The following is a 72,089-nucleotide window of genomic DNA, read 5'->3' as shown; positions in this document are numbered from 1 at the left end:
TGGTGGCTAGAGGTGGTCAACGTCTGAAATTCTATGGTCAACACCGGAAAATGATACTAGGTTTGTTTTCGCAAAAAAAATTTGGTTTTCGTTTGTTTTCGCAAAAAATGCTTTATAAAATTTTTTCCGCAAAAATGAACTCGTAAAAGGTTTTTTTGGCAAATTTTCCATAAATATAACGTGAAAATATATGGCATTAATAGCATTAATTGAAGTGCAATTCTGTCCTACGTTCCTAATATGATACCATTTTAAGAGACATATCAAATGTTTATTGTTAGCCCCTCGCTCGAAACTATTTCAAAATAACAAAATGTTAAGCATATTCCCTAACGTGTTAGTTGTAGTAGTGCTCCAAAGTAGTGGATCGTTTAGTCAGTCAAGGTTCATATAATTAGTTAATATTTTATTGTTAGTGAATAGGTGATCATGTATGGGATGATTTCCTTGATTATTAGCATTAGGTGGTTATTTCTTTTGTTATTTATATGCTTAATTTACTTAATGAAATTATAGTGAGAAAACCAACAAGTCCAATTTATTATTTTTCAGCTTCTTTCACTGTCAAGTTTAACTCTTATAACTATCATTAAAATTCCAACATGGTATCAGAGTATTGAGTTAGATCCTGGAGATACAGAATAGGAAGGAAGCCATTGCCGTTTTATTTGAAAAACAAATTTTTTTTTTTTAAAAAAAAGAAAAGTTTGAGTGAGAGAGAAACAAGCACTATAGCTTTTGTTTCCGTTGTGAGAGATTTTTTTCTAGTGACTTATCATCTGGTAAATGGCATTCAAATGAATGGCATGATGAAGGAAGTTGTTGTCACAGTGGAAGCAATTTCGTGGTCGAGGTCATGGTTATGAAAGTGCAAGAGGACGTGGTTATCGAGGTGTCGATCAACGTCAGTCTATGAAGTATGGTCACAAAGAAGCAAGGTGTTAGCATAAGCAGAGAGTTGACCAAGGATAACCAAGCAACTTGACTCAACAAGTCAAAGAGAAGGAAGCGAGTTCTTCTAGTCGTGTATTTTTGTTTGTTAAGGTCTTGGTCGTGGTGATTGTTTCGAGGTCATATACATGAAGGTATATGCTGTTGTCGAGATGGTTGTGGTTATGCAATGTTTGTGGCAAAGTTTATGCGTGAGTTTGTCAAGGTTCGTTTTGGTCAAGTGCATGTCGTGAGTTTTTAGTAGCGTTAATTAAGTCCAACTCCATTGCAAACAAAGTGTCAAAGTTAATCAAGTTGTATATTTCTTTGAAGCAAGGGGGTGTGTTGGTTGTAGTAGTGCTTGAAAGTAGTGGATAGTTTAGTGGGTCAAGGTTCATATAATTAGTTAAGATTTTATTGTTAGTGAATGGGTGATCATAGGATGATTTCCCTGATTATTAGTATTAGGTGGTTATTTCTTTTGTTACTTATATGCTTAGTTTACTTAATGAAATTGTAGTGAGAAAACCAACAAGTTCAATTTATTGTTTTTCAATTTCTTTCACTGTCAAGTTTAACTCTTATAACTATCATTAAAATTCCAACATAACGTTCTAGATAAGAACAAATAAAATAAAATTCTATATTAGAAGTTTCATATACTCTTATCTAACATATGCTTATGTTATCATAAATTTTCAACTAAAGATATTATTTTTACTTTTAACCCTAAGATTGGAAATGTTATTCCCTCTCTTTAACAATTAATCTTATGTATACTATTGGATAAACCACATATTAAAGTTATAAAATCTTTATTGAATTTTTTCTTCATATGATCATCTAATGCGGCTTCTTCGCAAATAATATTTTTCCCTCTAATTTACTACCACATAGGAGTAGTGTATGTGGACTGCGAAAAGTCCAAAGTCCAATCAAGTCCAGTCCAAACTTATTGAACTAGACTGGACTGAAGTTTTTTGGACTGGACTCGGACTCAAAATCTCGAGTCCAAATATTTTCGGACTGGATATGAACTCACCCATTTGGAGTCCAATCAGTCCAGTCCAGTCCAAAAGTATTTATAAATATATTTAATATTTATATATATCATGTATATATATTTAATATTTATATATATAATATATATATATTTAATATTTATATATATAATATAAAAGAATGTATGTGATTTATTTTATGGAATGAATATTATGAGATTATTTTTTCAAATTCAATTATGAGAAAATGTTGTGAATCATTGAATCTAAATCGAGTAAAAAAATAATATAATAATTGGACTCAAGAAAAAATTATTGTAGTGGACTAGACTCAAAAAATATTTGGATAGAACTTGGATTCAAATTTTTTATTTGGATTTGACAAAGTCCAATACAATCCAATCCACTTACATCCCTACTATCACATGTGATGTGAGCCTCTCACTAACTCATATTTTGATTATATCAACAAAAACTTAAATGCCCGTCAAAAAAAAAAAAAAAAAAACAAAAACTTAAATGATATGAAACAGATCAAAAATGATATGAAATATTCATTATACCGTAAGTTATGGTGGAGCAGTTACACCACAAATTTTCTATAAAATATTTGATTTACCTGAGCAGCCAGGAGGAAAGTAAGGATTGCCTTGGTAACCGGGCCGACAACTACAACGATATCCTCCAATACCACTATCCACAGCATCGACACAAGTTGTATTCTGTTGGCAAGCGTAGGATTGTGGATGCTTTTGAGCTTCAACACATGTAATATTATGATCTATTACCCATTCTAGCACCGTCGGCACCTCCGCAGTTATCCTGTTAACGAAATCCGGGTCATTAAGATCTGGGATCCCCCGAAATTCGAACCGATCGGGATCCCCTAGAAACGCATAACCACAAGGGTTGAAAGACAATATTGTGCTGTGGTTACTGTGTAAGGGGCTTAGGCTTACCACATAAGAGATCAGCCCGCTAGGAATAATAGCCATGCAACACCCGACACCATCGCACTCACCTGCGACAACATTGCTGGCCTCCCAGCTGCAATTGGCTGTGCAACTACGCCTGACTTCATTTAAACCAAAGCTTGTGGTTTCACGGTATGCACTTAAGTCAGCGGAGTCCATGCATCCCACTGCAATTACCTTGTTTGACGTGCCTGATATGGCATACGGACAACCGATTTCCTGCCGAATGTCGAAATATTTTAGACCAGATATCGAAGGCGATAGTATGGAATCAGAACACGTGTACGCTACTTGGGTTCTAATACGGATTTGTGTTTCAGATATGTCTAATATCTCCGTCATAGTTGCATTTGGGCCAGTGTTCGCCAATGGAAGAAAGGCCTTTGGAGGATCGAAAGAATCCAAGCAGATGATATCATACAAATGGTTTCGAGAACAACCCCCAAGTAAGCTTATTCCAAAGGGGTAGGGGATTGTTAAGTTGCCGCATTTGCGTGGGCAACCGGGTTTGGTAGTGTTTGGGGCAGTAAACATGGTCAATTTTGGTGGTGAACAATGCGCTGGTATGGCTAGGAATAGTACTAGCCATGTCCTAATTACACTACTTATTGACCAAATTGTGAAACACATGTTTTCCGGTTTGATTTGGTGTTGAGTTTCACACTACTTTCACTACGTACATGAAAGGATAAACAACTCTTTTAGGAATTCAACGTTTTGCTGATGCTCAGGATTTATCTCAAAACCCCGCTCCCCCGAATATCAGTTGACCTTGTCAAATTAGTTGACAATCGTATTACTTATATAGAAAATTTTCTGAATGACATTTACATTACATATGTGACTTTGTGAGAATATTCCTTTCAGTAGAATAGGATAGAGTGGCTGTAGTGTCATACGCATAAAATTCTTTTTCTTGAACAAAAAACTACTATATTACTATCCTATGCAATATTTTACCCATCTTCTTCATTTTCCAACATGAAAGTTCATTACTTTTGACCATTCTTTTTGACTACCATATATATATATATATATATATATATATATATAGGAATGAGATCTCGTGAAAACTATCTTTAGGTGAAAACTGAAAACAAGGGTAACTTTTAACCCCTTTAGGGTAACTTTTAACACTTTTAGGATAACTTTTGCCAGTTTTGAGATAACTTTATTATATTAAGGGTGGTTGTATATATTTGAAGGATAACTTTATTTATTATAAGACTAAATATTACCACTTTTAGGATAATTTTTACCGTTTTTAGGCTAACTTTTAGCAATTTTAGGGTAATTTCATATATATTTCAAGGGTAACTTTATGCACTTTTAGGGTAACTTTATATTGCGTGTTTATGAAATCTTATGGTTACATTACTTGGATGTTGTTGCTTTCTCTGATGTAAAACTGATAATCTTTCTTGCAATTTTAATTTTCCTAATCTTTCGTTTCATGTGGTATTGTCTACTTTTTACTTTTGGTGTTCTCTCTGTTATTTTTATCTTGTTCATTATGGTGTAGCATACTCTGTTTTTATTAGTTTCCAAAAATTGTTATTAGTTGCTGTATTAAAGCTCTTTGTTACCCCTCTCACTAACATATATTTGGCGAAATTCATACAACCTATTAGCTCAATTGGCAAAACATTGTGTAAGACACAACGATGTAGGTTCGAATCCTTCATAGGTTTAACTATAATCAAAGTTAAAATAAGTTACCCTTAAAATCTAAAAAGTTGTCCTAAAAATGGTAAAAGTTACCCTAAAAGTTGTAATAGTTACTCTTATAATAAATAAAGTTACCCTTGAAATATATAGAACTACAAATATAATAAAGTTACCCTAAAACTGACAAAAGTTACCCTAAAAGTGTTAAAAGTTACCCCAAAGGGCTTAAAAGTTACCTTGTTTTCAGTTTTCAGATTAAGAGCTGTTTTCAGCGGATCCTACCCCTATATATATATATATATATATATATATATAGGAATGAGATCTCGTGAAAACTATCTTTAGGCTGAAAACTGAAAATAAGGGTAACTTTTAACCCCTTTAGGGTAACTTTTAACACTTTTAGGATAACTTTTGCCAGTTTTGGGGTAACTTTATTATATTAAGGGTAGTTGTATATATTTGAAGGATAACTTTATTTATTATAAGACTAAATATTACCACTTTTAGGATAATTTTTACCGTTTTTAGGCTAACTTTTAGCAATTTTAGGATAATTTCATATATATTTCAAGAGTAACTTTATGCACTTTTAGGGTAACTTTATATTGCGTGTTTATGAAATCTTATGGTTACATTACTTGGATGTTGTTGCTTTCTCTGATGTAAAACTGATAATTTTAATTTTCCTAATCTTTCGTTTCATGTGGTATTGTCTACTTTTTACTTTTGGTTTCTCTCTGTTATTTTTATCTTGTTCATTATGGTGTAGCATACTCTGTTTTTATTAGTTTCCAAAAATTGTTATTAGTTGCTGTATTAAAGCTCTTTGTTACCCCTCTCACTAACATATATTTGGCGAAATTCATACAACCTATTAGCTCAATTGGCAAAACATTGTGTAAGACACAACGATGTAGGTTCGAATCCTTCATAGGTTTAACTATAATCAAAGTTAAAATAAGTTACCCTTAAAATCTAAAAAGTTGTCCTAAAAATGGTAAAAGTTACCCTAAAAGTGGTAATAGTTACTCTTATAATAAATAAAGTTACCCTTGAAATATATAGAACTACAAATATAATAAAGTTACCCTAAAACTGACAAAAGTTACCCTAAAAGTGTTGAAAGTTACCCCAAAGGGCTTAAAAGTTACCTGGTTTTCAGTTTTCAGATTAAGAGCTGTTTTCAGCGGATCCTACCCCTATATATATATATATATATATATATATATTCTAGAGATATGAGATATAATCAGTAACGGAATATATATGTATTATCTCATATCTCTAGCAATATATATATAAGCAAGAGAGAATAGAAGGTATAATACAAGCAGCTTTCTGAGATGCTAAGAGCCAAATATGGGTGTAATACATAGCGAAAGGGGATAAATTAAACAAGCTTATCTTTCAATTATTGCTAGATGTATTACGTTAGCAACCTGGCGCCTATTTTGGTGCAACACTTAAACATAAATATATTGCTCTCAAGTCTCAAATTCCTACCTAAAAGAACACCCTGAACGTGGCTCCAACCTAAACTAAGCATGGTGTTGCTAGCTTCCCATGGCGTACGACTCATTTTTTGTCACCTCTTTGTCTACTTCGTTATCCTCTCCTTCTTGGTTCTCCCAACAAGACAAGCATCCTCATCTTTTATAGAGTCATTTTGTGTATACTCTAAGGGAAACTATACTCAAAATAGTACCTACAATTCAAACCTATTAAGAGCATTTTCCAATCTCTCATCCCTCTCCTCTTCGAACACTTATTCCAATTCAATAGTAGGATCCCATGCAAATAGAGTATATGCCCTCTACGACTGCCAGGATAATCTTCTTCTCCAAACATGCCACGATTGCGTTGATGTTGCTGCCAAAACTCTTCTTCAAAATTGCTCAACGAAAGAAGGAATAATCTATTACCAGGTAGTAATGTACATATTAGCATACACACTCCCTTTATATTGGTTTTATATTATGAAAATTTTATGAGAAACCACTTTTTATGAACTTATATTGCTCAACATTGACTTTATAGATTTGTAGAAAGAAATAAAGGAAGTAAAAGAGAGAAGATTTAGAGAGAAGAATAAGCTATATTCATATCTCAGTTTATGAGGTTACAAGTTCTATTGTAGCTGAAATCACAGCTTATATAGATGATATTACAATCAGTTATAACCAATTTTAACTAACTTGTAACAAACTTTATAAATAAAATATCTATACTCCTATACTCCCCCTTCAAGCTGGACCTTAGAAATGAGTCCAAGCTTGGCACACAACAACTGATGTTGAGTAGAAGCAAGAGGCTTTGTTAACAAATCTGCTAACTGATGAGCACTAGAGATATGAGCAGTTTGTATGAAACCTTCTTCTACTTGCTCTCTGATGTGGTGCATATCCCTCTTGATGTGTTTAGTTTTTCTGAAACATGGGTTATAGAGCATGGTTATGGTAGTATGGTGTTGTGCAGAAGTATTATCACAATAAAGTGTGATAGGTAAGGAAACTGAAACATGAAGATCTTCTAAGAGACCTTGAAGCCAAACAAGTTCACTGGCAGTGGCAGATAAGCTCCTATATTCAGCTTCAGCTGAAGATTTGCTGACACTTGATTGTTTCTTGGTTTTCCATGAAATGAGATTAGTGCCAATAAAAACTGCATAAGAACTCAAAGATCTGCTGCTGAATTGACATGAGCTCCAGTCAGAATCACTGTAAGCTGTGATTGTAAAATCAGTATCTGAATTGTACCATAATCCATTATCAAGAGTACCCTTTAAGTATCTGACCAGATGTAATGCTGCTTTGAGATGTGGAACTCGAGGAGCATTCATAAATTGACTCAGATGCTACACAGAATAGGATAGATCTGGCCTAGTAATACCTAAGTAAAGCAATCTGCCTACTAGCCTCCTATAAACATCAGGTTCAGTCAATAAGTCACCCACATCAGTAGATAACTTCAAACCACAAGACAAAGGAGCATGAGCAGGGATACACTCTTGCATTTCAACATCTTCAAGGATACCTTTAATATATTTCCTTTGAGAAAGGAAAATACCTTTGTTAGTTCTACAAATTTCAATCCCAAGGAAGTAAGTAAGAGCACCAATGTCTTTGATAGTAAAAGCTTGATCCAAAGCTTGCTTGACTACTGTTATTTGAGAAGAAGAAGTACCAGTGATCAAGATATCATCCACATATACTAATAGAACCAAGAATTCACCATGTTGACTCCTAGTATAAAGAGAATAATCTTGCTTTGATTGAACAAAAGCCAAACTTTTCAGAAACTTGCTAAGTTCTTTGTTCCATTGCCTTGAAGCTTGTTTCAATCCATAGATTGACCTCTTGAGTCTACAAACTTCACATGATTTAGCATTATTATAACCAGCAGGAGGGTACATATACACTTCTTCATCAAGAAAGCCATGCAAAAATGCATTATTCACATCCAATTGACAAATAGGCCACTGCCTAACAGCAGTAAGAGAAATCACAGTTCTACCTGTTGCTAATTTGGCAACAGGAGAGAAGGTTTGATGAAGTCTTGTCCCTCTATTTGTTGATAGCCAATAGCAACTAGTCTTGCCTTGTATCTGTCAATAGTACCATCTGGATGCAATTTAGTTTTAAACACCCATTTGGAACCTATTGCCTTTTTCCCAGCAGGTAAAAGAGTAAGTTCCCAAGTGTTATTACTCTCAAGGGCAAGAATTTCTTTATCCATAGCTATGATCCAATTAGGATCATTTTTAGCTTGATTATAAGTTTTAGGTTCCACAATCTAAGCTGAATTAACAGCAAATGAGAGAGAATTGTTTTCAGTAGAAGAGAGATTTGTGTGTGGTATATAACCAACAACAAAATCATTGAGAGCAGTGGTAGGTTTGATTATTCTGGAAGATTTTCTTAGTGGAGTAGGAAAAGCAGTGTTAATGGGAGAATGAGAAACAAGAACTGAATCAATAGATTCAGTACTTACAGGAACTTGTATTATAGGAATAGAATTATCAGAATGAGAAGAAATATGAGTGTTTGAAATGTGAGTAAGAGAATTAGGAGTAGAAGAAGTAGATGAAGGACAAATAGGTGTATGTTGAGAGTTATTTGTGTTTTGTATGAGAGATGTAGGAAATTCAGAATCATCACCAAACTAAATCATAGGTTTGGTGTTAACAGAAGAACCAGGATTGCAAATATTAGCAATTTTGTAAGGGAATATGGAGTCAAAGAATATTACATCTCTAGAAACAAAAGTAGTATGGGAATCAAGATCATATAATTTAAAAGCCTTTTGTCCACAAGGATAACCAAGAAAGATGCATCTTCTTGCTCTAGAGTCAAATTTGTCTCTCTTGAGTTGCATATTGTAAGCAAAACAAAGAGAGCCAAATACTCTTAATTCAGAATATGAAGGAAGTTTTTGAAACAATACCTCATATGGGGACTGCCACTTTAGAACTTTAGTAGGAAGCTTATTTATCAAGTGAGTTGCTGTCAATATGCAATCACCCCAGAACTTCTTAGGTAATGAAGCATGAAACCTCAATGCCCGAGCAATTTCAAGCAAAGACCTATGTCTCCTTTCCACCCTTCCATTCTGTTGTGGAACATAGGGAACACTTTTCTGATGTAATATACCTTTGCTAGCAAACAAGTCAGTACAAGCTTCTTTAATCAATTCAGTCCCATTATCTGATCTTATACATTTGATCAGTTTATTGAATTGAGTATATACCATCTCCAAGAAATGAGCTACAGTTTTCTCAACTTGCATCTTGTTATGCAATAAAAAGTCCAGTAACCTACTATGATCATCAAGCAAGTTAAGAAATAAGAAGCACCATTTAAAGCTCTTATTCTATATGGACCCATAGATCTATGTGGATCAAATCAAACAACTAGCAGCCCTATTAACACTAATAGGAAAGGAATTTATGTTGTTTTGAATTGAAACAAGCTCCACAGTTGTATTCATGTAAACCATTACATTCACAATCAGGAATATGTTGCATCTTTGAAAGAGAAGCATGCCCAAGCCTAGCATGCATTAAATCCAATGTATGTCTACTTCCTTTCTTATTCTGAGCTATACTAGTAGCAGTTTTATCAGGTAACAAACAAGCTACATCAGTAGATCTACCATCACTATCTACATCTTTTACCACAGTATTGCAAACAACAATATCATCTTTCACCTGTCTTTGAGTAATCTTCAGACTTTTGCAGCTATCAAAATAGTACAAACCATGTTTTCTTGTGCCAGCACCAAGAACAACTGATCTATGAAGGTCCTGGAAATAACAGCCAGTACTTGTGAATGGCACTGAAATGTTATTTTGTTCAATCAATCTTCCAATAGACAGTAGATTGTATACTTAACATCTTTCAAAACCTATGTATCACTCAATTTTATATCACCAATAATCTCCACATTCTTCCATCTTCCATCAGGTAATCCCACTTTCACAGGTATATTTAGCTTTTCTTGTATTCATTAGCCAATTCTCATTATATGTCATATATCGTCACATGCGCCTGAATCTACTATCCATAAGCAATCTTCATTGGATTTATTCATATGACAATTAAAAGAGTATGACATGATACCTGCAAAATTGGCTAGAGAATAGCTGTTCTTGAGATCAACACCAGACTAAGGTTGTTTCCCTTTCATAGCTCTCATAACTTTGACATATGGCATTTACATTCTGTATTCAGACTATATCTCCAGTAGAATCACAAGAGGATCAACATAATGCTGACTTTCAGTGTGAACATTAGCCACAATTTTACTCTTACTCCCAGCACCAGTAGAATTGCCTTCCTTTGCAGCCTTAATTGCATTGTACCATTCAGGATAACCAATGATCTTGAAACATTGATCAATGGTATGTCCTTTCCCTTTACAATGAGTACATTGTTTATTCATGTTGTCCTTTTTCTCATCTCTCCAATCTCTTCTTCCTTGAACATTTCTTGAATTGTTTCTGTACACTTGTGCTGCTAGAGCTTTGCTTTCAATAACAACACCACTGACTTCCTTCTGTTTTTCAATTTGCTGAGCAATTGAAAACACTCTATTGATACTTGGTAGTGGATCCATAGATAATACATTTGTTACTGTATTATCAAATCCACTGTTTAATCCAAGCAAGAATTTCATCATTTTATCTTCATCTTCAAATTCAGTTATCTTTTTAAGAAAATTACAACTACAATTCTTCATAGCACCACAAGAACAAGAAGGAAAAAGTCTTAGACATTGCATCTCATCCCACAGCTTCTTCAATTTTCCATAATATGACACTATAGTCATATTTTCTTGTCTCAAATTGTCTATCTCTTCTTTAATTGGTAAACTAATGGTCCATTAGTTTGACCAAATCGTTCGTTTAATTCTCTCCATAGATCTATAGCAGATTCAATATATCCAAAATCATCAGCTAATTCTGAGCTCATTGAACTCAATATCGAACTTACCACCATAAAATCTGCACGCTTCCATTTCTGATAATCTTTGCTAATACATCAGGTTTTACAATATCTCCATTGATAAAACCTTCTTTATTTTTAGCAATTAAACCTCGCCTCACATTTCTACTCCATCTCACAAAATTTGTTCCAGAAAATACAGTAGAAACAAGTGATGCAGTTGGATTATCAGACGTAGCAATGAAATAAGGATCAGATATACCTCCATTATCTGATTGCTGATTTTTACTCAAAACATCTCCATTAGTTGCAGATTCTTCAGACATTTTCAAGAAAATCTTAATATGCTTCAATGTTTATTGCAAGAAATTTCGCAAATAATGCAAGAAATTTCACAATTACTTCACTGTTTGCAAGATTACAGAAGAATTCTTACAAACAGAATCAAGAAATTCAATCTCAGAAAGAGATTCCAGGCTCTGATACCATATAGATTTGTAGAAAGAAATAAAGGAAGTAAAAGAGAGAAGGTTTAGAGAGAAGAATAAGCTATATTCATATCTCAGTTTATGAGGTTACAAGTTCTATTGTAGCTGAAATGACAGCTTATATAGATGATATTACAATCAGTTATAACCAACTTTAACTAACTTGTAACAAACTTTATAAATAAAATATCTATACTCCTATAGACTTTAAATCTCCAGTGTGAACTTGTTGGTGTCTAGCACGTGATCTGACAAAATGCCCCCTAAATATGATAGAGACCACCTTTAAAATAACACTTTTCGTCATAAACCACCTTTTAAAATAAAACATGGCAAGTAACCACCTTTTACAATTTTTTTGTTGTAGTCAAAAAAGATATCTTTTACCTGATTCTTATCCTTGACTTCGAAATTTTTGGCTTTGACTTGCTCTTGCCTGGCATGTGACCTGACGAAACCCTCGAGTTCCATTACTTTTTTCCCCTTGTTTCCACTCACTCTCCAATCTTTCTTCCTAATTCGATTAATGTCTTCCGTGAGCCACTTCTTGTACTCATTTATTCATCATATCAACAATAGTCGAAACATACACGGGTAATTCTGTTGAATTTTTAGAGGAGGAAAGAGAAAAACTTGGAGAGGATTAAAAAGATTACATTTTTATATATTTTTCATGTTCACATAATGAATAAATAAAACAACCTTTAAATAGGCATACAAAGCACTACTAATAACATGTCCACTATGTAGCCCACTACTTGCTATCCCACTAACTAGACCATTATCTAGACCACTATTTGTTAACCCACTAACTAATTATTAGCAACTAATCCTATCTATTAGGAAAACTATTTGACTAATTTTGGAGCATAATCCAACAAATTCAACATCAAATTTCATAAGTTTTTCACAGTGAAGGAACTAAAATCACATTGCAGCAAAATAAGAGGTCTGTTAACAATCTCAGTATTGGATTATACAATCCATGTTTAGAGAGAAGAAAGAGAAAGAGATAGATTTCATTTCACTGAGAATAAATGTGAATGAATACAATGAGAATAATCTAGAATATTTAACTAGTAGCTGATAGGAATTACAGCTTGTATACGAAGCTAACTAAAAGTGACTTAACAAACTTTACTAACTCTAACAAATAACTTTAGCTGAGCTGGACAATAACAGAATCTTATGTATTGATGAATCGGCAACCACTAAAAAAAAACTCATATAGCGACGGATTTTTGGCCACGAATATATATCCGTTTTGACTTTTAAATCGATCTCTAAATTTACGGACGGATCTTTAAAATCCATCTCTAAATTTAAATATGAATATTTTATTGCACTTCTTTAATTTAGGGACGGATTTTAAAAATCCGTCTCTGATTTAGGGACGGATTTCAAAAATCCGTCTCGAAATTTAAATATGAACATTTTATTGCACTTCTTTAATTTAGGGACGGATTTTTAAAATCCGACTCTAAATTTAGATATGATTATTTTATTGCACATCTTTAATTTGAGGACGGATTTTTAAATCCGTCTGTAAATTTAGATATGAATATTTTATTGCACTTCTTTAATTTAGGGACGGATTTTTAAAAATCTGTCTCTACATTAGGGGCAGATTTAAAAATCCGTCTCTAAATTAGGGACAGATTTTTGATTCCGTCTCTAATATTTATTCTACATATTACAATATTACATAGAGAAGTATACAAGTTGTATTTGGTGTAGTTGGTTGGATCTTCTCCTCGTGTCTTTGAGGTCACAAGTTCGATTCCTACGAACAGCGGTTCTTGCGACTGGATTCCCCTTATCTTTTTCCTTGTAGAGCTGAACCGGGTTTACTTGAGTGATATTCCGAACTGATAATGAAATCGACTTGAACTTGGCAGGTAATAATAGGTGATAAAATATAATCACGATAATATTAGGAACTACCTTGTTATGATTTCGTTTATTTTTTAAAATTGCAGTGAATTTAGAGACGGATTTTGAAAAGATTTTCAAAATCCGCCTCTAACTCGAATTAGCAATGATGGTTTTGGAGTTAGAGAGGGACAATATTCGTCTCTAAATCCGTCTCTAATCCCATATAGCGACGGATTTGACCTATTTAGGGACGAATTTTGTCCGTCTCTAAATGGACCTCTTTTTGTAGTGAGCATTGCTTTAATTAGGAACTTCAGCTAGGCTGGAATAGGTAGTCTTAACATGCCTCCTCAAGCTACACATGGGAGAAAACATGCCAAGCTTAGATAATAGTTTATGGAACTGAGCTGAAGGTGAAACGTTAGTAAATACATCTGCCAATTGAGCAGAAGTAGGCAAATAAGTTAAAGAGACTAGACCTTCCATAAGCTTTTCTCTTGTGATATGACAGTCAATATCTATGTGTTTTGTACGCTCATGAAACACAGGATTTCGTGCAATATGAAGTGTTGGTTGATTATCACAGTTTATAGTAATAGGTTGTAAGTGAGTAACTCCCAATTCATCCAACAATCTTACCAACCAAGTTACTTCAGCAGTAGTATGAGCCATGGCCCTATGCTTATATTCTGAGGAAGATATTGAAATTGTGGCTTGCTTCTTTGACTTCCAACTTATGGGAGAAGCACCAAACAACACAATATATCCTGAGATGGATTTTCTTGTGTCAGGACAAGCACCCTACACTGAATCCGCAAAGGCTTAGAGAGTGAGCTTATCATCACCTTTCATTAAGATCCCTTGACCAACAGTACAATTAATGTACCTTAAAACATGTGTGAGAGCTGTCATATGAGCAGAAGTGGGAGAGTGCATAAATTGGGAAAGAGTTTGTACACAATAAGCCAAATCAAGCCTAATATGTGTGAGAAAGTTTAATTTGACAACTAAACCTCTGAATTTTATAGGATCATCTAAGGGACGATACCATCATCATCAGCAAGTTTGAGATTAATGAGGAGAGGAGTGATAGCAGGTTTAGTGATGTCAAGATCACAATGAGCTAACAATTCCTTAGTGAATTTGGCTTGAGTGAGAGCAATACCTTGGGGAGGGTAAGATACTTCTATACCTAGGAAGAAATTAAGCTCCCTAGGTCCTGGATGCTGAATAATTTGTCGAAGTGCTGCTTGATGTGAAGAATGGTGGACAAATCACTACCAGTCAAGATGATAGCATCTACATAAACAGCTAGTATGGTGATTAGAGAACCATTAGGCTTTAACAACAAAGAATAGTCATTCTTAGACTGATGAAAACCTTGTTTAGTGATTTCAAACACTAACTTAGCAAACCATTGCCTTGAGGCTTGTTTCAAGCCATATAGAGACTTCTTAAGTCTACATATATACTTGATGATGAGGGTAAAGAAAACCCTTCGAAAGCTTCATATACACTTCCTCATGAAGATCTCCATGGAAGAGGGCACTTTTAACATCAAGCTGGCATATATATAGTTTCCAGCCTGTGTAAGCTGCCAAAGCAACAACATATCTGCAGTAGAGCGCTTCACAACAGGTGAGAAAGTGTCTTGAAAGTCAACACCATGTTGCTGAGTGTAACCTTTTGCAACCAATCTTGCTTTATACCTTTCAACTTCACCTGTGGATTTCAATTTGATTTTGAAAACCCACTTGCAGCCAATAGGAGATTTTCCAACAAAGAGATTAACAACATCCCAGGTATTATTTGAAGCCAAGCTTCCAATTCTTTGTCCATGGCTGCTACCCATTTACAATCCTTTGAAGCTTGGTGATACGTAGCAGGTTCTACTAAATCAGAGGAGTGTGAAAGAAAAGTTTTGTGTGTATGGGGAATAGAATCATAGTTCACTAGGTTACACCAATAAGTAGCAGCATCACAAATCTATTCTTGTAAGTAGGCTGGAGGGATATGGGTTCTAGATGAGTGTCTGAGAGAAAGAGAAATAGAATATGTGAGAGTAGTAGGTGAAGAAAAAATAGAGGCAAGAGATGAATTAAAATTAGAGATATGTGAGGGAAAATAAGAAATAGAAGTAGGATTAGAAGTAGTGGGAAGAGAAGTTGTGTGTAATGGTGATGTATGAATAGTAGATGAAGATGGAATTTCAGAAGTAATATGGCTTGTAGAAACAAAAGTAAAAGGTCGGGTAAGCAAAAATATGATCATTATTAATAATAGTGTATGTGCGTTTGTATTTCACCTATGCGGTGTGAGCGCGTATTTGATTTGACTACCCCATTGTTAAGGTTTTATTGAAAATTGTTTTGAAAGAAGTCGCCAACAATTCTTTTTAGGAAGACTCATAAATCTAATTGAATATAGAAAAATCATAGGGACAAATTATCTAATGTAGATTTCCGCATCATGACTCCATGGATGGTCAAAGTGAACCAAAGATTGAGTTCAGGGGTGAGGGTACAATACAGTCAGGAACCATATTGCCCATGGCCTCTACTAAATATCGATTCATTACAGATTTTATGCAAAAAAATAATCATATAATATTTTATACACCCTTAAAATATTTAGTCTAGATTGGTCCAGGAAACACATAAGAAAACTTTTTTTTAGTGATATGTTATTTAGGCAATCAATATTACAGGGTACCTAACGGGTTGTCCAAATTAATCTGATTAATGTTCGAACAATTCTTTAGGTCTTTAATTAGAAAAAATAACATGTGGGTGATAAAAGTCTTAAAACAGGATAATCATATAATATGCATAGAATGATCTATACAAAAATAAATAAAAAGAAAGAAAAAAAGGTTTAGAATATACAGTAGAACGATTCTATATTAAAGATCTACATCATGAAAGAAAACAATTAGTAACTTTAATATAATAATAAAGAATTTATTTAAGGAGTCTCAGGATTATACCGTGGCTTGGGTCTACGAGATTCATAACCTTCGGGACGAGCAATCGTGAAGCCTGAAAATCTGAATGTATGAATGTATGTAGATTGAATGTATTTGCGTTTGAAAGGTATGAACTTTTGTAGGGAAGTTCTATAATGCATAGAGAGGTTCGTAAAATATTCGTCGAGTTTGAAGTGTGTTGTGAAAAGTTCGTCTTGAAATCTATACGAAAATCAAGCCTATTTCTAGGAAAAACAACATTGAACCTCACGCGTCAGCTGCGCCTGGCGCAACTAACGTGTCAAGCGCATTATGCGGCATGCCTAGTAAAAAAAGCGTACATGTGGCACGCGTTTTGAAAAAGATAAGAAAGAAAATCCGCGTCTCACGTGGAGATCGGCACTTGACACAAGACTCTTAATGAGTCAGAAATCCACGTGTCAGGTGCAGATTAGTGCACCTCGCACTAGGGTTGTGCAAAAATATCCGATCCGAAATATCCGATCCGAAAATCCGTCGATCCGATCCGATTTTAAGATTTCGGATATTTCAAATCGGGTATCCGGAAAAAATTTCGGGTTTTCGGATCGGATACGGATTGGGATTTTTCAAAAATGTCAACGAACCCGATCCGAAAATCCGGTGATCCGATCCGAAAACCTTGTATCCGATCCGAAAACCCGGTGATCCGATCCGAAAACCCGGTGATTCGATCCGAAAAGTTCGGACATCCGAAAATTTCGGATCGCAATTCCTCCGATCTGAAATTTTCGGATATCCGAATTTTCGTATCGGATCCGATCCGATATCCGACATTGAACACCCCTACCTCGCATAGGTGGACAGAGTTCTGCCTCACGCATAGACTTGTGCCAGGCGTAGGTTGGAGCTTGGCTCTTGACTTGCCTTTGCCAACTTTATTTAAAACATATTTAAAAGATTTCTTTTATCCTTTAATTATGGATATCTGATTTTACGAGATAAAACCTGATTTTAACTTATAAAATATCTTTTGAAAATATTTATTTATTAACATAAATTAATTAATTATTGTTAAATAATTAATTGGGCTTTTTAAAGAATTAGGCTCAAAATACAAGTAATTATCATAATAATTAATTAGGCTTTAAAATAGGACATTAACACTTTTTGAAATGGTGTTGAATGGCTTTTCAAACTACTATGTCCTTGGGTCGGACCAATTAAGACCATTGTATGTTTCATCATAGGATCCTTAAATGGGGAGACACGATTATGTGTCTACAAGTAGAAAAGAAAAATTGAAATGGAGAAGAATTAAAGATATGAAAGGGGAAATGTTGTTCATGGAAAACAACATTCCTAGATATTATAATCTTCTTTGTAGCCAAGTGATAGAGTTTATATGCCTTCTGATAAGTGGGGTAGCCAAGGAAAACACAAGCTTCTGCCCTGGAATCAAACTTAGATCAGTCCGGTTTCAAAGTGGAGATAAAGCACAAACAACCAAAACTTCTAAAATGAGATGTATTTGATTCAGTGTCATACATTTGCTGATAAGGAGAGATCTTGTTGAGAGAAGAGAGGGGCATCCTGTTGATGAGGCATGCAACACATAATACACTCTCCCCCCAAAGATGAAAAGGAAACTGAGCTTAAAGTAATAGTCCATGAGTTGTTTCAAGCAAGTGCATGTGCTTTCTCTCAACAGTAGTACCATTCTGTTGAGGAGAATCAACACAATTCTTTTGATGCACAATACCATTTACAAGGTAAAACTGCAACATAGGACATTCACAAAGTTCCTTAGCATTATCCGTACTAATGTATTGAATAAAAGTTTGAAATTGGATATGAAGATAATAAGCAAAGTTCACAATAATAGCAACAGCATGATACTTAAATTTGAGCAAATGAACCTAAGTAGTCCTTGTGAAGTCATCCACAATTGCAAGGAAAAATCTACAACCTTTATTTGTAATATGAACATATGGTCCCCATGTATCAACATAGACCAACTAAAATGGCTTATAAGTAGTAACAACACTAGAATGAAAAGTCAGTCTAGTTTGTCTAGCCTTAGAACAAATCTGACACAAACAATAAAAAAACATCTTTGAAATTGAACTGTGGAAGAAGGGATGCCATTTGAGAAAAAGGCATATGACCCAATCTTAAATGCCAGAGTTTTACATCAGTAACACTATAAGAAGTAGTCAAAGAAGTAGGAATCATGTTGCTTTTCTTCAGAAGGAGAAACATCAGCAGAGTGGACAAGAGCACGCAGCAGCATTAATAGAGCTAGAAACATCTTCAAAATAATAGAGGCTTGAATGCAGCTTACCAAGAGCTATTGGCCTTATCAAAAAAAAGCCATGTAGAGTGCAATTTTAAGAAGAAAATCAAATAATCTCAGAAAAATTATGACATAATTTAGGGACTAAAATCAAATTGAAGTGAAATCCAGGACCGTAGAGCACTTATTTCAGTGTGACAAGATCACTCAGAACAAGAGTACCAACATCAGTGATTTGAATCTTTCTCCCATCAGGAACTGTGATAGTATTATCAGGATCATCTATGACTTTGTAAGAGTGAAAAAGTGAAAGATCATGGTAAATATGATCTGTTAACCCATTATCAAGTACCCATCGTGTCTTGCTATGAGCACTTAAACAAAATTTACCTACAAAATATGCATTGTTAGTGCCATTATTTTCTTCTTCTTTGGATGTGTCTTGCTATTGAGCTCCTAACTGCCCTAACATATCAATAAGTTTTTGATATTGATCCATGGTGAGAGCAAGTTGAATTATTTCAGATGATGAAGAAGGTTCAAGAGACTCTTCTCCGTGCACAGCAGTAGCGAACCTTTTCTGAGAGTGGTTATAATCAGCTAGATATACATGGACCTTGAAACACCTTTTAAGGTTATGTCCTGCAATTTTGCAGTGTGTACAGTAGTAATGAGATCCTCTTTTATTGCCAGCAACAAATTTATTTCCAGAAGTTATGTCATAATACTGAAAAGGTTTATTGTAACTAGAAGAAGATGAAAGTTGCTTGTAGTTGTTCTAAGTCACATGGAACCTTTGCCTGTATGCAACAAATACCATTGTTTCAAATGAAGAAGCATGAAGAGAACTCAGCTCTTCGTGCCTTTGGTCTTGAAGTAGCAATCTATATGCTTGAAATAAATGTGGAAGTTCAGGTATCATAAGAATATTTGTCCTAACTTGTTGATATCCTTCTTTCAGTTTCATTAGAAGATGAACTAGTCTATGATCTTGCTGGATCTTGAGAAATTTATGAGTGGGATTACATTTGCAACCAATACATTCACAAGAAGGCAGAGGACTAGTACTATCTAGTTCATCCCATAACACTTTCATTCTAGTAAAGAATATAGCAATGTCATCATTTTCTTGAGATATATTAGCTAGATCTTGCTGAATAGAATACAACTGAGCAGTTGAAGATTGTCCAAACCTCTGTTCAAGATCTTGCCAAATCTACGTGTTGTTCTTAAGTGTAACACACTTTTAGCAGTCATAGCATCTAATGATCTTAAGATCCATCCTGTAACCATATTGTTACATCTGTCCCAAGCCTTATGTTCTTTAGATGTAGTAGGTTTTTCTAGACTTCCATCTACAAAACATACTTTATTTTTGGATGATAAACTGATGATGATCATCCTTTTCCAATTAGTATAGCCAGTGCCATAAAAAACAGGTGAAACTAATTGCACAGAAGTATTATCAAACGGATGAAGAAAATATACACTGGTAGGATCTTGAGTTAACTCAAGTTGATTGTTCACAACTTCATGCATTTTGTTAAGAATAAGATAGAGTAGAGACAAAGAGTATAATACAGAATTTCAGATGAATTGGAAAATGAAGAATAGAGTTCAAAATGTTAGATGAATTGAAGAATGAAGAATAGAATTTAGAATTTCATATGAATTTCAGCAGAAATTTTGAGAGATGAAGTTCAGCTTTGATCACTATGATCAGATGAAAAATTCAGATTATCACAACAAGAATTTCTGGTTTAAGGAAAAGTTCAGTTCAAAATGATTAGATCAAATCAAATTTGCTAAAAATTTTAGAAAGAATGTAGCAACAAGAATGAGGATATTTGAGATCATTATTTGCAGTTTAATTTGCAAATTAGAACTTCATCAATTCAATAAAATTTAGCAATAATCGCTACATCAAATTATACGAAAAATTCAGAGAGAAATTTCCAGAAAATTACAAATCAATTCAGAGAAATCAAAGAGGTAAGAATTTCAAACCAGATTTTGTATAATGGTCAAATGCGTCAGTGAAATGTCAGGATAAATAATAATCAATAAGCTCTGATACCATGTTAACAATCTCAGTATTGAATTATACAATCTAGGTTTAGAGATAATAGAGAGAAATATATATATATATATATATATATATATATATATATATATATAATATATATATATATATATATATATATATATATATATATATATATATAATATATATATTATATATATATATATATATTATTTCGGTGAGAATACATGTGAAAGAATACAGTGAGAATCATCTAGAGTATTTAACTAGTAGCTGCTTGGAATTATATCTTATAGAGAAAGCTAACTAAAACTGATTAACAAACTTTACTAACTCTAACAAATAACTTAAGCTGAGCTGGACAATAACAAAATCTTTCTATATTGATGAATGAGCAGAATTGCTTTCATTAGGAACTTCAGCTGATCAGCTAGAATAGGTAGTATTTTAAGTTCAATATGCAAAAGGAGAAATTCACAAGAGGAGGGCCCAACTATTACCCATTTTCTTTGATAGGTCCTAACTATGGATTATTCCCTGCATGTCTCAAGTTCACCATCTTGTGATTTTATAAGTCCTGAATTACCTACAAACGGTTTAAAAGTTAAGATTTTTAAATGTTGGCCCCATTTTATAGGTCTTTGTCATTTGTTGAAAGTGTTCGAAGATGGTAAACATTTAAGAATCTTACCTTCTAAACCCGTAATAAGTAACTTAGGACCAATGAAAATTACAATATAGTAAACTTGGAACATGTAGGGAACAATTCATAGTTGGGACTTATAAAGGAAAATGGTTAATAGTTGAGCTCTCTCTTGTGACTTTTTCCTATGCAAAAAAAAAAAGCAAAAAGGAGAAGTTTATCACCATCATAGAGTCATAGCGCTCAGACTCAGTTCATTATCTCTCAAACACACATACACTCTATTCACCTTTTCTTCTAGTGTTTTTGGGGAGATTATTTGGAAGAACTTAGATGGATAATTTGTAAATATAATAGCGAATTGGACTTTTTATTGGGAACGGTTGGGTATGAGGGGTTGGATTAAATATACAACTTTACCAACAAAAATACTGAGATAATTTTCCGCAAAACAATGATAAGTTTAGTCAAATTTACTATTATAAGTGTTGTTAGTAATTATTTATCATAACCAATTTTAAAAAAAATAATAATTGTAAAAGGTGGTTTCATACAATCTATCTATACAAATATATTTTAATGCGTGCCTAAAGAAGCCTATGTGCCACGTGGCATTCTCCTCAAATTTCTAATGCAAATGTTTTATGTCCATGTGTACTCATCAATTAAAAAAATATAAATATTGTGCAACTGCAAGGTCTCAAACATGTGACCTTTAAAATAAAATGTAAGAGCGTAACCATCAATACACTATGGTTGTATTGTCTAATGTTCCAAATAAAATATGATAAAGTTTTTTTAGTAATTATACTTAACTAAAAAGACTTAAACAAGAATTTATATCTCTAGCACTCTTATTGCGTAACTAACAAGAGTCTATTGATGTCGTATTCTCTTACCACAATTCTTTTTAAACTATTATTTCAAAATCAAACCTTTCAGTTTTTTTTACTTATCACGTCATGACGTAAAATTTTCAATTTCTTAATGGACAAAAAATACGAAAAATATTTGTTTATCACATAATTGTAACTGACCCGAGGCATTGCCCGAGCCAAAATACTAATTTCTTTTGATAAGGTGATTTCGGAAAAATCTAGAGCTGCTTGTCGAGTCATGTACCAACCACGAGCAAGTTAGCATCTGATATCTGAAGTCAATCATGAGATTCTGCCAAAAGGTTGTTTTTGACAGCAAAAATTTTGTAGAAGGTGCTTTTTTTTCAAGTTTTTCTAATAAGTGGTTTTAGATAAAAAGTAATATTTGACAAAATTTATAATCAATAAATAAGCTTTTTCATATTTGTTATATCATTAATTATACTGTCACACTATTTGCCACCCATATTTACTAAACACTGCATGTATTCATACTATATCACTTTTCTTCTTTCTCCCTCCTCTAGTACTTTTTCTTCCTTTTTTTTAATTACCTACCATTATACTGTCATACTATTTGCCGCCCATATTTTCAAATTACTGCATGTATTTATACTATATCACTTTTCTTCTTTCTCCCTCTAGTACTTTTTCTTCCTCTTTTTTCTAGTTACCTACCATTACCACAACAGGCACCAGTATTACCACCCCCGTATCCCCGCCTTTCTTCTTCTTCCTCCTCCTCGCTCCCTTCTTTTGCTTTCTCCTTCCTTGCCCTTCATGGGATCCCAACCCCTTCTTTCTTCTCCTTAGCTTCCTCCTTCCTCTTCTCTTTTTTCTTCTTCTTTCTCGTCCTCATGAAACCCTGATCGGACCTCATCCATTCTCTTCTTCTTCCTCCTACCTTTCTCCTTCCTCATAGTTTTCACCCCCAAAAAAATTCACTATCCACGAAACCGAAAAATGGGTCATAACATATTATATTTTTAAGGTAAAATAAGTTTACAATATATATTATATAAAAAATATACGAGTTATTTTAAGTAAATACAGACAATAAATAGCAAGAACCTAATGATAACAGGTTAAAAGTGTACGATAACTAAATTATATATGGAGGCGTATATTGGATGGAAAAAATGGCTATGATCTTATCGGTTTGGGGGTAAGCTACAGATCTACAATAGCAAGTTTTGGCTAGAAAACATTTTGATAAGTATATTTTTCTAAGATATATTTGTTGAGAAGCACCATTATTCCCAGAAATAAGTGAAGTTTCACAAAAGAATAAGTTAAGTTCAACAAAATAAATATGCTCACCAATATAAGTTTAGAAAAACTAAACTAAAGCTGAGGAAAAACTAATAAGTTAAGTTCCACAAGAAAAGTAAAGTTCAGCAAATATAAGTTCAATAAATATAAGTAAAGTTCGGTAAAAAAAAAAAGTTAAGTGATTGATTTCATCAAAATAAGGCAATTTTAAAAACAATAAGTTGAGAAGAAAAGAGTCTAAGTGGTGTAACAATTCTAATAACTACTGTTAAGTGAAAACAATCAAAGCTTCAAAACACGAAACAATGAGTCTAGACCCGACCAGTGTTAAGAATTAATACACTTAATACTAGTCTAGCAAAAGCGATAAGGATAGGAGAAATCACTTTGACCAAAATGTAACGAAAATAATATATATGAACATTGGTATCTTGTCCTTCGAGTTTTCTCCTTTTTCTTAATGTAAGGCTTTGTTTTTCGATAAACATAGTTTGTAAATAAACTGTTGAATATGGTTGTGGACCGCACCCTTTATAAGGAGAGAGAGAATCATCTTCACAAGATTAAGGAGGTTCACCTCAAAACCATATAATAATAAGGGGAGTAGCAGCCTCTTTAATTTGTCTTTAAAGTAAACTTAGCTCTCTTCTTTTATCAATGTGGGATAGTCACATGTGTTGTGTGCTATACATCATAGATTAAACACTCCCCCTCACATGTGAAGACCCCTTTTCAATTGGCCCAAAGTAAATCAACGGCGCCATATGTGGCCCAGCTCTGATACCATGTTAAATATGGGTCTAGTCGCATCCATCATAAGGAGGAAGAGTCAGCTTCACAAGATTAAGAAGCTTCCACCTTGAAACCATATGGTAATAAGGGGATCCGAAGTAACCCTTTTATTTAATCAAGTAAAATCAATGAGCGACAGTCACATGTGGCGTGCGTTATATATCATAAATTCAACATGAACATTAACCTAATTCTATCATTGACATATATAGTAGGAAAAATAATATTATGTGAAATCTTGTTAAAGTCAATTGTTCCAACGTCTATCTTATATTACTTCAAAGCAAATTAATTACACTAGTGCCGATTAAATAGGCTAGAAATTAAAGAAATAATGCTGAAGTAAAGCCACTAAATCCTAAATTCATGGTTGACTAAATTCCACTAACACCGTGAGATACTAACAACTTTTACCAAGTAACAAACATGACCCACTAACTAATACTTAACATAGAGCATACTTTGAAAGCATAACAATAGACCCACGGGATTACTAAACAGTAGCAACTAACAACTACAATAGATAATTTAGGAACCCATATTCACATTACTTTGAACCACTATATCCAACACACCTCCTTGCTTCAAACCTTCTTACTAGACACCGATTTCCATATTGCTACCATGCACTTAAACTTGACACACTTTTGATCTCAACACAAACATGTAATGCACTCCTCATTACAATCTTCAAATTTGTTGATGTATTTCTCATCAACCTTCAATGAATGGAGCATTTTTCTCCATAAACTCTATCTGACGTAGTCTTGTAAATTTGACCACATCCACTACCACAATTAAACTATCTCTACGTTGACTACGACTTCCACCATTATCATATTGCCAATATCTGATTTGATTATGAAGATTGCCACTTCACTTCAAACCAAAAATACTTACATGGGCTAAAAGGGAACCTATCCACAAAACCATTACTTGCCATGGTTATAATTTTAATATAGAATTGCTCACAAATAATTTGAAACCAAGTTGCATTGCTTGTTTCCTTCACTCATGCTTTGTCGTTTTAACATACACACACACTCTTTCTTTAGGATCTAACCCGACATTGATACTATGATGGAATTATAATACAAATGAGAAAGGGGAAATAATAAGATTAAAAAGACGATATCTTCTATTACTTTTTTTTTAGTGGATATCTTGTATTACTTCAAAGCAAATGAATTACACTAGTACCAATTAAATAGGCTAGAACCAAAACAAATAATGTCTGAAGTAAAGCCACTACATCCTACAGGCCAAAAGTCATGGTTGACTAAATCACACTAACTAACACCGTGAGATACTACCAACTTTTACCAAGTAACAAACTTGACACACTAACTAATCCTAAAAATTAAGCATACTTTGAAAGCATAATAATAGACCCACGTGATTACTAAACAGTAGCAACTAGCAACTGCAATAGATAATTTAGGAACCCATATTCACATTACTTTGAAGCACTATATCCAACATATCTATCTTCAAATAATAAACTCACATCTTAACTATGTAATATTTGTGTACTTATATTGTGTATTTAGATTTTAATTAGATTGTGAAATCAGTGATTGTCCGTAGTAATATAAATAACTAAAAGTGGCATACAAATGTTACAGAAGTTGTGGGACTAAAGATTTAATTAATTTGATCCTCAAATCATATCAACTTTTACAGCTTTATGTCATTTTTTACTAATACATAAATATATGTATATATATATATATATATATATATATATATATATATATATATATATATATATATATATATATATATATATATATACCTTCTTATGTGAGAAAAGATTTGGATCGTTGATTACAACTCATCTAACCGCTGAGATTCATTAGGTGAGTAATGGCATTTTCGTAATATTTTGCACACTCACCCTAATCACCTTTCTCTTTCACGCATCAGATCTCTCTTTCTATAGTAGCTTCATCCTCTCTCTCTCTCTCTGTTAAACTTTCACCCATGAATTTTATCTTCATCAAATTCATTTTGATTCATGAGATTTCATCAGTTTTTTAACAATTATCTTCGCCAAATTTCCAAATTTCAAGTAATTTAAGTTTATTACAAAGGTAAATTTTCAAATTTGGTTCTACTTTTCAATCATGTAATTTCAATTTTATTGATCGTTTTCTCTCTCCTTCATTGACATTAAGTTGTTAAATATCTTTGTTGTTTTCGCAATTACATCTCTCCTCTTTGCTTTTGTCTTTGGTTTCTCGATACTTAAAAGATTATTTCAAATCTCTAATAGATTGAAGAACCACAAAACAAATTTCTAGGGTTTTGGATTTGTACTTCATTTTTCATCCTTAATCCACCAATAAAAGATTTCAAATTAAGGCAGACATTCGCAATTCTTTTTTACCTAAGTATGAATGATAAACAAATTATTCACAAATAATCAATGTATGCAAAACGTATATCATGTCTAAATGAATGTATATCATGCTCTAAAATAATGTATATCATCTTCTAAGATATAGAGCAAGATGTTCTAAAACGATGTACATCATGTTTTAAAACGGGTACATCGATGTTCTAAAACGATATACATCAAGTTATAAAACGATGTACATCATGTTCTAAAACGGATACACCATGTTCTAAAACGATGTACAACATGTTCTAAAACAATGTACATCATGTTCTAAAATGATGTACATCATGTCCAGACCTTTATCTATTATCACATATGATATATGTTCTCACTTGAAATATTTCAGAAGATAATTAAAATAATCCGGAACATGTTTGAAATAATTCAGAACATGTTTGAAAAGGTTTACACACTTGAAATATTTCAAAACATAATTAAAATAATTTGAAACATGTTTGAAATAATTCAGAATAGTTTGAAAAAATTTAGAACACACTTGAAATATTTCAGAACATCATTAAAATAATTCAGAACATGTTTGAAAAAATTTAGAACGAAATTGAAATAGTTCTGAACATAATTAAAATAATTTGGAACATGTTTGAATAATTTAGAACATGTTTGAATAATTTAGAACATGTTTGAAAAAAATCAGAACACACTATTCATATTTTAGAACATAAGCTTGATATTTCGAAACATGTATACATGTATATGTATTGATTATATTCTCATGTTCTAAAACTAATATGTATGTGTTCTTAATTTTAAAGTGTTCTCATATAAGTATGTGTTCTCGCATAAGAGGATATTCCCACTGGATCTCAACCCTATATATATATATATATATATATATATATATATATATATATATATATATATATATATATATATATATATATATATGGTCGAATATGGGAATTGGAGAACGCAGAAAGGTAAATGTTAACATTAAAACACACAGCGGCAGTAACAAAAAAGTTAATCATACTGTGATTTTTCAGCGCCATAACTTCGTTCCACAATTGTCCTTTTCCTTTACAATAGGAATGCATGCTACGCTATGCCGACCGTATGATCTTCTCCACCATAGAGGTCGCAAACGCTTATAAAACATTGTCATATTCCTTTTCCACGATCCCGGATGGAGGTATGATAAATAAAACGGTACGGAAAATCTTTGAAAGGCTAATCAACCTCGCTACATCAAACAATAAGAATGCTTGGCGAAACTTTGCAACTGGAAGGATTGACTATATTATGCATCAGAAGATTGATGGTTTGGTGGAGTGTACTCCAGATCTTAGTAGGGGGCAGTGTAAAGATTGTTTACTGCAGGTTTTTAAAAGTATTGTTAACGATTGTGCCACTGATAGCCGGGTATCGTGCCGGATCACATTGCCGAGCTGCCGTATGTTGTACAATATTCGTTCTACCTTCAATATGACGTACGGCCTTCCACCCATGACTTCTCCTTCAGTTGTGGCACCGGTATTAAAGAATAATGTTGGAGGTGTTGGATGTTTAATTTCAATTTCTCAAATGCTTTCTTTTTCTCTTTTTCTCATTCAATTTTGTTTGCTCTATTGAAAACTTCGCTTTACCGTAGTTTTTGGGCTAAAAAGTCCCTTGAGCCGTGGAATCCCTTGCAAGGAATAATAGAGCTACATCATGATATGAGCTCTGTCAATTTTATATTATATGCTTGATTTGATAAGAATATCACTACATTGATTCTTCTGTTACACAATTCTCTTAATCACTTACCACATATCTCATTATGATTTATCAAGTTGCTTGCTTTATATAAAACAAATTTGAGCCGATGCTTGAGCCATCTGATCGTCAAGTACCCCTGCGTTGCAGAAATTGGCAAATGCCCGCAGTCTACGGCATGTGATTTGTAGAATTTTTAGTGGAGAAAAAAGAGAAACATGAAGAGAATATGAAAGACTACATTTTTATAGATTTTTCATATATAAATAACTAAACAAAACAACCTTTAAATAGGCATACAAAACACTACTAATAATATGTCCACTACTTAACCCACTACTTGCTATCCCACTACATAGACCATTATGTAGACCACTACTTGTTAATCCACTAACTACTTATTAGCCACTAATCCTAACTATTAGAAAAACTATTTGACTAGTTTTGGAGCATAATCTAACATACTCCCTTGCTCCAAAATTTCTAAGAGCCAACATTAAACATCGTATCACAATCTTGCTTGTTCGTAATTCTTCCCGTTGGACTTTCAAATTTATTTTTTTCTTAATCTTCATGGAGCACTTCTCCTCATCAACATAGAAGCACTTATCTTCCTAATGTAATGCACTTCTCATTACCATTTTCAAATTTGTTGATGAACTTTTCATCAACCTTCAATGATTGAATAGAGCATTTCTCTCCATAAACTCTCTTCGACGTAGTCTTGTAAATTTGACCACATCCACTACTAAAATTCCGAAAATCGTGTCTGCATTGACTACGGACTTCCACCATTATCAGATTGCCAATTATCCGATTCTCTTGTGAAGTTTGCCCCATCACCCTAAATATTTACTCCCTCTTTTTTTTATAGTAACCAAGAATAATTTCATATGCTAAAAAGGAACCCATTCACACATCTAAGTAAAACCATTACTTGCCATGGTTAAACACATAAAACACTCATAAATTTTCTTATACTTTATTTTTTAAAAAAATATTGTTTTTTGATCACTTTTTCGCTCCCTTTTTTTTTTTCTTCTTCTTCATTTCTCTCTACTTTTTTTTTTCTATCCAACCTGATGCTCTTGATACCATGTAGAATTTTTAGAGGAGAAAAAAGAGAAACATGAAGAGAACCTGAAAGACTACATTTATATATATTTTTCATACATAAATAACTAAACAAAACAACCTTTAATAGGCATACAAAACACTATTAATAACATGTCAACTACTTAACCTACTACTTGCTATCCCACTACATAGACCATTATGCAGACCACTACTTGTTAATCCACTAACTACTTATTAGCCATTAGTACTAACTATTAGGAAAACTATTTGACTAGTTTTGGAGCATAATCCAACATGAATGTTATTCCCGCTTTAATTTCCTTGCTTCCAAGTATTGGAGAATACTCCAACTCAGCAAATTCCAGCTCAGCAAATCAGTTTAAATTAATTACTTTATTTATTAAGTTTGTTATATCAATTAGTTTGTCATACGAGTTGGTTGTTATAACCACCTGCCTGAGCTTCTTGTAAGTAGTGTATATATAAACTACAATCTTTTCTCTACTTAGATGATTCAATTCATTATGTACAAATGTTTTAGATTGATAATAAAGTTTTTCAAAATTCTTCTCTCCTATTTCTCTGGATTGTTGTAGCTTACAACAATTAACATGGTATTAGAGCTAATTGAAGCTCACTAAACATCATTTCCGCATAAACAAATTGAAGATTCTGGAAGATCCTGTGAAGAAATTTCAGGTTTTATGATCTGAAATTCTCAACCTCCATTTCTTGATTCTTTGATTCTTCTGCTAGAATCAATAAGTAAAACTCTGCAATCTCTTAACTGAAACTGTTGTGTTAATCGAAATTCTTAGTTGAAATCACTGCAACAAGTTGTTGTGATATTCTTAACTTTTAGAATTTCAATTCTGATTAATTTGATCTTGCTCATTAATCTGATCTTGTTCAAATTTGTTTGTTGCTTGAACTCATAAATTTCATCATCTGTTTTTTTTAAATCTTGTTTCTTCTGTCATTTATCAATTGAGATAAGTGAAATTCCACACTAAAATTCCAATTAATCTGCGAATTTTCTTCTTGATCAAAATGCCTCAAACAAACGATAATTCTGAAAATATACTTCCACCTAACCAAAGTCCTTCTAGCATTTACTATACACATCCTTCTGATTCAAATTTAGCTCTAATTGTTTCTGTTAAATTCAATGGTGATGGATATAATGACTGGAGAAGGTCAATGATGATCACATTATCTGCTAGGAACAAACTGCAATTTGTTGATGGCACTTTAGTAATACCTAATAAATGGATTCTTGATACCAGGGCATCACATCATGTTACTTGCAATCTCACGTGCCTTACTCATGTGATCGACTTCGATTGATGCTTGTCCGGTTGGCTTACTTGACTGTTCTAGTGTCGTTGCTACTATGGAGGATCGTGTGACTCTCACCCGGGGCCTTACTCTTCATCATGTTTTATATGTCCCTCGCCTTAATTGCAATTTAATTTGGGTGCCACAAATGATTGATGAATCTAATTGTCACGTTTAATTCACTTCTTCTTTGAGTGCTATACAAAACCAACTTTCGGGGACCCTGATTGGAGCATGTAAGCGGCATGATGGACTCTATTTTTTCGTAGTATTCCCATGGTTTAGGCAGTGACAATCCCCGGTTTATCTGAGTTTGAGCTGTGGCATCCGCGATTGGGTCATCCGTTTGATCGGGTTTTCAAGTTAGTTTATGCTATTAGTTCTAGATTAGTTCTTTTTATGATTTAGCATTTTTTTTCACTATTTTTTATTCCTTTTAATGAGTACTTTATTAATATTCAATCATTGTAATTTTTACAGATATGTAATAAAAGATATTTAAGTTCTAATAAGTGCATTGACAAACACACACAATTAAAGTAAGAAATATAAAAAGATAGAGAGAGATTAAAAGATAAGATATTATAAGATATTTAAAGAACAAATAGCAAGAAATCATAAGTTATCATAAAAATTTAGGGCTTAGGACGAAATAAAATTTTCTATTTCACAATGGGAGTCACTTATTTTATTGGTTTTTTTTCTTTAATGAAGAGTCTTTAATTTTTTTTAAAAGTTAAAATAAATATGGTCCATCTATTTTATTCAAATAAGTCTAAATACATAATAGTCACCAAATTACAATATGTGGTATAAAATAGTACACAAATTGAAGGAAATTTTTTTTTGGTTAATTTAGGACGTACATGTGAATGATTGTCAAAACCCAGTTTTCATTTGATAATCGATAATGCGAAGGATAGTTGATATTGGCTAACACAAAAATCACATGACCTAATGTGGGAAGCTTTAACAGCTTTATATAATAATTTTACACTTGTTCATTGCTTGCAAATTGCAATAAAGTAGAAACTAGAAACAAAGCTTAGTTTGCGCATACTATATATGGACATTCTTACACATGCGCTTCTATAGTGCATATTGTTAATATCCCACGGTCCATCATGTATCTCACATAGGAAGCTAAGGCTTATGCGCACTTCTTAATTGAAGTTGTTCCCACACAATTGTGATGCTACTTTAGCCAATTGAGCTTGTTGCACCCCAGCATTGCACATGTTTGCAAATGCCCGCATATGTTTCTTTCCATAGGTGGAGAGTGGTTCACAATGTGTCTTATAAGTGTCAACCTACATGAAGTATTTTTTAACACTACATTAGTATTCGAAAACAGAAAAAAAAAATCAGGCATAAAATTGGTTGCATATTATGGTCAGTAACTTTTCTTGAAGCAACATCTTTTTCTTTTTATAGGTCAAAGCTAACTTTCCTGCTTTTTATAAAATAATATCGTCAGATGCATAACATCAATGAGAAACTTTTCGATGCTATAATTTTAAATAGATATAAATTCATCAAATTTTGATTGGAATAATAGTATACTCATATGATAATTAATTTTTCTATTTATAGTCTAATTTATCCAATTAAATCCAAATGCATAAAATAGACTCTTTATATCATGTTTTTTTCTTACTTTGATATTGGTAAGTTATCAAGTGATGTGAGTTAGTGGTGAGGACAATTATAATCAAATGTGTTGGGTTTGATGGCCCAAATTTCTTAGGCACAAAAGCCCAACAAAGATATATTCTCATCATGAAAGATCATGATTGATCTAGAAATCACTTTGGGATTATGTCGGCAAAATGAAATGCCTTGGTAATGGAGAGTTCTAGAGAAATCATGATATTTGTACATCACATTTGACAACCTTCATCACCGACATACCACACATATATATAGAGGGATGTTGGGCATTTTATGATTCATCCACAAAATCCAAGAAGCCACATATACAATAGCCTTCCTAAATTCCCTCCTTGTATATTAATCCACCTATTTTATTAATCCACTATCCCTCTTTGTAATACTCTCAAGTGAGTTCCTACTATAGTGAGAGTTTTATTGTATACTCACCCTAATAATATTTAGGGTTCTTGTACTCTCCTATTTTCATATAGTGGATTTTGGGTACTCGTCGTCCGTGGGTTTTTTGCCTCTATTTGAGGATTTTTTCCACGTTAAATTGTGTGTTCATCTTTTACTACTTTTCTTGCCACATATTTCCAACTCTATTTATTTATCTCAATCTCTACATCTTTAATTTGTTTCCGCTACGCACTCACAACCCTAACAAAATGTGTTGCTTCTGTCTAAAAATAGAGAAAACCAAACAAACATACTTCCCAAAAATGAAAGTAAGAACAAGGAAAAGAAAGAGCACTCACACTACTACAAAACATGATAGATGTTAATGAAGTATTGGTCTACACTCTACAGTATGCACAACTACAAAGCATTATAGATGTGAATATTGCATATGCTAATGAAGTATTAGTGTACACTACTCCTAGAAATTACTAATTTTAGTATATCTATTGAAAAATTTATATAGAAGCATAAAAACGATGAGGTGGCTATTTCACAGATCAATTGTATGAAATATGTATGTCCTCCATTGTCAAATTTATTTACTAGGATGATAATAATATAAAAAATGAAATTTGAATCATGACGATATGTATCAAAGAAACTACGTAAATTTAGTATATCTACTGATAGCTAGTTTTACATATCCACCTACAAGAGATGGGTAATCAAACAAAGTTGAATCATGAATCAGGATCGATGATGATATTTTATATATCAATCAAAAAATCTATATGAGCATCTTTTCCTCATCACTTGATCACTTCTCGTGTTTCATTTTCATGCAAAAGGTCAAACCTTAGGGCTTAGGCCTTTTGTATTACATGGTTTTACCAATTATTGCAAGTGGCTAACATTGTTAAAGGTCACTGTGCCCATCATCGAATCAAATTACTTATTCAACATTTTGGGCCGTGGAAAATTAATCATGTCTACCGCGAAAGAAATTTAGCAGCTAACTGGATAGCTAGTATAAGAATAGGACACCTCTTATATATTATTTTATGTATATCATTACTTGTAATAACCCATTACTCCTATCAATTCTTCAAAGTAATAAATGTATGTTCTTCTTGAAAGGAGGGCTTCCTGATGTTATCTTCATCTTATCTATTCAAACAAAATTCTTGCAATATTTTATTTGTTTACTTTTAAACAGGCTTCAAAATAACATGTATGTATTAAGTTATTTTATCTTGCAAATCCCTTCGTCTTATTTTACTTGTTACATGTTCAATTGATGTATCTTTTAATTGCTACTTTTTCTTTCTTTTGTAATTATAACCTACTAAAAAATATGAATGTTTTCCTATAATTTTCTCATCTTTCTATCTATATATATATTTCCCAAATATCCCCCAGTTATAGTTTTCACCACAATTTTTCTCCTTTTCTAATATTGTGAACAATAAAGATTCAGGAAGCAGGTTTATGCATCTTGTGTGATAGCAATGGTATACCATGTATGGTGGACAAGAAATGATGCTTTCTGGAACAATAAAGTTCATACAGTAGCAAGTGTCTGTAATAGAATCCAATTAAATGTAATTGATAGATGCTATTGTAGTTACAGTAAGAGAAAAAGTCAGAAAGATAGAGAGTGGATTAGAGAAATATCCAATGAAGTGTGTAAGTAAGCTGTAATTTGTTTGCTAGGAAGCTTGCTTTTAGCCTACTTGGCTTGTAGCAGCTTTGTTTGGTTGTAATGTTTGTGGTGGTTAATATATTGATCTAGCTTACTTACCAAAAAAAAAAAAAATATTGTGAACAGAGCAATATATAAAATGGAGGAAGTATAACATTAAATCAAATAATGCACACTATGAGCTTGTCATTTCACAAGTTATGTTGGCACTCTTCTAAACGTTCTAATATACATGTTCATGATCTCACTTAAAAATATTAACAATGTGTAGATACTAGTAATCAAACACATTACCTTTGAAGTGAAATGTGATAGTTTAACCACCAGTCCACTAAAATCTCAATGATTAATGTTTCAAAGTAAAATATAATAAAGTCGTATAATGATATGTAACTATATTAAGGTAATAATATTCTCCTACCACAGTTCTATTGAAATTGTTATTATTATCCCCAATTCTTTAAAATTTCATTTAAAACAAAATATCATGTCATAACGTCTTACGAAATAAATTTAATTAAAAAATTATGAATAATAGTATGTTTGACAATTGTAACTGACTTCATACATCGCTTGGGCCAAAACACTAGTATTTTTCTTTAAACAACGCAATAGACGAGATATTTAACCAAAAAACGATAGAGAAGTTCATATATACCAGTGTTTTGAAACAATCCCAATCGTCCACGACTGGTCGTCCCGCTGATCGAACAGTTTTAATCATCTGAGTGCCATTATCATCACCAAAAACAGCTTTTCCAATCTCTTCAAAGGTAGAGTCTACCTTCTCCCTATGAGATATTGCATCTTTCAACTCCGTTTCATATTGTTTTCTCTTAACAGAACCTTCTGGAGCTCTCAAAACCTGTTTTTCATAATTATAAGGAAGAAATTATTTGAACGGCTGCCTCAAAATCGGACTTTAGACCGACCATTTGCCAATTTTGTGATAGATAATAGATTTAAAAGTTCTCTAAATTTGTCATTTATGTTATCTTTTGATATATAACCTATGCATGTTTAGATGATATTTACATTTATTCTCTATCACTTTGGAAAATAAAAGTGGTACCATTTATGACGATTCTCATACCAATCAGGCAATCAATAACATATTCCACCAAAATTCCACCAACATAATCATAAATCCTATAAAACTTTACTAGCCCGTTTGATCGTCGTTAACAAATTGTAATAATGAAAATGAAGTGTGATATTGTAAGAGAAGACCCTTAAAATCTCCAATGGAAGGTAATTTCAACTCTCAAGTTTGTGTTTTTTCTCTATGGGGAAGGAATCTCACCTATACAATTTTATTTTGTTCAACTTATTTTAATTTATTTCAGAAACAAAAAAGATAAGATAAGATCATATAAGATAAGATACGATAGAATAAGATGTTATGCAACACAATAAACTATTAAGATGGGATAAGATAAGATAAGTTAGAATTAAACGTATACTAAGCTTGTGTATTTTTTTTTCTTTAAGGGAAATCAATTTTCATTATCACTCATGAACACCTAACATAAGGCTAAATTAACATTACCATGAGAATGAACAATGATTTCTTCACAAATTTAGATACAAATTCATTCCATTATCACCATTTATAATCAACTCTCAAACGGGTTGTACGCGCGCCTACTTGCAAGAACCTTGTTTTGTGAAAATATAGAACAACGTAGGTTAACTAATAATTATAAATCGTGTTTTTTGGTTTAGTAAAAGTGGGAAACATGTTAATTAGCCAAATTAGCTATATGAGCAATGTTATCATTATGGCAAATTAGCAACTATATATTTATCTAGTTGTTCTTTTTAGATACTAGAGCACCTTTTTTTTATGTTGAATTACGTCAAAGATCCTTTCAAAAAAAAAAAAGAATTATGTCAAAGATAATCACTTTATCAATAATTGTATAACAGATAAATTAAAAACACTTCATATGGATTCCTGGGCTATGTGTCTAGCTTCTAGCATTAAAGCAACACATGTCAGATGTCACAATAGAGTTTCATTAAAGATAACACTTTTTGAATTATTATTTTTTAATAGGTAAGAAGAAATATTATAGACAACGCTCGCACATGATTAATAATAATAAATTAATAATAATAATAAATAATAAAAAAATAAAAAAATAAATAATAATGATAATAAAAATATAAAAAAATAAATAGATAAATAATAATAAATAATAAAAGTAATTATTATTGTTATTATTATTAATAATAATAACAATAACGATAATAACAATAATAATAAAAATAAAAATGTTATTTCAAGAAAGGATAAGTGAGACCTTGGGGTGGGATGAAGAATGGATATAGAAGAGTTTGGAAGTGAGGATAGAGTAAAAGAAATCATTCAATTTGACAAAACAAATAACAAGTAAGGAAATTATACTCTTTACTTGATTTCTTTACTCGATCCTGAAAACTTTTAACCAAACACTTCTTAATACAAAGCCGTTTTAGCTTAAAGTTATTTAATTTCGAAGAAAATATACTCCTCCGCTTTTATTTATTTGCTACATTTTGGTTTACACAATAATTTAGGAGATGTTATTTTCATTCTTTTTTAGTGTACTTTTTGATCCCTTTAGCATTAAATAGGGTGGGAAAAGGGAAAAAAGTAGTATTTTTTGGTGAAAAAAGAAGTGAAACAAATATAATACTATTACTTTTTGGTGGGTCAAGTCTCCTAATAAGTAAATGTAGCAAATAAAAAAAAAGCAACCCTTTTTGGAAAATATAGCAAACAAATAAAAGCAGAGGGAGTATCAAATTAGGACATTATATAAAATCTAAAATATACTACTATTTTCTTGTGCAAAAGACAAGAGTTACTTATCAATTTATCATGCATGCAAAAGGATAGATAGACAAACCTTTCGTCTTAAATAGAGAATGTCAGCTTCATGTTGTTCAACAGCAGCTATTGGCTTGTGGCTGCCCTTTCCCCCTTTATTTTGAAGTTTATCAGCCGAATTAGCGGCAGAGCCCAAATACAGTGACAGAGGGTCCGTATTGAAATTCATATCTCCATATTCCATGACGTGTGATCCACGATCTCCTCCAGCTGCGGTCCGTGTCTTTACCTGTGTATATTGTTTTAGATTAAAATAAATTTAGTGAGACGGAATTTGTTTTATTTTGGCCTCAAATAGAAAACACTTTAAAGAGAAGAATGATCCTACTGGATCAATACTTCTCATAAATCAGTCAATCCAGGTATACAGAGTTTATACTAAGAAGTAAGGAGATATAAATGAAATTCTACTTCGAAACACAAGTAGGTAGTGGGGTTCAAACTTGTGACCTCAAAGTCACAAGGTGAATTCCCCGACCACCTTCTCCACCAAGCAATCTTGGTTAATGAGAAATGGAAGTGCCAAAAATATGGTCAGATACAATTTTTTATCATAAAACCAAATGCATGGTAAATATGGTCCACCTAAGACCTTTTTTAATGCTCATTGCTCATTTGAATCCTCCAAATGAGCAAATGAGTAAAACAAAGTCTTGGTTATATCATGTACACCCAAATATATAATTAATGATTGTTCTCTAGAGTGGAAGATAAACGAAAAAATAACAAGATAAAGTAAAGAAACAAATGGAAAATAAGGTACTTGATAGAGTATAAATCTATTCCTGGGGCCTCAACCATCAGTTTAAACTTTTGGTTTAGTTGGTCCTTTGACAAGGTATCAAGAGCCGCCAGCGTGACAAAAAGGTCACATGTTCGAATCTCATCCACCCCTCCTTTCTCAGTGGAATATTTAGCGTCAGGTACGAGAGAGACCAGTAGTGCTGCATCCACAATTCAAGCCTAAAGGGCTCTTGCGTGAGGGGCATGATAGAGTATAAATTTATTCCTAGGGCTCAACCATGAGCTTAAAATTTTGATTGAGTTGATCCTTTAACAATACTTCTTTCTATATTGGAGGATAATTTCTATTATCGGGAGAATTGTTTTTTACTCTCTCACAAATCAAAGGTAAAAATACAAAATAATAAAAGTAGTTTTCTCGAAATAATTTGATTCCAACCAAACAAATTAAAAAATCAGTAGTTCTTACAGTTGTCCAATTTATAGGAGCAACATTTTCTTCGTCCTAATTGGAAGGTCTTTAAATTTGTACAGTAACACCCTTTGTACATTTGATGGAGATCATAGTTACATCTATCTTCTAGATTAACCATGTTTGGAGAAGTATTTTATTTACCTCAAATGATATAGTATTAACGTACATATTTTAGATACTAAAATGATTAGTAATATTTGAAGAGTGCTTAAAATAAAATTTCACTTCGTTAAATAATTTAAATGATAAGTTAAAATATTTATCTTTTCAAAATCAAGTAATTGAAATTTTAGAATATCTTTTTAAAATCTTGACAACATCAAATTTTGTCAAAATAATTTATCAGCTTAAGCAACTACTTTTGCCAAACATTTAAGTTAATAAGCTACCTTATCAGTTCCAGCATCTTATCAATTTCAGCTTTATTTTATTAGTTTTAGTTAACTTATTGATTGTAATTTATGTTCATCTAGTATTGCTAAGCAGAACCATTATATCCATTTTCATAGATAATTTAAAATTTATTTCTACTTATTGGATTTGATCCTCCTCATTAAAGTCTACTCCTTAAGTAAGTCGCTTTTTTGTTTCCAAATATAAATGATTGTTGTAATGAACCATTTTATTGTTCTATGTATGTGTTATGGGCATAATATAATAAGGATTTTTTAACCACCTATACCACAGGGCACAGGTTAAGAGCATCAGAATTTCTATGTAAGATAGCAATATACAAAAAGCGTGCATTTGAATGACATGCAATAAATGACATAATGACTTGAGATTTAAGTCATTGTTTGTATAGTCTATGTCATTTTTGTTGAAATCTATGCCATTATGCACGTTACACGTACAATAAATTTTGATGTAACATGTTACACTCATGACGCACTCTATTTATTATCTCCAAATAAAATTTTGTTGCATTATATTTTCTTTTAATGAAATCTTGAAATTATTAACCAGTATATAGTACAGGTTAGAAAAACAATGACATAAGTTAGAAAAGTCCTTCTAATGCCGTGAAATGAAGCTAATCATATACTACCTCTGTTTTTATTTAGTTGCAACGTTTTGACTTTCACGCTTACCAATGTACAATTTCAAATTGTTTTATCTCTAATTGTATATAAGTAAAAATTATAAAAATTCGATATTATGAAAGCTTACATCGAAACGAATCAAACAAGACCCCACATGACTATATTTTATTTAACATATAAATCAATAAATGTGGTCAAATAAGAGAACATGAATAGTGCAATTTGTCAAACGTTGCAACTAAAAGAGAACGGAGGTAGTAATAAATATTCCAAATTCTTACCACTTGATATTGTTGTGCTAACGTCTCAGAGTCGGCATTATGTATCTCACTGTTCAACGTTGAAAAAATAGGACAGCAAACAAATCAGTCAATAATACATTCTCTTCCTTTCATTGTCATAACACTCAAATGCAAGTTGTTAGAGATAATGACTATTTATAGAAACCCGTTAGTTAAAAAATATAAGAAAAAGGGTTATAATTTAAAAACGTAAACTAATTTTTGAAAAAAATAATAAAAATACGTACATGTCCTCCATCCAAGCAACACTATACAAGTCACCCAAACAGGTATCAAATTCAGAAGGAGTCCTCGGATCGATGCCTGGGCAATAAACTGACCAACTACTTTCAGAAGGATTTGATGCAGTTGTTACGTATATATTCCAATCTTCGGGCAGCAGACCCGCAAATAGACTACCAGCTTCACATGCTTCTACATATATTACCTACACATTTGTAAACAATAAACTTGCCAAAATTATACATTGAATTATATACACACACTGACACACACATTTACATACGACCGTTGCAAGCATGCCAAGCAAAGCCCCGAGGTTTGTGACTTGCCACACGCGAAAATATAAGGGTTAATTTCAATAACAAACAACCTTGGTACAACATATATATGGAGAGCTTACCATGCTTTTGTATGTTCCCATAAGGTGCTTTTTCTCCAAGGTGTTGATTAAATCATTCGCATATAGATCATCGTGATTGGGCATAGCTTTTTGTCACAAGAGTAATTTTCCGATGATATAGAGGTTAGTTCAACATACTTAATTAGTAAAAATAAGTTAATTCCTCCTTTGCGAAATACTTTTTATACTTATTACGGTACACAATTATAAAAAAAAAAAAAAAAAATTTTGATAGTACAAGAGAAAAGAAAAAGAAAGTGTCAATAGCATTTTGATATATAAGTACTTAAGGAAGTAATCATATATGTAAAAAAAAGTTACTTACTTAGTACACCAGGACTACCATGGTCAGAGTAGTAAATAAAAATTCGATCATTTGGGCCACTATCGACAACTTTACCACTACCTCCTTCTATAGCATCTCTATTTCCAAGTATGGCAGCTAAAAGATTGAGAGTTGTCAAACTGTCACCCGTATAATCCTACATGAGGAAGATAATACCGTATGAACAACTCAAAGTAATCAAGAAGCTAAGAATATATAGATTCAACCTACCAATAACTTATACTATAATGTAAATAAGAAGTGCATGTTAAACCGTACCTTGGGAACTCCGTTGTAAACATCTCCTCCTTCTGGGTTATTTATGATAATCCCTTCTCTTGGATTTTCTTCGTTATAAGCAATGTCATCATACATGAAAACAATTATATTTTCATCTTTGAGACCACCTCTTTTCAATATTTGGTAAGCATGGCATATATCAGCCTGTCAAAAAATTGAGAAAAAAGAAATGAACTAAGTTTTCTTTGTTGTCACGTCGAAAAAAACCTTTATTTGAACTAAATGATAAAAGACGATGAACGATACCTGATGTCTATAATTACCAAAACCCTTCGAACCAGCCACAAGTACAGCCCATTTTGTTCCTTCATCAGCGGAAGATTTTGACGTAGCTCCGAAAGCTGCTGTAAATGTTTCTTGTGTTAAACGGCTCTCAGCAAGTTGAGTGAGTAATGCCAAGAGCATGAATAAGATAGGAGAGTAGTGGTAGGAAGCCATAAGGAGAACTTTTGATTGTAAATGTAGTGATTTGTGATACCGGTACTTTGGGATGACAAAGTGGAGTATTTATAGCGCTTATATTGCAATCTCCATCAGCAATAGTAAGCGTATTATTGATGAGTTAATGTCACATTGCATGGAAGATTCCAATTATATTACCGCTCGTTCTTTTGAATTGAAAGAAATTGGACTAAATTGAAATAAATTAAATTGAACATTATTATTATTATTATTATTATTATTTAATAATATCAATACAAATTATAATTATTTTTATTAATATAGTAGGTAAAAAGAATAGTAACAGTAATAATAATAAAAAAAATTATTATTATTATGAAAATAATATTAATAATAATAATAATAACAATACGAATAATAATAATAATAATAATAATAATAATAATAATAATAATAATAATAATAATAATAATAATAATAATAATAATAATATTGACAATAATAGTACGTACTAATAGTAATAATAATAGTAATATTACTATTAAAAATAAAAATAAAATACGTTGGTCAAACTACATCTAACTTTAGTGGAATTCATCGAGTTGGAATCTTCTAGAATACGGAGGTAGTTGGAATCAAGAAATGGGGCAATTTATTCTTGGTACGAGGAAGTAATTCCAAGAAAAATGATAATTTTACAATAGCTTTTTAAGAAGAAGGGTATCATAATATTTTAATCTGAGCCACACATTTGTACACTTCAGCGGTATATTATTTATGGCTAGATACTATGGACTAAGTCAAATACAATAGATTCATGTTGTCTACTTGTATTTAGAGCAATTTTGACTTTTCAAAATTAGTTACATACAATTTTCTAATTATACTCCATAAGTTCTGAAACTAATATTTTTTATATTAAATTTGATATGATACACGAAAATATCAATTATAATTTTTGAAATGAAATCTCATAATGTAATAAGTTTGTTAATAATCGATGAAAAAATATGATAATTTTCCTCAACAATATTACCATTCTATGCAAATAAAATTATAATTAAAATTTTCTTTCATCTCTTTTATGACCATCTTCTTCAATAGTATTATCAACCTATGGTAAAATAAATTATTTTACGAAAAAAATAATTAATAATTAAAATAAAGTTTTCCAAAAATTACAATTTTTTTGCATATGTTGATAATATCTTTGTAGTATATTGTAATATTTATATTTATTATATTTATATTGACTGTATATCCATTGTATTAATACAATATTTGTTCTCTTTTCTCCCTCCTTTACACATTTTCCTCCATAGCCACCACCACCCCACCCCTACTTCACCCCCACCACTGCAGCCCAACCCTAACCCTACAACCCCCATCCCCACCCCCACCCACAACCCCAACCCCAACCTTCGTCTACGCCCACCCCCACCGCCCCAACTCAACATTCGTCTTTACCCAACCCCGCCAGCCCTTCCTCCTTCTCCCCTATCCCCTAACCCCGTTGCCCCTTCTCCCCTGCCCCCATTGCCCTTCCCCTCTCTCCTCTCACTTCGTCGATGTAGTGCACCACCCTCGCCCCCCTCTCCTCTCACTGCATCGATGCGCACCTTCCCCGCCCCTTTCCCTTCCCACTTCGCTCTTGCCTCGTCACCCTTCCCCCCACTCCTCTCCCTTCGTTTCTGTCCACCTTAGCACGCTTTTCCAGTAGACCTTACCTCTTCTTATTCCTTCTTTTTCTCCCTCCTATGAAATTTAATAAAAAAAATTGTTTATTTAAAACCTGTAAAATGGTATAAAAATACAAAAAATTCTAAAATTTTCGAGGTAAAAAAATTTCTAAAATTTTAATATTTTTGAAAATTACAAAATTATTTTGAATACGTATGTGTATATTAGGAATATAGAGTATATGAGTATGTTTATAGTAACTAGTCATAACTCATAAATGTAATCCGCTGACTGGGACAAATTCATGACTCAAAAAATTAATTTCTTATGGTAGCCTTATTTTTCAAGAAGGCTACTATAAAAGCATCCCATGAAAAAGGGGCTTAATCAAGGCAATGAAAATGGCACCCAAAATGAAGTGGAGGAACCCAATGCACAACGAAAAATATAGCCGCCATAATTAGAGGCGTCAAGACTCTAACTATAAATAGAAGATCATCTATCATCTACAAAATAAAAGCATTAAACAAGCACATCAACTTCATATCTAGTAGTTTCTTTAGTTTCTCAATTTAGTTTAGCTTAGACTAGTCTAGGAGTACTGTGTTAGTTTACTCCTAAGGTTCGACACTTTGTTGTAGTTTTAAATCGTAATGAAGGTACTATCTAAATAATGAGGAACTACTATCTTTTGTGCTTTAAGTTTGTGTGAGCATTATTTCTTTAATTGCTATTTAGCCCTACTAAGAGTAGATTCATATTTACATTTATTTCCCCTCTATTTTAGTGTAATCTTTTATTTATGTATTACTCATATGTTAGCTAGCAGTCCCTAAGTGTTGGGTAAGATGTAGAGATTAGTGAGGAAGAAGCTTGATAGCTTGTGACAACTCCCAACAGTTACCCACAAGGTTTAGTACGTCGAAACCCATACCTGCAACATTGATGAGGCTTTATATACTACTACCTCTGTTTTTATTTAGTTGCAACATTTTGACTTTCACGCTTGCCAATGTACAATTTCAAATCGTTTTATCTCTAATTGTATGTAAGTAAAAATTAAAAATTTGATATTATGAAAACTTACATCGAAACGAATCAAACAAGACCCCACATGACTATATTTTGTTTAACATATAAATCAATAAATGTGGTCAAATAAGAGAACATGAATAGTGCAATTTGTCAAACGTTGCAACTAAAAAAAACGGAGGTAGTATGTGACTACATAGCCCATGACATTCATCGACAAGTCGCAGGTGGCTGCTCGTGCTTGCAGGTTTAAGATCTGATGGGGGATTCGTCGAGGCTTAATTTCATAATTTCTTGTTTAATTTGGAGACTTTATTTAACTAGGTTTTATAATTGTTTCCTAGTATAAATATGTTAAAGCCATTTATTATTTTAGTGTGCATGAAGTGAAACTATTATTCTTAGCTCTAGAGAATCGTAGAGAAAGGTTAGAGAGTTTAGAGAGTTTAAGAATTCTCCTTGTATCATCATCTCATATTCAAAGTACTAGTGTAGTGTTCGTAATTTTCTTCCTATTCAAAGGTTTCCACGTTCAATCTTGTATTTTTTATTGCTTTAATTTCTTTTTTCCTCCATATGTAATACTTCGATTGCTCGATTTGTTACCGCATACGGTACATATTCCAAACAAGTGGTATCAGAGCTCGGTTGAATGATTTTGCAGCTACATCTTGTTGAATAGATATAGTGGATGACGGGAGGGTAAGGAACGTTAAAGTCGATGGTAAGGATTTCGGTTTCTAGAGGATGCAAATTGTATATTATCTGTACCTGAAGACCTTTACCAACCTCTGTCTGAAAAGAAGCTTGCTGCAATGAAAGATGAAGATTAGGGCAAGGTTGGATCGGAAAGCACTGGGTGTGGTTTGGTTGACATTGGAAATGAGTGTTGCTTTAATATCAAGGATGTGAAAACAACCGTGGAGTTGATCAATTTCATACATGTATGAGAAAGCCTTCTACTGTGAATCAGGCATATATCTAATGCCTCGTTTGTTTGAACTTGAGATGATTGATGGTAAATCTATTGATGAATTTCTTAAATAAATTTAGTAATCTATGAAAATTACCTTAGATGATGACGTAAAAGCTTTTAATTCAGTTGTATTCTTTATCCAAAGAGTGGGATATTGTTGTTGCTACTATTATTAATTCTACAGGGAAGGAAGCACTAAAGTTGGATGATGTAAGGGATAAGGTGTTGAGTGAGAGTCCTCAGCGTAAGGATTCTGGGAAGTCATCCACTGGAGCATACAACATTGAGGCGGTCGAGAGAGGAGACAACATGGGAGATCTTAAAGCCAATGCAAGCAGAAAGAGTAGTGAGAGAATCGGTAAGGCAAAAGTGGAGTGTTCGGAATGCAGCGAGAAATGTCACTATAGAAGACAATGTCAAAATTCTAAAGACACTAACAAGGAGAAGACAAAGAAAGAGGATTAGAATAGCGATGAAGAGAATGATGCTTCTATGAACTCTGTAACGAAGTATGTTTTTTATGCTTTTGTGGTAAGCACTACAGAGAGCTCCGCTAGTTGATCAGCATGGATCTTCGAATCGAGTTCTTCGTTTTATTCTTGGCCCTCAAAAGAAGTTGTTTCAAAATCTGAAATATCATAAACTTGAAAAAGTGTATCTTGCAGATAATAGTCTGTTACATGTGAGTGCAAAACTTGCAAATGGGGACATGTTCGAGTTGAAAGATGTCAAATTTATCCCTGATGTAAAGAAAAATTTGATATCAATTAGTTAACTTGACAAGTCCGGCTACAAGGCAGTGTTTGAGGGTTTGGTTCCTGAAAAATTGCTACGGGTGTTGAGGTGCAAGCAACAGAACAATGTATGTACACCATGGGAAACACATAAAAGCTAGTTAAGGAAGGGATGCAAAAGACTTCACAAAAAGTATGTATACAGTATGTATTGTGGAAAAAAACTGTGGTGATAAAGTCGGTGTCTAGTGAATAAGTTTCAGCAGCCTAGAGAGATTATTAGTAATGTTCATTATTGCGCGTGTTAAGGCAAAAGCTGTAATTGTTTTTGTTTCTGTTTATTAGTTAGTTTTGTTGGAGTATTTGTGTTTGTAATGACTTTCTTTGGTAAAATACAGATTTATTTACCAATAAAAAATTAATAATAATAATAATAATAATAATAATAATAATAATAATAATAATAATAATAATAATAATAATAATAATAATAATAATAATAATAAGTTTCCATGCGTACAATGACTTTAATAGTGGAGTCTACTCAGACAATATAAGCAATCTCGCACTGGTGGAAATTTGTTAAGTGGGGGACCAAAGTCAAGTCTTTATTGTTTACTATGGTTGACTGGAATAAGACGACCTTGAAACTTAAAGACAGTTTTAATTACGGCAAGCTAAGGAAAGGAAGTACGATTATTAGACTTGTTAGCCTTAAGAAGAAGTCAAGAAGATCATTGATGAGAAAACCATCTGCAATATATATGGTCCACACGCAAATGAAGCATAATCTTCGGAGTAGACCACACACCTTTTTATTGTCTTTAGCTCTCCCATGTTCATTCAACAAAGTAAACAGAACTATAGCGAACATACGTCCTGTCTCTTGCTTGCTTCCAGGGAATTTATTAATGTGAGTAATTTACAAAATTAGGGTACTATTACATAGGCGAGCTAATTTATTTGGTAATATTTTTGGAAAAATCAAATTAAAGATAACGTTGGTGTAAAACTTAATTTACACAAATATATTAATAAGCGTGCGTGACAATGTATATACGTCAAACGTCACGTGTCATCTCTGTTACTCCACTAGAATTGTCCAATGTGTACATAAGTCATGTCAATTAACAATAGTAAATTTAGATTGCAACAATATTTGAACCCATGACCTCTTGCTATTATAGCATAATACAATTACCATCTCAACCAACTTTTAATCATGCTTTAAGTGTCCACATTATTATATTTGTACATTTTAAATGTTGAGTTTTCCTTAATATATTTTAATGGGAATGAAAATATGCATATCAAGTTCGGAAAACAATACCAACCAGGAGTAACGTCCGGACTCAAATACTAGTTATTACATAATAAAGCGATTGCGTTTTTCGGTAGCTAAATTAGCCATGTCTTGACTGTAATATTGTTCGAATCTTTCATAGTTAATGATATTGCATGGTATATATCACCGCAATTATTTTGTCTCTAATCAAAAAAAAAAAAAAAGGATAATATGAGTTGCGCGCTTACTAGCAAAGAGGCTTGAATGAGAGCACTACGGTACTTTGGCGAGAGAGTATGTATCTTGTTCGAAATACTCAAGAAATTAAGTAAATTAAAGCTCCAAAGGTAGAACTTTTTTTAAAATTAAAATCAATTCATTGATTCAAATTCATAAAACATTTACCATAGAAGTCAAAACTAATAAATACATATGAAAATAAAATAAGAACAATTCTAATATGACAAAACCACGATCATTGAGGTGATCGAACACTTTTGAAAACCCTCGTTTTCACATTGCTGTCTGATACACCCTTCTACAAGTAGGTTTGTCGGTCTTTTATTTTTGATATAGAGATGGATTTAATTCAAGTGATTATTAACAAAATACAAACATCTATTGAAACCTCGCACAAATTTCGATCAACAAATCAACCTCTTGAATTACACAAAAAAATAAAATAAAGTCACCTAACTTTCACATGGGGAGAGAAAAACCTAATATATGTGTAGATATAACTCAATATATATGGTCAGAAAAATTTTCTACTAGTGAAAGACTGAACTTTATTAAAAACAATAATATAAAAACTAGTAACAAAGTAAAAGGAAAAAAAAGAGGGCTTAACATCACCTAAAAAAATAATGATAGGCCCTAGGTTGAAAATTAGAATTTTGTGAAAAAGGAGAGGATGCGGATTAGTTCTTGAATCAAGATTACTCAAAAGATAGAACTTAGGAGAAGTATACTTTAAAAAAAAAAAAAAAATTAAGAAACCATATGCGATCCTAGCATATGGGAAATGCTCCAACAAGCTGGTTTATTTGGTAGGCGCCAATGCTATTTGACACTGCCTAAAATGATGCTCCAAATTAATTTTTTACTGAATGTTCAAAAACTATATGAATTTATTTCTCCTCCATATTTTTTTTGACAGGATATTTCTCCTCCATATTACTCATACCAATCTACTAAAAAAAATTTTATTTTCTTACTCTTAATGGTTAGACTAACTTTTGGGATCATCAAATTCTCTCTCCTACTATTTACCATTCCCCACTATATTTTCTCTTTCCTTATTAATTTAATTCATCCCAAATTTTCACCACATTACCAATTTTGGAGTAATTAAGATACACTAATGATGAATTGTTATAATATTTTAATTTTTTTATTTGTATTACAACTAATTATTTATGTTAATCGAAGTTATTTTCAAACCTTCTTCAAATTATATGAACACAAAAATTAAGTATAAGAAAATTATTTCATTTAATCAAACATTAACACATAGATGTTCAATGAAAAAGAGGTGTATGAAAAATATATGAAAATACCTCAATATTGGAATCTATTTATAGAGAAGAGAAAAATATAGCTGTTGGTAAAGTTTTTTTTATTTAATTTATAATTATGAAATATGACCATTATTTAAAAAAAGATAAAAAAAGCATGAACAATTTTTTCACAATCTCAACTGTTCATCACAATCAATTGCCAACTATTAGATCCAAGACACAAGTCCCATGAACCAATAATGTTTTGCCACTTGTCACACCCAAGTGATACTTTTTAGAAAAAAAAATTCTAAACGTATCATCACTATAAACTGGGCAAACGCATCTCTCCTCCCTTTTTTTTTTCTCTCTCTTCATTGTTTACTATTTTTGTAGCCTCTCTCTCTCCTCATGGACTGTCAGTGGACTAACCGCTGGTGACACTCTAAAATCTACGACGGTCCCTAATTCATCAATTATGATTAAAGATTAATGAATCCTTCTATTTCCTTAAGGAAAAAACTGATCAAGAGCTTTATTTTTATTTTTTTGTTTTAAAGAGTGCTTATCTGATCAAGCTTATTGATTGGGTGTGTAAGTTAGTGATTTAGGAGCAAAGCAATATGCAAGGAGTAGAAGAATTCTGTGAACAATGCACTCAATCTTACCAAATTATTTGCACGTTTGAAATACGCCACAAAAGAGTTCCACAACCCTTCTTCATTGGTCCCCTCTAATGTTTCCTTCGTCTTCACCGGCCATTTGGGGTCTTTGACTTAAGGCGTAACAATTGGGTCTTCAATAAGAAAAATATTCCATCAGCTATCCTTCTTTAAAATTCCTATTAGGCCACCAACGAATGTTTCTACTCCAAGAACCAACTTAAGGTGGGGAAGGTCTCCAACACCCCGTCCAACTTTACTTGGACCCTTCCTCCCAAACACCTTCTAAAACTCAACATTGGTGGCTTTTAAATGCCTTATTTAAGAAGTTGAACTCAAAGGTTGTAAGTAAAAAAAAAAATTATGAGGTTGTTTTTCGTAAAATGAACGTTTTAAAAAGATTTTTTTTGACAAATTTTCCTAATAAATATTTACGGACATAAATACAATTATTTTTAAAATTATGAAGTTGAACTCAAATTTTTTGATAATGGTAACTGACAAAAGGTATTGACGGACATAAATACAATTATTTCTCATTCAGTATTCACCCCCTTATCAGCTGACTCCTACTATCATTGGCGGGCCTTGCAGGGACATTAGGGGAAACTATACATAAAATAGTCCCCACCACTTAAACCTCTTAAACGCCTTATCTAATCTTACCTTCTTATCCTCCGTCAAAACCTTCTCCAACTTCACTATTGGCTCTAATGTATAATGGGACAACCATAACAAAGTCAATGCCTTGTACGACTGTCGAAATGATCTTACTCTCGAAGCATGTCACGATTGAATTGAGGTTGCCTCTAAAAAGATTTTACAATGCTGTTCCTCGAAGGAGGGCCTTTTTCTCTACTAGGTGGTATTAGTGTTATCTAGTCAGGGCCTTACATGTGATTTTTTCTCTGTTTACCCTTCATAACTCGTCGTGATTAGAAGCGTAATACCACTATGAAATTAACACTATATTTGGATATAGTCTTTTTTTTGATATTTCAGAAAACGTAATAAATTACAAGTTTGTAAAAAAGAAGTTGTTGCTACTACAAAGGCTGGCGAGCTCGTGAGCTTGTTAGACCCTGTCAGAAGAAACTTTTGTTACCTTACACCAAGCAAAAACCTTTAGCCATATCTTACCTGCTTGTAAGTCAAGAAGCGAACTAGGTTTACAAAGTCTGTTTGAATAGTGACTTGTCGGATTTGTTGTTGCCTAACCCACTCAACAGCTTGCAAACAAGCTCTAGCTTCCATTAAAAGTGCTGAGTGTCCATGCGAAATCGTCCCTTGGCCCTTCCGTTGCATGCTAGTTGGGTGCATAATCACCCAAGCGGCACATCCTAAATTGGTCTTTTTCTGCCAAGAATCGTCTGTCTAAATTGTAATCTGAACCTCGCCATGTAGTTGGCGACCTATATTGGCCACCACGAATCCTGGAGGAGTGTTTGGGGAAGGAAAAGCTTCCTGTGTCATTCCGGATTCCCTATATACTCCATAACATGCCTATAATTAGGTTGACAGCCTCCCGCATGACCATCTTCCTTTCGAAAGTATAGGACGTAGTTAATAAGCCATTCATTAAATGGAATGTGTATTGCATTCAGTGGCGGAGCCACGTAGTAACAAGGGGTAGCACGTGCTACCCCTGCTTTTTTTTAAAAAAAAAAAATTCAAAAAATCGGAAAAAATCGCAAAAAGATAAGGAGCGCGTTTCATTTGGAAATTTCACTCTCTCAACTCCTCAAACTCAGTCTCTCTCTCTCTCAAATCTCAAACTCTCAACTCCCGTTCTCGGTGTTGACGTGCTGTGTCGTCGGAAAATTGAGACTCGCCAGTCGCCAGTCGTCGGAGTAGTCAGTCTTGGTCGTCGTCTCGTCGGAGAAAATGGTAAGTTTGTTGTTCCGCGAATTATAATCTAGATCTAGCCCTAAATTTGAGTTTCCTCTTAACTTTGGTTCTTAAATCTTAATCCCCTCTTAACTTTGGTCGTCGTCTCGTCGGAAAATTTGAGTAGTCAGTCTTAACTTTCTTTCTCTTTCTTCTCGGCAGTCGGCTCTCCGGCCAGAAATAGTTTTCTCACTTAAATTGGTCGGCGACGGCGAGAGTGACGGCGACAGTAGCGACATAGTTGCACTTCGGCGTTCCGAGATCCGGCGTTCAGCCACTGCATTCAGGTAACTTTCTATCTCTTTCCTCTAAAATTGTTATATGGCAGTTTTTTTATTATTTTAGGCTGAATTTCAGAATTTTTGGAAATTGTGGTATGTGGATTTGTGGAATTAGTAGTTTGTGGATTGTTCATTGTTGTGGAATTTGATTGTTCATTGTTGTGGAATTTGGGTTGAAATTTTGATTGTGACTTGTGAGGTTGAATTTTGATTGATTATTGTCGTTTTTTTCATTGTTAGTTACTAGTTAGGCTGAATTTGTGGAAGTGTGATTGTTAATTGGGTTGAATTTGTGGAAATTTGTTAGTGATATATGATATATCATATGGAGTTGAAATTGGGAATTTGTGGAATTTGTTAGTTTACTATTATTGTAGTTGTGGGAATGAATGATTAGTGAATGAAAATCTATATTTCAGAAGCATGAAGAGAAAACAAGGGAGGGATATTTCAAGCTTTTTTTTCCAAAGGAACACCTAATGAAAATCAAGTTGAAATTGAGAATTTAGTAATTACGAACTTTTTTTTTTTGAGTTTCTAGTAATGTAAAGTTGCGCTACCCCTGGTTTAGAATCCTGGATCCGCCCCTGATTGCATTGAGGCGAGGATCGATATTGAGATCGCAAATACTCCAAGCGTTTTGTGCCATATTACATAGTATGAAAAAGATGTTGAAGATCCTCCGTTGCTGAATTACAGATGGATCGTTAATCTGATTCAGAAATATGACGATGGGACAGATTGCTCTTTGTAGCAATGTTGTTATGCCCTAGTTGCCAAAGAAACAATTTCCACTTTGGCATGATAGTCTAATTCCAAATGACGCGAAAAAAAATTCATGTGTCTTGGAGTTGTCATGCTATATATTTCCTTTTGCTATTGTTGCATGGCAACATTATGACCGGATTTGTTAGTATACTACTGATTAGCTTATTATATTGCATATTTTCACCCCTATATTTTAGTTATTTGAATATAGTTTATATTTATAATTGGGTTTTTAGTATAACTTCTATTATTATGTACTTATTTTTTTATTATTATTTTTATCACCTATTGAGCTAATTAGTATTTTATTTTATGATAGGTGTTCGGTTCGGGAAAAGTAAGTACAAGGCCAAGTAACAAATAACCCAAAGGCTACAAGGAAATAAGAGCCCAAGTCTATGAGTTTAGACAAGTCAACAATACATGTCAAAGGAGAGTTTACTCCTTCTCTAAGCAAAAATCCCAAGATACCAATCAAGCTTATATTAGGAGATTATTTTCTTTCTTTGTCATCATATATCATCAGTTATTAGGATATAAATCTCCTTATTTTTCCATTCAACAGAAGACACCCGACACACTCCCTAAATAGTTTTAGGTTTAGTTTTTAATTCAGTCTTATTTTTTCTATCCGTCGGTGATAGCGACAAAAATTACACTTTGTCTGGTTTGGTTCTGTTCTTTGTTGCTCAATTCAATTACAAGAACTCTGGTATTTTTGTTCCTTTGTTTTAATTGATTTTGTTTTAGTTTTGCTTATTTTCATATTCAATGGTTTTGTCAATTTCTTATTTTCATTGATTTATCTGATCTAGTAGTGGTTATATTTTCTTATTGTTGGTTTTATTTCATGAATTTTTACTCTAAATTGATCTTTGCATTCTCGCATACAAGTTTACTAGTACTCTTAATTTATTACTTTTCAATCTTAGTGAGTTAATCAAGTATACGCATATGGTAATGGGTTTTGCTAGTTTCCAATTCTTTGATGATTGCTGCCTAGTTCTATATGATGCTCATAAAGATTTTGTCTTTTATGTTTAACTGCTTTTAGTTAACCATTCTTTTAGAATTGGAATGGCAGTAGAGTTAGAGCTTAGAATTAGCTTTGTTTTCATTAAAAAATTGTTATTAGTTTAGTAGTTTGCTCTAGTCAATCTATGTTATTTTGTTTTCCACTCTTGTTTCATTGTTTAATTGCCAGTAGTAAGTTTTAAATATAATTTGTTAAGGTCATATAATTAAGTGGGTAATACAACTTGATATCGACATCCTTGTGGGTTCGACCAGTATTTGCTAGTTGTGCTATATCCTACACCGTGCACTTGCGGTACTAGTTTTTATTCATACAACTACCCCTAGTTGTTTAACATTCAATAGAACATGTCATTAGTATTTTCATCCTTAGTAGTTCCATATTTTAATTCCATTGCTGATCTGGAAGAAGAATGAAGTCTGCTACTGTTGAATTGATTATGGTTCACAAAGGTGTACAATCTTTAAACAGTGAAATACACCCCTTCATCCATCTATGATTGGCATTCCAATTTGATGCCCATTCCCAACCTTCCATGCATGATAGAAAGTATGATTTTTTCTGCCTGTAGTAAGCCTTTTATCCCCCATGATTTATTATTTCTGGGCCTATAAATTGTGGAAGGGTTGGTACGTTGATCGGATACGACTTTGTCTAATAAAAGTTGGGGGTTATTATGTATGCGCCATACCTCTTTCATTAGAAGCACTTGGATGCACGCCTACAGGTTACAAATACTCCATAATCTAACACACACAATTCCTGAATGACAAGACTTCCTTCAAAGTAACAGCAGACCCTAGCCTCTCATTTAAATTCGAAATATCATTAAATCCTCCCCCTATAATCCAAGGTCCTGAAACATATCTATGCACTCTCTTCAACCCCTTCCATAAATTATTCCTTTTGTTTTGCGTCATCATAGCCATTAATTAAAGAAATAGTGAATTTCCTCCCAGTAACCAAATGACAAACTTGACTTTGAATAAATTGAGCATCACACTCAATACTATTAACATCAAACTTACTTGGAATCCAGATCATCCAAATTATGCCTCCTCTATGATTTTGATTTTTGTAACAACACTCCAACTATCACAAACACCACTATAAACCTTAGGAAAATTGCTCTTCCTCACCCTTGTTTCAAGAAGACCACATAGTCCAACATTACTATTGTGAAGAAACAACTTCACATGTTTATGCTTTAGGGGACTATTAAGCCCTCTAACATTCCAAAATCACATATTATCCATGAGGAGGAAGAATACCCCCCTCTTCATGAATTATACCTTTTTCTCCTCCAGGATTAGAACTACCGGGTCCAACAACTTCATCTCCGGTCTTATCAATATTCCCTACATCATCAAGTTCACTCATGCCTTCATCAATAGTAGCTAGAGTGCTTGTGTTCCTTGCATTTATCTTCTCCACATGTTTTTCCTGCTCAGGTTGCACTAATTGCTCCTTGCACCACCTCTCGAATAAATTCCTTCTCCTTTCCAACATCCTGACTCACAATCGCATTTTGTTGCTTCTTTTCCACCCACACTTGCTTGTGTTTAATCTTTTGTGCTGCAATCTTAAACCTCTTTTTCTTGCACTCCGCCATAGTATGACCTATCCCTTTACAGTCAAAGCAAAAAACAAGTTTACATTCATATACCACTAGTTGACATGTCATAATGCCCTTTTCATTCAAAAATATAATCTCCTTAGGGAACTCTTGATCCAGTTTAACCTCCACCAACACCCTTACATACTCCAAAATTTCTTTCTTAGCACCCTATATGTCTGTATAGGAGTCCCAATCTTGCTAGCTAGCTTTTTTAGTGTTTGCTGCCCCTAATACTTCAGAGCTAGATTAGGAAATTTCACCCATGTCGGAACAACCTTAATATCTTCTTCTCTCAAATTCAAATTAGGTGACCACTCCTTCATTATAATGGGCTTTCTATCATATAGGATAGGACTTCCTTCCATGGCCTTCTCCTTCGCCTCATTTGTCCTAAATCTGACCACAAATACCCCATTCTCCATCATAGTAACCTTTTCAACTCCAAATTTACCCCCACCCCCTCCTAATAAAACCATCAACAATATGAAATGGTTGTTTCACTCCAAGGACATAGCAAACAATTGCATATTGCCAATAATCAATTTGAGGTTGAATTTCCTCAACATAATTTCTAGCATATCATCATCATCTATAATTTTTCGATTCCCATTCTCACCCACAGATAAATCTACCCCTTCCTCCCTAAGATGAGCAAAAACAGATTTCCATGTAGTAGGATTACCTGGATTGCTGACTAATTGTTGCATTGGATGAGGCGAGGGATCGACCATTCCACTTCTCGTTGGCCTTAGAGAACCGTTCTCTACTTCATCTTCTGCCGAAGTCCAACTCAGAGCTGAGACATCTTCAATATCATGTACAATTTTTTTGTTTCCTAGCATAGCCCGATTGAGGAATGCCTTTATTCTTCGATTGTTAATTCGCATTTTTAGTAGGTTGATGAGACTTTTTACTACCTTTACATTTATTTGTACCCTTTGCCATGGCTCCACAACAATACTGAGGTTCAATGTAACAGTTATGGAGTTATTTCAAAAACCTAAAGAGAGGGAAGAGTTTCTCTCTCTAGTACTCATACCGACACACTTCTTTGTAAATATTTATTACATCTTTTGCTTCTTCTTTTCCCTCCCTTATCTCTATTATAATTTCAATATGATATCAGTGTCGATGACAAGAGTGGTTGATGATGATTATTTGCATCATAGTGAAGAGAAGTGTTTCACAAGGTCTTATGGATCGGAGAAAGTTGCTCCGAAGATAATGTGCATCAACAAATTAAAGTTGTTTAGATATAATAATTATACTATCATGTGCAGGGAGTTATTATAGGGTGAGGAGCAAATCAAGCTGGAAAAAGTGGAAAGGGCTCAAGTTCAAGAGGCTGATATTTTAGCTAGAGCGGTTCACCAGGAAAGTGGGGAGGTGGATGTTTTTCGCCAATTTTGTATAGCCCCATGGGTGAAATTAGGAACTAATCCAAAGGATACTACTTTTGAACAATTATATAGATGTTGAATGAAGGGATCATAAATCCCTTCTCTAGCCAGGCTAGCTAAACTCTTATTTGCTTTATTTTGTTCCAGTTAACCCCAAAAAAAAAACTTGAGATGATGCCTAAGCCATCCGATCCTCATTAGGAAATTATGGTCGTTAGGAAGGCAATTTTCATGATCGTGATGAGCAGCTTCAAATTTGTTGGGTTGTGCCACTGTACACAAATTTCAGTCATAAAATTCATAGCAAAATGGAAGTTTTATGTCTAGCAACAACATTTGTTTTGGATCAAGGGAGAGTGTTAATTGATGCTCTAGAATTTACTCTACTTAGTTCCTAGTATCTAGCAACTAGCAATAAGTTATTGGGTTGTTCTAGATAATTACCGTGTGTTAATTAGTTTTTTGCATTGTTATGAAGAATAGTTCTGGCCTTGTGGGTCATGTCATCCACTAATGGTCATATTCCTTGTTACTAGGTTAGGTTTTTTGTTGAATGCTTTCCTATTTAAAGGCTTCGTTCTTACTTTACAATTTGGAATGAAACAGGTACTTTTTTCTTCCCCGTCTCATCTCTATTATACTTTCAACGATACTTTCTATAATTGTATTGTACATCTTCTATTTTATCGATAACGAAAACATTAAGGTAGCGTTTGGGAACCCGGATTTCATTTTAATTATTGTATTCTAATTCTAAAATTTGAAATCATGTATTTGAATTTCAATTCCAATTTCTCAAACTTGTTTGGGGAACATGGGAATTGAATTCCAATATTTCAAATCTATGTATGTGTTTGGAAAACATTGGAATTGAATTCCGGAATTCTAATTCCATGCTATTGTTTGGATAATCTTGTAATTACATTCAACAAAAAATATTAAATCCTTAGCAAATAAAATGCATTTGACATTCCAACAATCCAAAATTGTTATAACAAAAGTTATCTCAACATCGAGAGCAACATTTAAGAGTAGTATTTGATAAAGTAACGAAAAAAACCTACAATGACATGAAAGTGAGTCAAACTACTCAGCAAGGCACAAGAGTACCCAATCAAGTTTCTCATCCTCCGGTAACTCTTTCAACATTAGAAATTCGTCGGGATTACCATTCATAAACCTTTTTACTGCCCTCATAATCTGATTCCTAGAAATGCCATATACTTCAGACACAACGGTATATATCTCTTGACAAGTGGGTTTCGGGATGTCGTTCATTTTGCTTTGCACATATTCTCTGAAGGACTCAGCAAAACTGTTGACCGCATCAGCTACACTATCTTTTTTGCGCTTGCGAGAGCCCGAAACAGTTGGATCCTTGGATGAGCTCTTTCCTTCACTTATCATTTCCTCCTCCATGGCGTCCGCTGCCTCATCATGTTGTTCTGAACCATCCCCAACAGCTCTATCTGCACCGAATAGAGTGCATATATCTTCCCAATTCTCTATGCACTTGTTGCGATAAGAGGCTGCATTTTTGTTGTCCTGAAAATGATAGTAGAACATGTTTGCACAAGAAAACATGATGAGGCATTAGGTATGATTTTTGTGTATTCATGCTTCATTCTATAATTTCAGTTTCAACTCTTGCAAATCAGTTCCTCTCTTATTGTATTGCAAGAGGAGTCAGAATGTGATAATCTTCTTAACCCTCAACCAAATTGTTTACCTACAGTAAAGTTGCATGTATAATGTATTATACAATCTTCATTTATTGTTCCCAAAAGCATGAATTTTGCCACTGCATATCTCAACTGACTTCAATAATCTCAGCAGCAGTATGTAGAAAACACAAGTCACACAGAAACTAGGATATATCATTATATGAAGCTAAAACAAAGAAGATACACAAGCCTTTGCAAGCTCAACCAAGTTGATAAATAATTAATACTCCTACAGGCCTTTAGTAATATAATACTTTATATGCTTTACATTTTTGTTTTTCAATCTACTTGCAGTAATTCCATTTCCATCTTTAGAATCACGTACAACACAAGGATTCTTTATAGTCGTAGTCTTATATGCTCCCTGTTCTCTAAAATTCTGATTTTTTTTCTAGGTCCGGTCCAATTTCAAGGATAAAACTCGTTCTAAAATATGAGGCATGTATTTCTAGTAAGACAAGCGCCCGAAAGCAAGTGTTAGGATATTGTACATATTTATCTCTAAGTCCAAAAAAGTAGGCACAACGTAAAAATAAACTTTCCTCTTTGTGAGTACTACTTCCATCACTTAAGAGAATACTACTTTTTTGAACTTCAATCACACTAGTCAAACTGTTGCATGAATTTAGAGACATAGGAAGTATACTCTATGCAGCATAAACAGTCCATGAAAATCAGACCTTGACTTTAGCACCAAAAAGAAACAAAAACAATCAGACCTTGACCTGTTACCAAATAGCTGGAACTCAACTGACCAAGAGATTCTTAATTGTTAATAGCTGCATATATAAATCAGACAATTATAGGTTTCATAACTTATACTATGCTCATCCATTGTTAACCACATAATCAAATAGCATAAAAACCACAAAAATGGATTAAATCAAACAAGGCAGAAGTAAGTCAGTGACTACAGGAAAACCATGAATAAGACCATCAGAAGCTCCAACCATGATAACCTCTATATGTACACTTCAGCTTTCAATCTCAACCATGGCTAACATAACATTAACATCACAAAAAAAAAAGTCTTAATAATTGCAAAGTTTGTTGAAATAGATACCTTAATATATTCCTCCCATTGCGTTACATCTTCAATTGTGATGACGATCATTTTTCTTTCATCATCCCACTTAAACTTTGTATAAGTCTTAATGTCGGTGATGCAACCATAGTGCTTCTTCCAAAGTCTAGTTCGATTTCTCACGTGCTCCACGTTGATTGGGATGCCCAACTCTTTCTTTAGTTCATCGACAACGGCTTGGTAGGCTTGGGGCTTAAAATCTCCATCTCCTTTTTCCTTGTTGTGGAGTTGTTCCAACAAAACTCGGGTGAGAATATCATCCATCTGTTTATTCCAAGCCACATAGCCTCTTTTAAGAGCTTGCATAGGTTCCTTCCGTTTGTTGCTCATTACTGATGGTTTGTGAACAAGAAAGTAATTACATATTCGTCAAGCATAAGAATTACAATAGGAACAAGTCCTAAAAAATAATTACATATTCTGGCAAACGCGTGACAAAATATCTCATGGCAGAACTGTAAATATTAAGAGGTGAATTAAAAAAGAACAACCCTAAGACAACCAACAAAACATTCATGAAACAGAAAGTAATAAACATTCATAAAAACTAGTTGTGGCTTCAACTAAAAAGTGTTGCTCTTTAACAAAAAAAGCTGACCCTTTAGTCTATAGGTCCAATAATATTCTTTTACAATATTAAAACTTTACTAGAATAACTAAGGTAGAGGATGTGAGGTAGCTCCCCTTCGAGCTTGATACTCCCGAAACAGTTTTTTTGCCAATTCATCTCTAAAATCGTTCCATTGAGGTGAGGCTTGTGTCGTTGATACGAAATCCTCCCCTTCATCCTCCAAGGTATCTACAGCTTCAACATTTGATAGATCCTCATCCACCTCGTATAACAAATTCTCCTCATCCATATTCTCTTCTCTAACAAAGTTATGGAGAACAAAACATGCATTTATGATTCTTACTTGTGTTTGCTTCTCATAAAAACTACTTTTCCTCAATATAGCCCACCTCTTTTTCAATAACCCAAATGCTCTTTCAATAGTATTACGTGCAGATGAATGACGCAAGTTGAACAATTCTTTATAGTTTGTAGGAGTAGTTCCTCTCCACAAGTTCAAATGGTAACGAGTGCCTTTATATGGAGCCAAGAACCCTTGTGCATTAGAATATCCCAAATCGACAAGAAGATACTTATCTGTGACATTAAAAAGATTATAAGGAACTAAATTAACTATTATTAATAAGGAGAGAGATGAAAAATCTTGAGGTTTTCTCACTTTTGGGAACTTTGAGACCATTAGATCTTCGGAGGGCATCCCCTAGAATGCGAGGATCGGAAGCCGATCCTTCCCAACCTGGCAAAACATAATTAAACCGAAGACTAGGATCACATGTAGCTAGTACATTAGTAGTAATATCTCCTTTCCTATCTCTATATCTAGGCCGATCTTCAACTCGAACTGTCATCTTAATAAGTGTCCCATCAAGTGCCCCAAGTGCCCCTCGAACCACTTCCACTTATTTCTCCATCATATGTCACACTAGAATCTACTTGCTTAATATATAACTTGCCTATCTTCATCACAGCTTTAAGCACGGTATGGAACTGACGGCTTACCGTTTCTCCCGAACGAGTGAACACAGCACCAATAGTTCTGTTCTTAAGATCATGTGCAAGAGTATGTAGAAAGAAAGCAACAATTTCTAAGACTGTTACATTCCTAGTAGTAACTAGACCTCCTTTAGCCACTAAAACATGACATAACTTATCAAAACAACTCCGATCCATACGCAACTGCTCCTTACAAATTCTATCATTCATGAGGGAATCCAACCAATACGCTCTTTTCATTGCACGTTCATGTTCATTCCAAGGCATGTCCTTATGCTTAAACCTATTATGCCATGCACCCACTGCTACCATAATAAAGCCACTAACTATTGCAATAAGTTCCATTTCATCATCATTGTCATCTCTAGTTCGCTTTCTAATAGTAGAAACTTGTTGATCATGAGACATATTGTATCTTGTTATATACTGAGACATAAAAATAGCCAAAGATTAATAAAAATAACAAACCCATCACTATCTCATAGCAACAAAAAACACAAAAACAGGAGCATAATTTTCCAATCTTGTCTATTAGGCCACTTCAGTGCTTACTGCTTCATGGTCATATATAAGTAAAACATTCAGTGAGAAGAAATGCACAGAGAATTGATAGATACTCTGACAAAATTGCTAATGACACCTGATTCCAAATGTGATCTAGAAAGTTTTCAGTAGTTTGTCCAGGTTTTCAACGACAAATAAGTTCCATTAATGGTGATAGATTGTCAATTTATATGTTGACATGTGAAAAATTGCAGTAATCTATTAAAAATAAAGGCACCATTTCACCAGAATTGAATCTGACACATATAAACGACGGGAAAGGACTAAGGAAAACAATATCAACTACATGATCTACTTTCAAACATATTGGATCTGGGTGATAGATTGGTGTTGCTTTGAAGAGGAAGCTGCCAATTTTTCTGAATTAATTCTATACATCCACAAATCAAGGTTGACGAACCAAAACCACACCCGTACCAACTTCATAACCCATATTATACCCTAACACTTGACGAGATCATAGGCGGTCATGAATCATAATTTGCTCAACTTCATTCTATCTATACACACGCATGTTTGCGCCAGTTAAACAATAAATAATGTACAATCCAAAACCAAACCCTAATTTCGCAAAATCCGACATAAATAAGTAAAACGCAATATGATTATAGCCAAAGAAATATCAAATTCACAAATTTAATCATCAAAAAAGCAAAAAAAATCATAAAATCGACTATATTAGAAAAAACCTAATTACAGAAGTAGGAAAAACACAAAAAAAAATTGTACCTTAAGATGTAAAATCGTTCCTCAATCTTCGTGCAAGAATCGCAAATTTCTCAATCTTTGAACTGAAATTTCATTGTCGAGAAATCAAGCGTTGAAGGAGGAGAGAGAATCGTGGTTTTTTTAGGGGAAGGGATTGTCGAGAAATCAAGCGTTGAAGGAGGAGAGAGAATCGTGGTTTTTTTAGGGAAGGGGTGACATTTGGATTGGGCCATAATTTGAAATCACATGGGGAGGGGGTCTGATTTGAAAATAGGATTTTCTAACATGGTTTGTAATTGAATTGTAATTGGCCCAATTCCAAATCCAATTCTATTGAGTACCCAAACACCTGATTTGGGCCAAATTCAGAATTTCAAATGAAATCCTGGTTCCCAAACAGGCCCTAAAAGAATTTGAATTCGCCAATGGATATTAATTAGTCCATAAACTAAATGAAAATGCATATATTATAAGCTTGATCTGATAAGAGTATTACTACATTGATTCTTCTCTTACGTACGCTGATCCCTTAATCCCTTTTACATATCATTATTATAATTAATCAAGCTGCTTGCTTCACATAAAACAAACTTGAGCTGATGCCTGAGCCATCCGATTCTCATGAACCCCTGCATTGCAGAAGTTTGCGAATGCCCGCATGTATTTCTTTCCATAGGTTCGTAAAAGTCCACAACGTTCTTCATAAGTTCTTACCTGCATATCATTAATTAACCAAAATTATGTAAATTTATAATTATGGTGAACTACCAAACAATATACTAGTAGAATTGATCAAGTATAGATCGATTGGAATTTTGGCTTCCAATCTACACACTATTTAATTTGGACTTTTTTTTTTTTGGTGAACAAAGCAATCGTCTTATATTACTATATTAAAAATAGTCTTACAATCATTCCGATACACATCCATACAATAACTAGGGGGATTGGGTAATTTGGACTTTAGACAATATTAATTCAATCTGTGGCTCATTCAATCGGGCCGTTTACTAAGCATGGGTGCAATTTCAAATGTGACATGATGTACCAAAGTGGCTTGTGGCTTTCCTTCTTAGTCCAATTTGACCCATAATCAATTCTAATCTAATCTAACTTATCAGTTTATTCATAAATTTGTTCAAGTATAACATACCAAAAAAAACCGTGCATCTTTGCCTTAAAGGATCAAATATATCATTGACAATAATCGATAAAACATACCATAGCTTTGAGGCAATCCCAATCATCAACAAGAGGTGATCCTACTGGCCTGACCATTGTAAGATATGAAGGACCTTTAACTTCACCAAATAAAACATTTGCAATTTTTTGTACGCTTCGATCCAAGTGTTTTCTTTGAGAAATCAAATCATCTAATCGCTTTTGAGCCTCAATCTTCTCCTTGGAGCCTTCAGGAGCAGTTCGAGCCTATTGAAAAACAAACATGTGAGTTAGGAATACTTGTCGGCCTACATTATTGAAAAATTAAAGAGAGAATGACTAACATATAGATTGGTGGATTACTCCACCTATCAGTCTATCACCAATTGGTTTTAGGATGGAACCTTACCAACCTTTATGTGGTCACTCTCTCCTCCAACGTGGGCAATGTATACGGGCCCAATGAAGTTTATCATGTTAATGAGAATTGCATTGCAATTAAAAAGGGAAATTTTTTAAGATTAGAGATATAATTAATACCATTTCCTTAAAGTAAATAAGATCAGCTTCACGTTGCTCGACCGCAAGTGAAGCAGTAATTGGCTCAGGTTGGTTCGCGAAATAAGTATGGTTATGCTTGCTTGAACCGGAAATGAAGTACAGAGAAAGAAATTCTGTACTTAGTTGAGAATCACCATATTGCATTACATGAGACAATTTACTCGTTCTCTTCTTCACCTGTGAAGTTAATTAGAGAGAAAGAAGTTTGATGGAGGAATACACAAGAAATATTTGTTAATTACGTAATGTAGGAGTAGCTTATAATGATTTATAAGTCTTACCAAGGTATATTGTTGTTCCAAAGTTTCCTTTCTCGGATCTGTTTTGTCACTGTTGAATTAACCCAAAAAAAAATATAAATCCATATATATCCATGATCCTCGTTTCGACTAGAAATATTTGCTTAACCCTCAATCCTTTTGCTTAAAAAAACGAAGAGAAATGAAATGATAATACGTGTTTTATATGTTCTATTAAGTAATGTTAGATAACTCTGTTGAAATTTTCAAAAAAAAAAAAAAAGATAACTCTGTTGAAACTCATTAAGTGCCCATTTTTTAGTGTCCCACATTGGAGAAAGAGGAGAGAATAAACCACTTCATAAGATAAGGAGTTACTCCTCCTATCACCAATTGGTTTTAGGATGGAACCTCCTAACTTGTAAGTGGGCTGAACTATCCTCCTCCTTATTGGGTTACCCAGGCCCATTTTCATATGATATACTCCCTCCGTCCCAAAAATATAGTTCCTATTTCCATTTTGGGTGTCCCAAAATATAGTTCCCATTTTCATATTTAACTCCATATTTTTCCGTAATTTGTCTAGAAAAAACGTGTCACATCGTTTATTTGCTTCTTGAATTTTGTTTTTTTCCTTTGTTTATTCAACCAAAATGTTAGAATTAATGCTCTTTCACCAATTATTCTCCATTCTCTCTCCTAAAATCATCTTTTCCCATACAACATTTATTTGAATAAACAAAAAATCTTTATTATCCCTCTTATTTTCTACTTGCATAAATTACCGCGAAAAAAGGAAAATGGGAACTATATTTTGGGACGGAGGGAGTAAAAAATAACAAACTCCCCTAAGCTATTTTAATTAAATGGTTACGGGTCGATATATAAAAATATATATGTATGAGTGAAATTAAATTATTCATACTGTTATTTTAATATTTCACGATATAAAGACTTTAATATGATCGATCTCATAAGACTATTTTTTCATACATTGACTATAACTTCATGACTAAAATTTTTGGAATTTGACCAAAAGTGCTAAATTGTCTAAACTAATATATGGAAACTACAACAGAAAACAATGGTAGTCTTTTTTCTCAAGCTTTCAAATTATAGTTAATACTTGCGTGAGAATTTTTTTTAAAATAAGTGATGTCTGCTATTTTATTATTTTAATAACTTGAGCATTCCATGTGAAAAACGTTTACCTATCTTCCAACCAAGAGACACTATACAAGTCACCCAAACATGTATTATTGTACTCTTGGGGAACGTCACGGTCTCCACCACAATAGGTTGCATAACTACTTTCTGTAGGATTTGATGCAGTGGTCACAAATATGTTTAGGTTTTCAGGCAAAAGACCATCAAAAATACTTCCAGATTCACAAGCCTCGACGTAAATAACCTATAAATGTAGTACATTTATAACAAAAAAAAATTAGTGCAAATACACATTAAAACATATGGTAAATGAGTACTAAAGAGGTTGCACTAAATGAAGCGGAATTTACCATGGTTTTGTAGGACTTCGAAGCATGCTTCATTTTCAGAACATCAATCAAGTCCTTTGCGTAAATCATCTGGCTGTCACCAGGCATTGCTAAGTAATTCCAGGAGAGGGACAAAAAATCAGAATCACTATTTTGTAGTATTGTAAATGGCACGTGCTTACTCTACATAGGCTGGCATTAATTATTTAGTTAAATTCTTTCATTCCTTCATATTGATATGCAAAAAAAAGTGTTATTGAAAATGTTTTAACTTTGAGTATTGTAATTTATTTCACTCTAGATATTATTAGTAATTTAATCAACTACCTTATCAGTTTCAAAATATGATTCGTTTCATCAGCAAGTATTTTATTAATTTCAGCTAACCTATGAATTTAGCTCCTTTTTAATTAGTATAGCCAAACAGACCCATTGTACAAACAATATGCCACTTATCCAGATTACAAAATAAAAGAAAAAGAGCATCATCTATACAAATATATTAAAAGGCGTGCGAAAGAAAGTCTATGTGTCACTTGGCACTCTCCTCAAATTTCTAATGCAAATGTTTTATGTATATGTGTACTCCTCCCTTTAAAAAAATGTGTATAAGTGCAAAGTATCGAATACGTGACCTTTGAATTGTAAAGTAAGAGCTTAACCATCAATAACTATGACTTTGTTGTCTAACGTTTCAGATAAAATATGATGAAGTCTTGTAATAATTATAATTAACTAAAAATACTTAAACAATTATATACATCTCTAACACTCTTATTACGTAGCTTACAAGAGAATATTAATGTTATATTCTCTTACAACAATTCCTTTTAAGGTATTGTTTTCAAATTCAAACCTTTCAATATTTTTAGTTATCACATCGTGACATGAACTTTTCAATTTCTTAATCGCGAAAGTGGTGATTAAGCCCCTTAAGTTTGCTCAAAAGTGTGATTAGGCCCTTCAAGTTTCACTTGTGGTGATTAACTCCCACAAGTTTACACAAATGTGAGATTACACACTTATTATAATATTAGTCATTTTCTCTTTAGTAAATAATTTTTTTTTTTTGAATACTAAGATATTAGATTATACGTATTTTTATACAACTTATTCTTCCTGGCAAGGCTATGAGGAAGATGAGAATGATTGCATAGTGATAGGGTCTAATCTGGCAAGGCTATGAGGAAAGAGAGATGCACGTCCAATGAAGAAGTTGTTTTATTTATTTATGATGTAATTTTGTACTTAATATGTATTATTTATGTATTTAAGATATTTCATATCATCATAAATGATTTTTGAATTTTTTTTCCAAGAATTTCTCCTTAAGAAAACATTTGTAAAGAAAAAAAAATGGTTGTATATACTAAAAAGTGTGTAATCTCACATTTGGGTAAAGTTGTAGGGGTTAATCACCACAAGTGAAACTTAAGGGGCCTAATCTCACTTTTGAGCAAACCTAAGGGGCTTAATCATCACTTTGCCCATTTCCTAATGGACAAAAAATACGAAAAGTTGCAAATTAAATTATGAAATTTAAAAATAATAACATACTTCCTCCGTTTTTAAATAAGTGCAACACTTCTTGTTTTCACGTTTGTCAATGCATTATTTTAATCATTAGTATCTTCAATTATCAATAAGTAAAAATTATAAAAAGTTGATATTAAAAAAATTCACATTCAGACGAATCTAACAAGATCCCACATGACTATGTTTTTCCTAAAATGTAAATCACCAAAGCTAATTAAAGTTTAAACTGTGAATAGTAAATACTATGCAAATGTTGCACTTATTTAGAAACGGAGGAAGTATTTGTTTATTATAACTGACCCGAGGCATCGCCCGGGCCAAAAAAAACTAGTTAGAAATTAATAAAAAAAAAGCATCATTATATGCAAAAGACATCATTGTATGACACGTCATAACAATTATAAACGAGACAAAGAATAATAAATTAGGGCACATCGAATTTAAATTACACTTTCGGTAAATTTAATTGGTGTGTAACAACAAGTCAACAACAATCAACGAGACAACAAAGCATCAGAACAATTATTTTAATCGCAAGATTTTTTTTTTCAAAAATAAAATAAAATTGGTGAACAGAGCAAAATTATATACTAATGCACTAGAAAGTTGGTTACAATCTAAAACAATAAAATTTGCAAGCTAACATATATAGTAATTATAATTTACCAAGCACCCCTGGACCACCATGGTCAGAATAGTATATGAATATATGATCATTTGGACCACTCTTCACAACCTTTCCACTGCCTCCTTTAATGGCTGTTTTGTTACCAAGTATAACTGAGAAGAGATTGCTTGCAGTCAAATTATAACCTGTATAATCCTGTTTTATTTGTTGTTTGAGAATTATTATTAGTATTGATAATATATTATTTATTCGATCATAAATGTTTAATATACACGTTTATGGAATAATGCAACCCTAACCTTAGGAACATGTCGATACACATTTTTGCCTCGTGGTCTATTTATTATAACGCCTGGTTTAGGGTTATCTTTATTAAACGCAATATCGTCATACATGAAGACCACAATGTTTTCATCTTTGAGACCACCTTTCTTCATAATTTGATATGCATGACAAATATCTGCCTGCAAATCATGCATATGTATCACCCTTCATTAGGACTCGACATACATATTATACATGGATCAAGAATTATGAGGTAAAAATCTTGCTGAGTGAGCTAACCTTGCTTGCAATAACATAACTTTTGTTCCTAATGGAATAATTATTTATTTAGATATAATCAGAGTCGTAGTTGCGGATGTGCAAATAGCCCTCCGCACACAGACTCCAATCCACATTTTTTTTTACTTAAAAGGGCCTAATTTGAAAAATATAATGTATAAACGGCAAACGCTCCAGTACATCTTCATCTCCGGACTCCATAATTCACGCTATCCCCTATCATCTTCCTCAGTCTCTCTCACCAAAAATTCAACCTTCCATATCTTTAACTGTAGTATTGTGGAACAATACTTTTTCATAATTATCAATAATAAAATCAATCCATCACTTAGTATTGATTCTCTCTACTCTCTATGAAAAATTTTGTGGCCCTTTTCTCTCACTAAAGGAAAAGAAAGAGCCCAATAATTTCCATTATAGAACAGCTGAACAGGACCCCATAAATATCCAAGACCGCCTTGGAGCTAGTGCAACCATTTTAAGAATGTATAATTAGAGGATTATACATGGGAAAATAGTAGATTTCATGCGGTTCTATATAATACTTGTATGTATTGGACTTCTAAGAAAAAGTAGATAAGTGGAAAAGAGGGTACCTGGTGTCTATAATTCTCGTAACCATTCGAGCCAGCCACTAGGACTGCCCATTTTGTGCCTGGATGATGAACAGCTTCAGAAGTTGATGAAAGTCCAGAAAACTTGTTAAACATTTGATGTGTCAGACGCCCTTCAACAAATAAGGAGAAAGACAATGCAACAGCTATGGTTGCCATCAGTATCATTAAGTGAAATAAATCCATTTAGATAGGGAGTTTAGTAAACTTTTGAGAAATGAGAATATAACTAAGATAATAATGTTATAAGATTTGCATTATGAGGAGGCCAGGTATTCATATTTATAGGTAGTAAGAGATTATTATCTACAAGCTACATAATTTAAATGAAAAATCTATGACATTTAAGATAACCTGATTTCATGCCCACTTAAAAAAAACAATAGAAGATTATATTTGTCCTAAAATCAATAATAAGTGTAATAGTGCTCATTAGGGTAATAAATTGGAGTTTCTTGACTTATAAGTAAATTGTTATAAATGAAATCTAAAAATGTGGCTCTACAATTGTGACCGTGTTAGTTATACACGGATTGGAATTTGCTATAGTAATGATAAGTGCATTTATTGTTAATTTGGATAGAATAAATTATGAACTTACTAAATAATTCAACAATTGGGTGGAAATTAAAATTATCGAAAGATTATACTTCATGATTAATAATTTCAACTATCTTTTATATTATTAAAAAAAATTATCTATTTTGATCACATATAAAATAATAGAGACATCATAGTCGGTTAATAGTATTGTTTCTGTCTAGAAATTAAGGGTTCTGATTCCTTTGCTTAGGGAATACCGGGTCAGATTCGAATGTCCTGAGTCCAAAATCCGTACGCCGGAATCCTGCAAAAGTAACGGTTAGACTGCCCCGGGGGTTGTTCCGGGATCGCCTCTCCGACGCTCAAGTCAGTGATCAAGCTTAGAGAGATAAAGTCTAGTGAGAGATGCTCTGGTTTGTTAGGTAAGAATTCAATACCTTTTCATTGATGAGGGGGTTGAGTATTTATAGTGTTGGGGATATCCCAACTGTAGGCTAGCTGGGGGCACTGACAGCTGGAATGCACCATCACAGGTGGGGCCCACTGGAGGTTCTAAGGCCTTTATTGGGCTGGATTATCCTTGGTAAGCTTAAACCAGGAAATAAGCCCAAACAATTAGCCCCACGCCAGGAATGGGAAATATCGAGGCCTTGCTGAAATATTTCCAGTTCGTGGCGGAACCTAGACAGTTTGGAACCCAGGTTGCCCTGCTTCTAGGCAGGAAAGGAGGGCACGTGCCGACCCAGTCTCCTCAAGGGGGAGGGGTGGCTAGAGTGCCGACCCGGTCCCCTCGAGGAGAAGGGTGGCTTGAGTGCCGACCCGGTCTCCTAAAGGAGAGGGGTGGCTCGAGTGCCGACCCGGTCTCCTCAAGGAGGGGGTGGCTTGAGTGCCGACCCGGTCTCCTCGAGGAGAAGGGTGGCCTGAGTGCCGACCCGGTCTCCTCAAGGAGGGGGGTGGCTTGAGTGCCGACCCGGTCTCCTCGAGGAGAAGGGTGGCCTGAGGGCCGACCCGGTCTCCTAAAGGAGAAGGATGGCCTCAGTGCCGACCCGGTCTCCCTTGGGAAAGAGGTGGCTTGAGTGCCGACCCAGTCTCCCTTAGGAAAGGGGTGGCTTGAGTGCCGACCCGGTCTCCTCGAGGAGAAGGGTGGCCTGAGTGCCGACCCGGTCTCCTAAAGGAGAAGGATGGCCTCAGTGCCGACCCGGTCTCCCTTGGGAAAGAGGGGGCTTGAGTGCCGACCCAGTCTCCCTTAGGAAAGGGGTGGCTTGAGTGCCGACCCGGTCTCCTCAAGGCGAGGTGTGTTTGGTGTACGGCTCAGCCTAGGGACCAATGGGCCACATGGTTGTCCGAGCCGGTATCCTCCAAGGGCCGAGCTGGGTGTACGCGGCTCGGATGAGGGGCCAATGAGCCCCATGCTTGTCCGAGCCGGTGCCTGCTCTCGCTAAGTCAATCTGGGACTTAGGAGACTTACTCAACCAAGGAGGAGTGCCTCCAAGGGCCGAGCTGGGTGGACGCGGCTCGGATGAGGGGCCAATGAGCCCCATGCTTGTCCGAGCCGGTGCCTGCTCTCGCTAAGTCAATCTGGGACTTAGGAGACTTACTCAACCAAGGAGGAGTGCCTCCAAGGGCCGAGCTGGTGGACGCGGCTCGGATGAGGGGCCAATGAGCCCCATGCTTGTCCGAGCCGGTGCCTGCTCTCGCTAAGTCAATCTGGGACTTAGGAGACTTACTCAACCAAGGAGGAGTGCCTCCAAGGGCCGAGCTGGTGGACGCGGCTCGGATGAGGGGCCAATGAGCCCCATGCTTGTCCGAGCCGGTGCCTGCTCTCGCTAAGTCAATCTGGGACTTAGGAGACTTACTCAACCAAGGAGGAGTGCCTCCTGGGCCGAGCTGGGTGGACGCGGCTCGGATGAGGGGCCAATGAGCCCCATGCTTGTCCGAGCCGGTGCCTAAGGTTTTGGACCACTGGCTGAGGTGACCGAGTGGGTAACCTTGAGCTGATGAACTGGTAATGCTGAGCTGGTGAACTTAATAGTTTCTTGGGAACCCAAGTGCCACGTGGCAACGGTGGATTATTGGGGTGCTTGAAAACATGGTGGCGATTCAACTTCTGGTTATTTATGACTTTTGTGACGATTGGTATTCCGAGGGGTTGTGCCTTTTGAACAGTTTTGGGCAGTTGGGAGGCCCATTAAGGTGTTGAAGACACAAGGCCCGGTCCAAGAGGTGACGTGGCACGCGGAGATCGAGGATTCTGCCTATAAGTAGGAGAGAGGGGAGAGATTTTTGTCACTTTTACAATTCTCTCTCTCTCTCTAAATTTGAGTTTTCTGCTCTCTCTCTCTCTACTTTAGAGCATTTTCTCTCTCTAAGTCCGAGCCCCATCTTCTTCGTCCGACCAGGTACGCCTTTGTTTTGCTTTTTTACTAAGTTTTTCTTCTCTTTCTTTTAATAAAATCGGCCGACCCCCTTCTGTTGATAAATAATGGGGAGCTCGTCCGAGTCAGTGACACCCCTCCCTCACCTCCTTATAATTTAGCCGAGGAAGTGAGGGGTATGGGAATGGTTTTTGTCAACTTTAATAAGTTGCCCGGATCCTCGGCGTGCCTGAGGCGCTTTC

At 33.8% G+C, this 72,089-nt stretch overlaps 5 protein-coding genes across 7 annotated transcripts in view; all 5 read right to left on the bottom strand.

Annotated features, from left to right (window-relative positions):
* Nucleotides 1-3,535, bottom strand: part of LOC125494893 (wall-associated receptor kinase 2-like) — a 5,661-nt gene extending 2,126 nt beyond the window's left edge. Inside the window, exon 1 of the mRNA XM_057393006.1 lies at nucleotides 2,551-3,535. Coding sequence (XP_057248989.1) covers nucleotides 2,551-3,535 — 985 coding nt within the window. The remainder of the gene's footprint in view (nucleotides 1-2,550) is intronic.
* A 4,833-nt stretch (nucleotides 3,536-8,368) lies between these two features.
* On the bottom strand, nucleotides 8,369-10,903 carry LOC130590526 (uncharacterized). Its single transcript, XM_057393005.1, has 4 exons — nucleotides 10,328-10,903; nucleotides 9,575-9,878; nucleotides 8,825-9,279; nucleotides 8,369-8,737 (listed from the first exon to the last, which is right to left on the bottom strand). The coding sequence occupies exons 1-4, from the start codon at nucleotides 10,901-10,903 to the stop codon at nucleotides 8,369-8,371; spliced, it is 1,704 nt and encodes a 567-aa protein (XP_057248988.1).
* Nucleotides 10,904-31,900: 20,997 nt separating this feature from the next.
* Nucleotides 31,901-41,723, bottom strand: LOC104886428 (vacuolar-processing enzyme gamma-isozyme). Its single transcript, XM_048639161.2, has 9 exons — nucleotides 41,473-41,723; nucleotides 41,206-41,370; nucleotides 40,927-41,083; nucleotides 40,602-40,687; nucleotides 40,207-40,406; nucleotides 39,959-40,007; nucleotides 37,435-37,644; nucleotides 35,199-35,405; nucleotides 31,901-32,093 (listed from the first exon to the last, which is right to left on the bottom strand). Exons 1-9 carry the CDS (start codon nucleotides 41,662-41,664, stop codon nucleotides 31,947-31,949), a joined length of 1,413 nt encoding a protein of 470 aa, XP_048495118.1. The 5' UTR covers nucleotides 41,665-41,723; the 3' UTR covers nucleotides 31,901-31,946.
* A 15,709-nt stretch (nucleotides 41,724-57,432) lies between these two features.
* LOC104889071 (hypothetical protein) lies at nucleotides 57,433-62,337 on the bottom strand. Of its 3 annotated transcripts, none has more exons than XM_048639162.2 (3): nucleotides 62,152-62,337; nucleotides 59,274-59,626; nucleotides 57,433-58,031 (listed from the first exon to the last, which is right to left on the bottom strand). In XM_048639162.2, exons 2-3 carry the CDS (start codon nucleotides 59,622-59,624, stop codon nucleotides 57,573-57,575), a joined length of 810 nt encoding a protein of 269 aa, XP_048495119.1. In that variant the 5' UTR covers nucleotides 59,625-59,626; nucleotides 62,152-62,337; the 3' UTR covers nucleotides 57,433-57,572. The 3 variants fall into 3 exon arrangements, 2 of the variants coding, with proteins under 2 accessions (XP_048495119.1, XP_010672515.3); XR_008968179.1 differs by lacking the exons at nucleotides 57,433-58,031; nucleotides 59,274-59,626 and adding exons at nucleotides 59,811-60,441; nucleotides 60,524-60,601; XM_010674213.4 differs by lacking the exons at nucleotides 57,433-58,031; nucleotides 59,274-59,626 and adding exons at nucleotides 59,811-60,441; nucleotides 60,524-61,284.
* A 324-nt stretch (nucleotides 62,338-62,661) lies between these two features.
* Nucleotides 62,662-69,088, bottom strand: LOC104886434 (vacuolar-processing enzyme). The gene is made up of 9 exons (XM_010670888.3): nucleotides 68,912-69,088; nucleotides 68,051-68,215; nucleotides 67,790-67,946; nucleotides 65,609-65,697; nucleotides 65,303-65,502; nucleotides 64,134-64,182; nucleotides 63,832-64,029; nucleotides 63,352-63,558; nucleotides 62,662-62,844 (listed from the first exon to the last, which is right to left on the bottom strand). Exons 1-9 carry the CDS (start codon nucleotides 69,086-69,088, stop codon nucleotides 62,707-62,709), a joined length of 1,380 nt encoding a protein of 459 aa, XP_010669190.2. The 3' UTR covers nucleotides 62,662-62,706.
* Between the last annotated feature and the right edge of the window lie 3,001 nt (nucleotides 69,089-72,089).

This window comes from Beta vulgaris, chromosome 2 (assembly GCF_026745355.1).
Source record: "Beta vulgaris subsp. vulgaris cultivar EL10 chromosome 2, EL10.2, whole genome shotgun sequence".
NCBI classification, from domain to species: domain Eukaryota; kingdom Viridiplantae; phylum Streptophyta; class Magnoliopsida; order Caryophyllales; family Amaranthaceae; genus Beta; species Beta vulgaris.
The sequence above is the reverse complement of the archived record's forward strand: the minus strand, read 5'-3'. Positions and strand labels throughout refer to the sequence as shown.

Coding starts and splice junctions, on each gene's coding strand:
- LOC130590526 (XM_057393005.1), bottom strand. CDS start 10,903: ATGACTATAGTGTCATATTATGGAAAATTGAAGAAGCTGTGGGATGAG. Junction 9,280..9,574: donor ACATATTCCTGATTGTGAAT/GTAATGGTTTAC, acceptor GTATAAGATCAG/ATAATGGGACTGAATTGATT. Junction 8,738..8,824: donor CTACTTTTGTTTCTAGAGAT/GTAATATTCTTT, acceptor CCTATGATTTAG/TTTGGTGATGATTCTGAATT.
- LOC104889071 (XM_048639162.2), bottom strand. CDS start 59,624: ATGAGCAACAAACGGAAGGAACCTATGCAAGCTCTTAAAAGAGGCTAT. Junction 58,032..59,273: donor AATGGGAGGAATATATTAAG/GTATCTATTTCA, acceptor TATCATTTTCAG/GACAACAAAAATGCAGCCTC.
- LOC104886434 (XM_010670888.3), bottom strand. CDS start 69,088: ATGGCAACCATAGCTGTTGCATTGTCTTTCTCCTTATTTGTTGAAGGG. Junction 68,216..68,911: donor ACGAGAATTATAGACACCAG/GTACCCTCTTTT, acceptor CATGATTTGCAG/GCAGATATTTGTCATGCATA. Junction 62,845..63,351: donor GGGATTGCCTCAAAGCTATG/GTATGTTTTATC, acceptor AATGATATGCAG/GTAAGAACTTATGAAGAACG.
- LOC104886428 (XM_048639161.2), bottom strand. CDS start 41,664: ATGGCTTCCTACCACTACTCTCCTATCTTATTCATGCTCTTGGCATTA. Junction 37,645..39,958: donor TAGCACAACAATATCAAGTG/GTAAGAATTTGG, acceptor CAATATACACAG/GTAAAGACACGGACCGCAGC. Junction 35,406..37,434: donor TTCTCTATTTAAGACGAAAG/GTTTGTCTATCT, acceptor TATGAAAAACAG/GTTTTGAGAGCTCCAGAAGG.